This window comes from Lissotriton vulgaris, chromosome 8 (assembly GCF_964263255.1).
Source record: "Lissotriton vulgaris chromosome 8, aLisVul1.2, whole genome shotgun sequence".
Taxonomy (NCBI): Eukaryota; Metazoa; Chordata; class Amphibia; order Caudata; family Salamandridae; genus Lissotriton; species Lissotriton vulgaris.
The window spans coordinates 530,882,741-530,954,669 of NC_141696.1; the positions used below are offsets into that span (position 1 = coordinate 530,882,741).

Genomic DNA, 71,929 nt, shown 5'->3' on the forward strand with positions numbered 1-71,929 from the left:
TCCCTCAGGCCTACGGAGGTGACGGAGACTGCGATCAGCACCCAGACGAGGCGGTGAGGAGTGCGGAGGATCCCGACCAGAGCCTAGCCGAAAGAAGCAAGGTCCGAGGTGTCAAGAGGCCCACCAGTTCCGAAGTATTCACGTATCGAGTCGAGTCGAGTCCAGTCCGGTCCAGTCCAGTCGAGTTTTCCGAGGCCTTCTGTTCCGTGCTTCCCGGTGAGTACCGTTGCTGGGGACGCATCTAGACGGGTGCATTATTATGTATCCGGTAAAGACGGGTTTGGGTACACAAACACGGTCTGCACTGTTTTAGACAGTGTATCTGTGCTGTTTAGCAGTACATCAGGCATTCAATGTCTTGCACTGTTCTTGGCAGTATATCTGTACTGTTTAGCAGTACATCTAGTATCAAGAGTAGTCCATATGTGTTCAAGATGTTTCATGTGATTAATGTCGTGGTATGAGTGACTGTTTGATGTACATTACTGTGTTTTTGTGTAACTAGCTGTGTTCAGAGTAAGTAACAAGTATCGAGTGATCAGTACCACGTAACAAGATGGCGTTTTTCAACAAATTAAGACAGATAGGAACTAGGAAAGGGATACTAGAGGAAGAAATTCCTGTCCCCCCTAGGGACACTCCTGGAAATTTTATGTACCATAAGCATGGCTTAGATGCCATATTGTATCTAGATTTATGGGCCGATTATACCAAGCACCTGGAAGAGAGACACAGGTGGCCTGCTACAGGAACATGGGATGCCGAGTGCATCATGAGAGTAGAGGAAGCGCTATGGAAAAAGAAAGCCAGACAATCCCAGAAAGGTGCCATAGAATTGTGGCGTAAAGAATCGCATAAACGTACAGAAAAAGCACTCCGAAAAGCAGAAAAACATAGAGAAGAGTCAGATGAGGTCCGAGAAAACGAATTAGTTATTGAAGGTATCCGAGTAAAAGCAGAACAAGTAGACCGCATGCGAAACACTCTTGCCAATGGCATGTATTTAGTGGCCGAGGGTTTGCCTAAGGCCACTCCAGAAATACCGAAAGATCTGGCGCCACCATTGGTTCCGACTAAAGTAAGTCACAGGACCACCAAAGACATATTCCTTGCCTCCTATCTAGACGATGTAGCTCCCGCTTACACCAATTCACGTACCAACGTACCGCCTACTGACGGTGACGGTGGTGGTAACCCACTCCAAGACAATGCCCAGCCAGTACCGCAACAGAGTTCACCTGTTCGAAATCCTGTTCCACCTGTTCCTCCACCACTTCCTACACCTAAGCTTAATACACTGAATCCGTTTGGGCCTGATCCTGGTAAAAGACAAGTTCAGTTACAGATACAGACTCCACAGACAAGTCATGCTCAAGCCTCCGCCTCAGGAGGTGCGACAGGAGGTCTCCAGACCCCGCCACAAACACATAGGTTAAACCTTAGGGACGTATTAAAGCAACGTACACCCCGAACACCAAGTTACGACATGCTTAAAGAACCCCTTCCAATTTGCAGATACGATCCAGTACCCGGTAAAGACGATAGGATGTTGTTAGCATCTCTACGCTTACGAAAAGTTACAGATTACTTAGTGTTATTCCCAGGAATGACTGAATACCTAGATAGAATATACCATTTTATCCAGACTGGGGAAGATCCTGAAAGTATTAAAGAGGCCCTGGCTCACCAGAAAGTTGACACTCAAGGTTGTATATTACGCTTCTTCATAAATTGTTTAATAAGAGAACGAGACAGGCCCGGAGTAGACAAGGACGAGATGGATGCACTAAACAAGTGGGGTCAGAATATAGCCGATGGAAAACACGATAAACAGAGTTGTATAGCAAGCATGTATAAAAGAATCAGGAAAGAAGTAATAGAAATACACGAAAGAAAGGAACAAGAAAAGGATGGAGATAGCGACAGGAATAACTCCTCCGAGGAGGACGAACCAGAGGAACAAGACTCGGCTAAAGAAATAATAGCATATGTAGGTAAGGGAAATTACCTTAAGAAAGGCATTCGTCCAGAAAGCAAGAGAGTTTTTCTCTCTGGCATCTCGAAAACGAGTTCTCCTGAATATCTGTTTCAGGCTACCGATAAAATTCTTCAAGAACGAATGGGGTACCATGTACTCAATTCTATGGATGAACAAGAACTAGCCCGGTCAGCAGTACTATGGGCTGACAATCCTAGTACATATAATGATGATACAGTAGCACAGACATTTTTGAACCTTTCCCCAGACGAGCAGAAATTAGCTGGTATGTACATGATTCAGCATCTCATCACGTTATACCGACATCAACATTCTGATCCAGGTCCTTTACCTGATACATTAGAAGCACTACTTATGAATAGATGGAGAGGCCTAAGTACCAGGTTAATTCAAATAATTCTAGAACAACGGCACAGATATAACGCTTTCTTAGGCCCACAATACGTTCCAGCTCCGCCCCCAGAAAGGAAAATGTTTCATTTTGACAGGCAGAATCCTTTACGAGAAGTACACCCAGTTATGAATAATGATAATACCCTACGACGTGTGTTTGTGTACACACCTTTAACAAAGTTGGAATTGTTAGAAATGAAGAAACTAGTGCCCTGTCACGATAAAGACCCTGCAGGCTTTCACCGAGAACTTAAGGACATGTTACTCATGGGAGATTACACGTATACGGATATTATGAAATTGTTAAAAGTACTGCTGCCCACGGGCATTTACGAGAAACTAAAGGAAAAAGAATGGGAGGTGGGAGACAAAAAGATTATTTGGACTGAAATAGAAGACGAGGAAAAAGGTCGTACTCCAGGGCTAGGCCTTGGGGACAAAGCTAAAGCATTACCAGGTTTAATAGTACAGGTTTTGCCAAGATTACTGACAACTAAAAAGGAAGACTGGGACGCAATCTCAGCTTGTAAACAGAAACACGATGAAGATACTAGTGACTTCTATTCAAGATTCGAGAAATGTTTCATTATTAATAGTGGCCTGAAACCAGGTAGCGAGTCATACCCGCACCTTTTTGTAACAAAATTAGTCGAGAATTCCCTGACACAAGTTAAGAACCGTGTATATAAAGTCGAAAGTACATGGCAAGCAAATACGCCATCCCAGATGTTACAAATGTTACAATATCACCAGAACAGAATTAGAGAAGAACAAGATCACGAACAGAGACGTATGAAAGACACGAAAATGAAAATGTTAGTGGCCCAGTCGGTTCCAGCCGACGGTCAGAAAAAGGGTGTGACCCAGACAAGTAATTCAGCAGCTCCTGTTAAAGGGACATGCAACTATTGCAAACAACCAGGTCACTACGTAAACGAATGTCCAGTCCTGAAACACAATATATCAACAGGTAAAACTAAAGAAAGACCGCGTCAGCCTAGACAAGACCAGGTCCAGCAACAGACTTCACAGAATATACAGCCTATGCATGCTCCCCCACATACAGTACAGACCGTAGCGGTATCACAGCCACAGCCCATTGCCGCGACGCAGCAAGTTTCGCAGCAGATGTACCAGTATGCCCAATCTGATTATCCCGATTATCAGCGATACACATGAAACAGCCTAGAGAGGGAGGTTGGCTTGCCTCTTATTGAGATTCCTGTAGATCAAGAGGGTCCTTATGTACATAGTCAAGTATTAGGAAAAGACAGAAAGTTTCTAATTGACACAGGGGCAAGTCGCACCACGATCAGTCACGACGAAGTTCCAGGGGCACCCCTCTCAGGCTCACAGAATGTTTCCCTTGGTTTTTCAGGACAGCCTATTGTAAATGAAGTATCAGAACCTGTCCCCCTAGCAGTAGGTCCATTATCACGTGTTACAGACCTGTTACTCACAAAATCATGTCCAGAAAACTTGTTAGGTATCAAGACACTGAAGGCTCTAGGGGCAGTGATATGTTGTTCTCCGGAGGGAGTTAGACTTTTCCTACGTGACTTTAAGGGTCACTATGTATTACGAGAGTTTGATGTCAGATTGAAAAATGTACCGAAACACCTGTGGGCACAAGGCCCAACCGATGTAGTTTGTATGCACATTACACCATACCGTGTTACACTCAAACCAGGAGTTGTTTTACCCCGAATCAGACAATACAAGTTGCCGCCCGATGCTGTAGTGGCTTTACTGGAAATCATTGAAGAGCTCATTGCCCAAGGAGTGGTCGTAGAAACCGACTCCAATATCTGTAATTCCCCTATCATTCCGATTCTTAAATGTACTGATCCCAATGCACCACCAGTATATCGGCTGGTGATTGATTTACGAGAACTGAATAAATGCATTGTACCACAGTATCCTGTGGTTCCCGACATCTCATCCTTATTGACTGCTATTGATTCAGAAGCGACGTTCTTTACTGTAATTGACCTCAAGAACGCCTTCTTCAGTGTACCCATTGATCCAGAGAGCCAATATCTCTTCGGTTTCAGTTTAAATGGCCGAAGCTTCAAATTTTCACGCGCACCTCAAGGATTCACAGAAAGCCCCAGCATCTATAGCCAAGCTCTAAAAAGACAACTTGACTGTATCCAAATGCCAGTTAACACTGCCTTACTCCAGTACGTCGATGATCTGCTGATCACCGCACGAAGCGAACCCGAATGTGAACAAGCATCACTGACAGTTTTACATTTTCTGGCCGACAAGGGACACAAGGTGTCTCCTTCGAAGCTACAATTCTGTGTTCAGCAAGTGGTGTACCTTGGGCACTTGCTGTCCAAGTGGGGAAGACAGCTCACACCTGATCGAGTTCAGTTAATTGCACAGTTACAACAACCCAAGACACAAAAGGAAGTGCAGGCCTTTATAGGCCTCACCTCGTACTGCAGACAATGGATTCCTCAGTATGCATTTCTAGCTAAACCACTGATACAGTTGACAACACAGGAAGCAGCAACTTCGACTGTCCTCCCTTGGACTCAGGAACATACACAGGCTTTTGAGGAATTAAAGAAAGCTTTATGTCAAGCACCAGTTTTAGCGACACCATGTTACAGCAAACCTTTTACACTTTTTGTTACAGAACGTGATGGTACAGCGTTGTCTGTCCTCACCCAAGATCAAGCAGGTTCACAGAAGCCTTGCGCCTATTTTTCAAGTACATTAGATCCAGTGGCCCAGGCTCTGCCTGCGTGCTTAAAATCAGTTGCAGCGACAGCCTTAGCAATCAGACAAAGCGATTCAATAGTATTAGGACACCAATTAACAGTACAAGTTCCACATTCTGTAGAAGTCCTTCTAAACCGAACACAGACTCAACACCTGACTATAGCACGACTGACAGGTTATGAATTGACTCTATTCCAGCCACACATAGAAATCAGACGCTGTAACATTCTAAATCCTGCCACATTGTTACCCTCGGTTATGACAGATTCAGCCCCGCATGATTGTATAGAAATCATTAATGCAGTAACAAAGCCCCGACGAGACTTAACAGATGTTGCACTGACAAATCCAGACCTGACACTTTACGTGGACGGTTCATGTATGAGAACAAGTACAGGAGAACTAGTGGCCGCATATGCAGTGACCACCGAAACTGAAGTCAAAGAAACACACCGTATTGATACACTGTCCGCTCAAGCAGCAGAGCTTATCGCTCTGACTCGAGCCTGCATACTAGCCAAGAACAGAAATGTTAACATATACACAGATTCACGTTATGCTTTCGGAGTTGTACACGACTTCGGAAGGTTATGGCAAGAACGAGGTTTCTTGACCTCTCACGGTGCCAAGATCCAACACGGTCCCCTCATTCAAGCACTGTTAGAAGCAATACATCTGCCTTCAGGCATATCCATCATGAAGTGTAAAGCACATACTAAAGTTACAGACTCTATTTCCCAGGGTAACGACCTGGCAGACCAAACAGCAAAACACACCGCATTGACTCACACCCAGACAACTGATGTGACAAAGACAATAGTACCGACACATTGTATGACAGTTAGGGATCCCACACTAGATGTAATCGATATTCAGACACATGCTACTCCAGACGAAATCAAGAAATGGACTGAACTAGGAGGGGTCCAGACAGATCAGGGATGGATGACGAAGGGAAAATCTACATGGTTTCTCCCCGACTCTATGGTTCAAGTCATAATAAATACAGCACATAGTCCAGCACACCTGGGAGAAAAAGCTATGTTAGACAGTTTACAGAATCTCTGGTTCAACAAACATTTACGAGCAGCAGCAAAACAGAAAGTGCGTACTTGCATGATCTGTTGTCAGTTCAATCCAGGAAAAAGCGTCCCTGTAGAGCAAGGTGGATTTCATCCTCCCGATCACCCTTTTGAAGTCCTCCAGATGGATTATATCCAGATGGAACGTTGTCGAGGATTCAAGTACGTCCTCGTAGTTGTTTGTGCACTTTCCCGTTGGACCTAAGCATATTCAGTCCCAGATTACACTGCCCCGACCACTGCCAAGCAGCTGGTTCGAGAATTCTTCCCACGGTACGGCTTGCCTCGTATCGTGTACTCAGATAACGGACAGACATTCTCATCCGAGCTCATGAAGCAGGTTTCACTCCTGCTAGGATATCAGTGGAAATTCCATTGCGTCCGACATCCCGAGGCAGCTGGCCTTGTAGAGAGGCACAACCAGACACTGAAAACCCGTCTTGCTAAAATATGTAAAGCGAAAGGGGTCGACTGGATAGTCGCCCTGCCAGTTGCACTATTCTATATGAGAATGGTCCCACATTCGAGATCAGGGCTATCCCCGTATGAGGTGGTCTTTGGCCGGCCACCAAATATGTGGGGGACGCCCATGCCTAAGAAAATAACCGATGTTGACTGTAATATGCTGACAGATTACCTTGCCTCCTTGATGTCTGCACTCCAATCATGTCGTTCACAGGTTGCCGCAGCTTTTCCCGACAACACTGACGTGAAGCCACACGATGTCCGTCCCGGAGATACTGTCCTGATACGAAATTTCGACAGGAGGAGTCCGCTGGAGCCCCGTTGGCAGGAGCCGAAGCTCGTCCTTCTGACCACGAGGACTGCAATCAAGGTCGAGGGCCGCAAGGGGTGGATCCATACGAGTCATATTAAAAAATGTAATGAACTGTTGCCAGAGACTGACTCTTCCACCCCCTCAAAGGACTGCCCAGATTCTAGTGATTCTAAACTCCCCATGGTAGAGAAAACTCCACAAGAAGAGTATAAATTAAAATTGCGGTCTAGCAAGTCAGACAGTTTAATTGTTTAAGTCCTCCCCTAGGTGAATCGGTTAAATAGTTTCTGACATGTATCCCCTAGACCCCAATAGAGAGAGAGATAGAGAGAAACAGATCAAGAAGCAACGATATTGCAAATCTCTCAAAAGTTACTGTATTGTTACCTTATGGATTATGTTTTCTTTAAGTCTCGCTATTATTGTCACAAGTGTAATTTTGCATATCTATTTTCCTATTGCTACACGTGCACATTCTTTTTCTAATAATACTGCCGAGCATTCTTTTAGTGAGTTACCCCCTCACGAGTTGTCTTACCGACTGGCGCTGCGCAACAATACATTCATTAGTATGTTACATCACTCTCATCAGACCAGCAACGCTACTAATTGTTGGATATGTGGCCGACTCCCTCCCTACCAGAAATACAGGGGAGTTCTGCCCCTCTTCCCGTACCCGTTCACACACAATGGTTCATGTGGAGCCTGGTTTAGTTTGATTAATTCCTTAGATTCAAATTCCGTAGTTTATCAGGGTAACTGGGTATGGGGAAACCTGAACACAGTTTTGCATAGAATATGTTATCCTGACAAAGAGGGACTTCCTAAAAGGACAGGGACTGATCTAGAAAATGAAGTATATGGATTAGGAAAGTTTACGCTTAATCTCATGATTCTGAATGTTGAATCCGAAACCGAGCCAGACTTGCCCACTATGTCAGTACTACCAGTCAAAGGTGAATTATGTGTCAGAAAGAATGGTTCCGTACACCTGGGTCATAGTAAGTGTACTACTGTGGTCGAATTTAGTGATAAGGGCAAGTCCACATTCAAAGCTACACGTCATTCCTATTTTATTTGTGGTCAGACAGCATATGTACGTTTGCCTCTAGATTGGGATGGGACCCGTTACATTGGATTCTTACTGCCACCTGTTTTCCTAGCTCCACCTGATTATCATAGAAATTCCCGTCTAGTTCACAGACCAAAAAGAGATCTCCCAATTGTCGACTATACTGAGACAGCATGGGAACAGTACACAGATTTCAATAAAGGTTTCTTTCCCTATTTAGGAGCTATTTTTAATAGTAAGTCTATCCGTCACTTGACCAGAACCCTTGAAGCAGTAGTAAAAGAGACTACTTCCGCCCTAGGTAACTTGACTGAGGAACAGTCTGCTATGAGACTTGTCGTTCTTCAAAATCGTCTTGTTATTGACGTCATACTGGCCGATCGCGGAGGAGCCTGTAAGGTCCTCGGGTCAGCTTGCTGTGTTTTCATCCCAGATAATGCTCCGTCCGTATATAAGGCTATTACACGTCTCCATAAGATAGCTAGTCAGATACATCAGAATCCAGGCACTTGGACTTGGTCCGGTTGGCTCTGGACTACTATTTCAGCCTGGGGATGGAAAATACTGTCACTCCTTGGAACAATACTACTTATAGTGTTCAGTTGCTGTCTATGTTTACAATGTGGGCCAGCGATTTGCGGCTTGTGCGCCACATCCTGCACTCCCCATTCAAGTCAACGTTCTAAATCCCATGTGAAAAAGGATGAGCAGATGATGCTAACTACTCAAATAAATGGATTAATGAAGATTGATATATCATGAAGGGTCCGTAGGGAACAAGGAGGGAATGAGGAAATATAAATTTTATGGTCAAGAAATGTTCCCTAACGTGTACCCCACCGTCTCCATGTACGAGCTTAAAGTGCATGTAATTTCCCTCCTGTGTCAGCTATGAAGACGGAAATACATTTGCGTCCAACGTTAACATGTCCTCTTTCAGATCCACCCTGAATGGGTCGGATATTCCGTTCCTAAATATGCCTTGCCACCGTCTTTGTATGGTGCACTTTCACGTATTCCTGGCTCTGTGCGAGTTAGGCCCTGTTTTCTGTCATCGAACCTCTTTTCAAAGTCATCTCTGCCTCCTGAAACTGCAACGCGGGATACCCCCCCCGTGAACTCTGTCCTACTCCCTGCGAGGCGAGCGGAGCCTGGCTCGGCCTGTCTGCCTGCCAAAGACAGTATTTTACCTTCACGCTATCAGTATAGTCAAGCTCAGCTTCCCGAAAACACATTCCAGTCTAGCAGAATAGATAAACAACCCTCAGCTGCAGAGCAAAGGGCCCGGCCTTTCTGTCTCCATGCAAGTAATTCATAGCTCCCGTTACCATGGTAGGCCCATGGCCTCCTCGCTTTACACGCAGACACGTAGGCACATATGCACGCATTCATAGTCAGTATAGGATAGCCTCTGCCCAAGAGACCTTTCCTTCTAGATAATATGGTTCCCAAACATCAGATATCAGATATGATACAGGAACGAGTTGATCTGACATGCCAGACTTCTGTCTCTTTCCTCTAGTGTAAATGTCAAGTCCCCTGCACCCTCCAGCTTCACGTCAATCACACGTCATGCAGCTGCGCGCGCATCCAGACCTCAGATTTCTGCTGACATTGCAAGATTCTGCCATGTACCCACCCACTTGTGACACTTTCATATGACGTTTCTAGCACACACCTCTGTGCACGCCCTAGTTCACGCCTTCTGATTACGTATTGCTAACACGTGTGTGCTCTTATCTTGTTTCTCTCAGCTGTTACGCCTTCTGCATTGGTTTTCATTATGTGCATTAAGTATAAAAGTTATGTATTGTCAATAAAGTATGCTCTATCCCTTCCTGAACCCCAGTGGTGTCAGGAATCCGATATCCGGTTCAAGAACCATTCCCTTTTTAAGGAATAAAACCCCTAAGAACTCTAACACCACGGACTCTGCGTCTTTCTTTCCGATTGAGTTATTTTATTTTAAGTACTTACCTGCATAGAAATTAGGACGGTAATTAAATATTTACCACATAGCGTGAACACCTCGCGCATGCCCAGAAGTGTGCGCATCCCAGCCCCGAGTGAAGAAGAGCGTCGGGATCCCTTCGGCGGTTGGATGCGTGTGTGGAGACACCTCTTCCCTGCTCGAGCGCCTCCTGAGAGAGCTGGCGTAAGCGGGAAGGGCGGATGAGCTGAGGAGCTGAGGAGTCTTGCCAGCGCTGGGCTCCCAGGAACTGCCGAGTGACTTCCCCTGTGTCTGGTGCTGATAAGCTTCACCGGACGAGTCATCTATAAGTAAGGAGATAAACTGAAGGGGGAAGGTGGCGCTTGAGCCTGCCAGTTGTGGATTAATACTTTGGTGATTTCTCCGTCCACTGAGGTGAATGAGGAGGGGGAGTAGACTGAAAAATCAACCTATCAAGAGTGTGCTGGGAATACTAAAGTTACAAGGAAAGTTACAAGTTCCTCTTAGAGCTTACTGGTGACAGCGTAGAGCTTGGGCATTTTCTATGCTCTTCACTGTGTATGCCCTCACTTTGTGGAAGAGGTACAGATAAGGGAGGTAAAGGGTTAGGCATTGAGGTAAAAAACAAAGCCAGTGATGTTGGAAACGTATGTAATGAAAGATACTATTGATGTTGATTTTTAATGCCAGTTGAAACTGCTAAAAAGATCTCTATTAATTCCATGACATCTGCATTTGCTTATACTGAGTTGTAGTTTTCTCTCCCAAGACTTAAGCAGATTGTTATTTCACCTGGTTGATTGTAAAGTACTGAACTGTGAATTCTAAAGTATAAGAGAACAGAGTATATTATTTTTATAAACAAGTACTTATTTTCCTAACAAATTGGTGTAGTGTCCTTTTTAAGTGTTATTGCGTGGATTTACTGCTGGGTGGTCTGCAACCTTCACACTGTGCCTCTAGAATTGCATGTCTTACCCCTAGGCCAGGCTACCCTAGGTGACCTGACATCCCAGGTTCCAACAGATTGATGCCTAGCGGTGGGATTCTGACTTGGTTGCAGCTACTCAGTAGTAATTAAACGTAATACACGCGGCCTACACCAGGAGTTTTCTCCTTGCGGCCCTCCTAATTTGTCTTTTTTATTTTTCCAAATTTGTTCCTGGTGGTGGGTGGAGGTAGCTTTAGGTTGCCCTTGCAACTCTAAAATTTCTGGTGTGTGTAATCTAGGTTTGCCTATCTCAAAATGGAGTTTGCCTTGGAAAACCTAGAGATCTATTCTGTGGCTCAGCTGAAAGTGTTCTGCCAGCAAATGGGGGTATTTTTCAAGCATGGTGCCAGGAAGGGGGAGCTCCAGACCAGTCTCAGGGCTTGGGTGGAGGCACACCAAGAAAGGAAGGAGGAGGATGAAGGGGTAGACCAGGACACGGTGGTGGAGATAGATGGGTTATTCCACTCTGAGGGGGTAAACTTACTCCCAGGACCAGTGTCCTACTCCGGAAGGGGCAGTAGCGCCTCTGGGGGAAGCTTAACTGAAGCCGAACTCACTGATAGGAGGGAGAAAAGACAGTTGAGATGGGAGTTGGCTAAGTTGGAGCAGGAGAAGGAGGAGAGGAGGATGGCCCATGAGTTCAGGCTGAAGGAATTAGAACTCAGAAGCCTGCAACGGGGGTCCTCTCCTGAAATGAATGGTGGCAGCGAGACAAAAGAAACAGCCAGGGAGTCCAGACCCTATTTGCCGAAAGACCTTACAGCTAGCTTCAGTCAGGGGGATGACATAGCTAAGTGGCTGGCTGCTTATGAGGTCTCCCTAAGAGCCCATGGGGTGCAGGAAAAGCACTGGGGGGGTGGTTTGTATAAATACATGCCTCCTGCTGGTCGGGACACCTTGCTGGCCCTGGAACCAGAGGAACAAACCAACTACCCCACCATTAAGCAGGCGTTGTCAAGGAAGTTTGGGCTTACCCCAGAAAGGTACCGTCAGAAGTTCAGGGGGAGCCACAAATTAAGCACCCAGAACTGGGTGGACTTCCTTGACTACGCCAGAAAGGCCTTAGAGGGTTGGGTCAAGGGCAGTGAGGTGAAGGATTATGAGGGGTTGTATAATCTATTTTTGAAAGAGCACCTCCTCGAGAAATGTTTTCCCGAGCTGCGCCAACACCTGGTGGACAGCAAGCTGACCAATCCCGGAAGCTTGCAGAGGAGGCAGACATCTGGGCAAGTACCCGGGTGTACTCAAAGGGGACTGGAGGGGATTCTCAAAAAGCCGGACAGAGCGCCCCCCAGAAGAAGGAGGGGAGAGATAAAAAGGAGGAGTTCTGCAAAGGTCCCCAAAATAAGTTCCAAGGAAAGGGAGCAGGTTTCACCCCTAAGGCAAACCCGCCCAGAAACCCTAATCCTGGCCAAAGCCAGCAGCCAAGGGTTCTCCACTGTTTTGAATGTGGTGGTGTTGGACATTATAAGGGAGATGTCAGATGCCCAAAGAGACCACCCCCTCCCACCGGAGGAAAGTCACCGGGAGTAGCTAGTGTAGCGCTCGGGGAGGAGTTGCCCTTAGATAAGGGGGGTGAGTGGGCGGGTGTCACCTTAGTGTCCCTGGGAGAGCGGGAGATGGTTCCAAAGATCCAGGTGCCCCCAAATACTACAAAGTATGGGCAATGGGTCACCATCAATGGCCAGAGAGGGGAGGCTCTGAGAGATACAGGAGCCAGTATGACTATGGTGAGAAGTCAACTGGTGTCTCCAGAGCAGGTTGTTCCTAATGTACTCCACCCCGCCGCGATGGCTGACGGCAGAATGGGCCACTATCCAGTGGCTGAGGTTCCCTTTGAGTGGGAGGGGGTTGCAGGTTCACTTCGAGTTGCCGTAAGCCCTGCTGTGCCAGTCGATTGTCTGTTGGGGAATGACATGGAGCACAACACTTGGAGAGAGGTGGAATACCGGACGCATTCTGCGATGCTGGGTACACCTGACTGGGCCTGTGTAAGCACACGGTCTGCGACTGCCCGGAGAGGGAGTTCGCCTGGGTTGGAGCCTGGAACAATGGCCCAACCCGCTGCTAAAAAGGGACAGACCCGGAGACAGGAAGAGCCTGCTCCGGCTTCCACACCCCATGTGACAGATCGGCCACCTGCGGTGGTGGACCAGGAGTCCGTGGAGGGGGAAGTAGACTCTCTGGAGGATTTACCCATCCCTGCTGAGTGGCATGTGGAGGGAGGTCCTACCAGGGAGGAATTCTGTAAGGGGCAGAGGGAGTGCCCTACCCTTGAGGGACTGAGGCGACAGGCTGAAGCCCAAGCAGCAGGTGATGTTACGGGACACTACCATATTTACTGGGAGGATGGACTCCTCTACAGTGAACCCAAGGTACCCTTGCCTGGTTCATCAAGGGCCTTGGTAGTCCCGCAACAATACCGAGCCTTTCTGTTGGAATTGGCTCATGCTATACCACTGGCAGGACACTTAGGCCAGGACAAGACCTTTGCACAGCTTGTCCTCCACTTTTACTGGCCTCAGATGAAAGTGGCGTCCAAAACATACTGTCGGACATGTGTATCCTGCCAGGCCACTGGGAAAACAGGGGTGAAGCTGAAGGCTCCCCTGGAACCACTTCCAGTCGTTAGCACACCCTTTGAGAGGGTGGGCATCGACATTGTAGGGCCTTTAGAACCACCAACCACAGCTGGTCACAGGTTCATCCTGGTCCTGGTGGATCATGCCACACGGTACCCAGAGGCAATTCCTCTGAGGACAGTCACTGCACCTGTGGTGGCTAGAGCCCTAATGGGGATCTTTACCCGAGTGGGATTCCCCAAGGAAGTTGTGTCCGACAGGGGGACCAACTTCATGTCAGCTTACATGCGGGCAATGTGGAAGGAGTGTGGAGTGACCTACCGGTTCACCACTCCTTATCACCCCCAGTCAAATGGACTAGTTGAGAGGTTTAATAAGACCTTGAAGGGCATGATCAGAAGTCTGCCCGAAAGCCTGCGGAGGAAATGGGACGTCCTCCTACCCTGTTTGCTATTTTCTTACAGGGAAGTGCCACAGAAGGGAGTGGGCTTCAGCCCCTTTGAACTTCTGTATGGGCACCCTGTATGCGGTCCTCTCAGCCTGGTGAAGGATGTTTGGGAGAAGTCTCCCAGGAAACCCCCCCAGGATGTGGTGAGCTACATGCTGGCCTTCAGGAGCCAAATGGCGAAGTTGTGGAAGCAGGCTTCTGACAACTTGGAGGCCAGCCAGGCAGTTATGAAAGAGTGGTATGACCACAATGCTCACCAGGTGGAATTGGAGCCTGGCCAGAAAGTGTGGGTGATGGAGCCTGGAGAGCTTAGCGCCCTCCAGGATCGCTGGACAGGCCCCTTTGAAGTGTTGGAGAAGAAGGGTAAGGCCACATATCTGGTGGACCTTAAGACCCCTCGACAGCCCCTACGGGTGCTGCATGCCAACCGTCTTAAACCCTACCATGAGAGGCCCGAAGTTATGTTGACGATGGTGACTGACGGGGAAGAGGAAGCAGAAAGCGAACCTCTCCCAGATCTAATTTCGTCTCAACAGAAGGATGGGTCAGTGGAGGGAGTGATTCTCTCTCCCACTCTAACTCCTGAGCAACGGGAGGACTGCCGCCAGATCCTGGAGCAGTACTCTACGTTGTTCTCCCTTGACCCGGGAAGGACTCACCTGTGTACCCATGATGTGGACACAGGGGACAGCCCACCAGTGAAGTTGAAGACCTACCGGCTGTCCGACAAGGTGAAGGCTAGCATCCATGGAGAGGTTGCCAAGATGCTAGAGCTGGGAGTTATTGAACCTTCCAACAGCCCTTGGTCCAGTCCGGTGGTGCTCGTGCCAAAAGCCGCACCACCAGGCACCACACCCGAACTGAGGTTCTGTGTGGATTACCGAGGACTGAACTCAGTGACAAAGACTGATGCTCATCCGATCCCTAGGGCAGATGAATTAATTGACCGGCTAGGAGCTGCCCAATATCTGAGTACCTTTGACCTCACTTCAGGGTACTGGCAGATCTCCTTGACAGATGGAGCAAGGGAAAGGTCAGACTTCTCCATGCCTGAGGGACACTTCCAGTTCTGTGTAATGCCCTTTGGGCTCAAGAACGCCCCTGCCACATTTCAGCGGCTGGTGAACCAGGTCCTCTCCGGAATGGAGAGTTTCTCTGCTGCTTACTTGGATGACATTGCTGTCTTCAGTAGCAGTTGGGAGGACCATTTGCAGCATTTGCAAGCAGTTCTCCAGGCCCTGAAACAAGCTGGATTGACAATCAAGGCCAGCAAATGTCAGATTGGGCAGGGGTCGGTTGTGTACCTTGGACACTTGGTGGGTAGGGGGACTGTGCAGCCCCTGCAGGCGAAGATTGAGGCAATCATGGCCTGGGAACCACACAAGACACAGACTGAGGTCAGAGCTTTCCTGGGCCTCACATGCTACTTCCGTCGCTTTGTGAAGGGGTATGGCACTATTGTAGTGCCCCTCACAGAGCTCACCTCAAAGAAACAACCTCGATGGGTAGTTTGGACGAGAGCTTGTCAGCAAGCTTTTGAGAAATTGAAGCAGGCAATGTGTGCGGCCCCGGTCCTGAGGGCCCCAGACTTCTCCAAGGAGTTCATTGTCCAAACAGATGCATCAGAACATGGCATTGGGGCAGTGTTATCGCAACTAAATGAAGAGGGCCTGGATCAGCCTGTAGTCTTCTTATCCAGGAGACTGCTTCCCCGGGAACAGAAGTGGAGTGCAATTGAGAGGGAAGCTTTTGCGGTGGTGTGGGCTCTGAAGAAGCTGCGGCCATACCTCTTTGGCTCGCACTTCCTGGTTCAGACTGACCACCGACCCCTTCGTTGGCTGATGCAAATGAAGGGGGAAACCCCAAGCTGCTGAGGTGGTCCATTTCCCTACAGGGAATGGACTTCCGGGTGGAACATCGGCCTGGAGTGGACCACGCCAATGCAGACGGTCTCTCCAGGTATTTCCGCCTTAGTGATGAGGACTCCCAAGGGGTTGGGTAGTTCTCCCCATTTTCAGCTGGGGGGGGACGCGTGTTAGACCTGTCTGGCTTTTCGCGTAGTCCCTCCAATTTATTATTTATTTTGTCCCCTTTTTGCCCCTCATACCCTTGATAATTTTTGTCCACTAACTTTTTATAGGTGTTGGTCAAGGGGATAGGTGTTCTTTTTCCCCCTCATAATTTTTCACCTCAGGCCCAGAGGCCTGTTCTGACAGGAAAAGTTGGAACCACAAAATGGTGGCTACCAACTGCCCTAACTGTCAAACTCAGAACTTGCCCATAGCCTAGTATAGGGCGTTCCAGAACCTTCTGGTCCTTTCTGGACCACTGAGGGTCAGCCTATATAAGGCGGAATGCGGGGCAGCCATTTTGTCTACCTGAGAGAGTCAGCTGGAGGACAGGCTGTAGCTAAGGGTGGGAAGAGGCTAGTCATAGGGTTGACCTCCTGGACTGGGAAGCTGCCTTACTGATCCACCACACTATCCCCCTTTGGGTTACTTGTCCTGACCCCGCTGTTGAGGGTTACTGGAGACCCTGGGCGCCTAGCTTGCCCCTTGTCTAAATCATACAGGGGAAGTCTTCAGGAGAAGGAGACTGCAGCGCTGCGGAGCGCAGTCCTCTGCCCAGAAAAGGAACTTAAGGGAAGTGATCCCCAGGATATTATTACAGGGGTTGTAAGGATTGTGAGCTGGTGAGGAGTCTATCGCCACGTATTACAGGTTATCCTCCCTTTTCCCTGTACCTGGGCTGCCCTTGCTCAAGTGAACTCCCTGTGACTGATGTAGGGCTGGGAGTGTGCTCACCTCGAGGCGCTTTGTGGGGCACTGGCTGCGTAATCAGGCCGCCTGTGTGCCTGGGACCTGTGGTAGCAGTGGGCGCTGGAGTGAAGGATCGTTTCCTGCGCTGTGTCCTGTCAGCGCTAACCCGGCATCGGAGCAAGTGAGCCGGTGTTTGAGGGCGGGGCCGGAGGAAGCAGAACCGAGCAGACTCCAGTTGCAGCCGCTGCTCGCTCGCGCATGCCCCAGGCGATCCCACTTGCTTAGAGCAGGAGGGGCCTAGGACCGAGCAGGCCCGGAAGGAGCAGCGTCTTGCCAGCGGAGCCAGCGCGGCGGAAGGCGGGAGCGGAGGCGGGTCTGGAAGCGAGGCGGTGTAGCGAGAACACCTCGCGCATGCCCAGAAGTGTGCGCATCCCAGCCCCGAGTGAAGAAGAGCGTCGGGATCCCTTCGGCGGTTGGACGCGTGTGTGGAGACACCTCTTCCCTGCTCGAGCGCCTCCTGAGAGAGCTGGCGTAAGCAGGAAGGGCGGATGAGCTGAGGAGCTGAGGAGTCTTGCCAGCGCTGGGCTCCCAGGAACTGCAGAGTGACTTCCCCTGTGTCTGGTGCTGATAAGCTTCACCGGACGAGTCATCTATAAGTAAGGAGATAAACTGAAGGGGGAAGGTGGCGCTTGAGCCTGCCAGTTGTGGATTTATACTTTGGTGATTTCTCCGTCCACTGAGGTGAATGAGGAGGGGGAGTAGACTGAAAAATCAACCTATCAAGAGTGTGCTGGGAATACTAAAGTTACAAGGAAAGTTACAAGTTCCTCTTAGAGCTTACTGGTGACAGCGTAGAGCTTGGGCATTTTCTATGCTCTTCACTGTGTATGCCCTCACTTTGTGGAAGAGGTACAGATAAGGGAGGTAAAGGTTTAGGCATTGAGGTAAAAAACAAAGCCAGTGATGTTGGAAACGTATGTAATAAAAGATACTATTGATGTTGATTTTTAATGCCAGTTGAAACTGCTAAAAAGATCTCTATTAATTCCATGACATCTGCATTTGCTTATACTGAGTTCACATCAACAAAAAGACAGGGTGAATTTGCTACTATGATCTGCACATCAGTGTTGTATTTGTCCCATGGTATTGATTTGTCCAGTCATACACAAATACTCAATTTGGGAGTGCCCAACTGATAGGATGCTTATTCACCCTTAAGCAATTTCCGTCACGATACTCTACCCACAGCGAGTGTAGTAGAATTTCATGAACCATAAATAGAGACAATTTAACCAGTGCACATCCCTACTAGTAACTTTTATCCAATTGTATTTCAATCCAATCAGTTCAGTGCTTCAATTCTCTTCCAGTCCACACAAGTATTCAGATAGTACAGAGTCCATTGGTTCTCAAAGTTCTTATTTATTGATTATTTTCTTGCCACATCGTCACAGCCGACACGCGTTTCGCCCTCCACGGGCTTTTTCAAGGCTGCAAATTAGTATACAAATACATACAATTAGTAAAACTCATATCTTCCAAGCCACCTTTACACATCCATACTTAACCAAAACTCCAACCCTTGTTCCCCTCCATTTCAATTTGGAGCTGCTGTCATGTGTCAATATTGTTTTTCAAGTCTGGAATTCAGATTATAAATAGCTGCACAGTTGCTTAATAAGTTTAGCAAGCTTGATGTAATTTAGCAAGTTGAATACATACAATTTTTGTGGCCACCTTCCTTCACATGGTTACGCTATGTTAGCATTAATCATGCATTTCTGTGCATGATTAATGCTAACATAGCGTAACCATGTGAAGGAAGGTGGCCACAAAAATTGTATGTATTCAACTTGCTAAATTACATCAAGCTTGCTAAACTTATTAAGCAACTGTGCAGCTATTTATAATCTGAATTCCAGACTTGAAAAACAATATTGACACTTGACAGCAGCTCCAAATTGAAATGGAGGGGAACAAGGGTTGGAGTTTTGGTTAAGTATGGATGTGTAAAGGTGGCTTGGAAGATATGAGTTTTACTAATTGTATGTATTTGTATACTAATTTGCAGCCTTGAAAAAGCCCGTGGACGGCGAAACGCACGTCGGCTGTGACGATGTGGCAAGAAAATAATCAATAAATAAGAACTTTGAGAACCAATGGACTCTGTACTATCTGAATACTTGTGTGGACTGGAAGAGAATTGAAGCACTGAACTGATTGGATTGAAATACAATTGGATAAAAGTTACTAGTAGGGATGTGCACTGGTTAAATTGTCTCTGCTTATACCGAGTTGTAGTTTTCTCTCCCAAGACTTAAGCAGATTGTTATTTCACCTGATTGATTGTAAAGTACTGAACTGTGAATTCTAAAGTATAAGAGAACAGAGTATATTATTTTTATAAACAAGTACTTATTTTCCTAACAAATTGGTGTAGTGTCCTTTTTAAGTGTTATTGCGTGGATTTACTGCTGGGTGGTCTGCAACCTTCACACTGTGCCTCTAGAATTGCATGTCTTACCCCTAGGCCAGGCTACCCTAGGTGACCTGACATCCCAGGTTCCAACACACACCTTATGTCTTTCATATATTTATCTATTAATATATAGATTGCCGGTGCTAAGAAGTTGTCTATCTCGCTGGACGAGAGACTTTTTTTAAAGCGTAGGAGGTACTTACCCCGAGACGCTATGCCTAGATCTTAATCGCTGAGGTATGTGAGCATCTATTTTCCGATACCATACATCAATTATCATGATGGTTTTTGTTGCTCCCCTTAGCGGACTCTCTACCGGGATGAACTCATTGTTACCCCATGATTATTGCTGGGTCATTTTTTGGGAGACAGTTTTGCCCCTACATTTGCCCGTTATCCCTAGATCCACAGGATTACACCTTTTGGTGTATGTTGTCAACTATAACGGGGCACATATAAATAAGCTGTGTTGTATAAAAATGTAACGAAAAATTGTTTGTTTTGTTCAGAAATGTTTGTTGCAAAGAAATATCTTTTGTAGATATATATTAGATTTTGTCTCACGGCTTATACGTGGATATTGTATCTTGGTCTGCTAAATGTCATGAATTGTGCCTTTTTAAATAATTCATATGTGTTAATTGTGATCAACTGTGTATTCTGTGTCTTCTTAATACTGTTGAACAAAACCTGAGGCGATGTAACAATGCTATTATGAGATGTGTTGTACAATGTTTTTAATACTGTATATAATGATGGAAATAAGAAAGATATGAATGTTTAAAAAATAATTTTTCTTAATTTCAGAAATTTTGGGAAGACATTTCATGTAGTCCTGATGAAGGTGGTCTGACTATATGATCCACCGAAACGCGTTGCATAACAGAAAGGAGGATTGTGTTTTAAACTGATTGGAAAATATTTCTGACGTTTTGCTGAATTTAATTTTCTGTTCATACCTCCTTTTTACCAATAGGAATTCATTGTTTCCTTACTTTTAATGTCTTTTCCTGTCTTTTTAAATGATTGTTGAATCATTATTTTTTAACATTGCATTGTGTAACATATAAATTGTCCAGTATATTTCATAATTTCGTTTGTGTTTGCATTTTTCCTCATTAGCACAGTATTTTGTCAGTCTATATTTTTCTGTCTAATTGTCTTTCAAACATTTGTCATTTCAACAAGGTGTCCCAAAGGGATTTTTTGCTTGACTAAATAGTAACTCTATATAAGTCTACTTATTTTTTATAAAAACCTGTATGGTGTCTATTTGTAGTGTTGTCAGTGAGTTACTGTATGTGGTCACAAATGCTTAACACACAACGCCTCTGAGATAAAGCCTGACTGCTCGTGCCAAACTACCAAGGGGATGACAGGGGTTATTTTAGGAGTGTAATTCCCCTTATCCCGACTAGAGGCGAGGGTCCCCATTTGTCACAAGTACCTACCTGTGCCAACTAGAGACCTCCAAATCTAACAGTGGGGGATTAGGATGGGAATAGTTTACATATACATATATATTTATTACACAATGGAAGTCATCACTGTGTAGTTATAGTCTGTTAGAGGAAGAGTATTTCTCTTTTCACTAATAATCTGGGCACAGTTTGATGAAACTTCAAGAAATTCACCTCAGCATCTTCCTATAAGGTTTCACACTGATCCATTAAACTGAGACCAAGAAAACAGGGGGCTCCAAATTATTGATTTCACATGTTAATTTGCATGGGAAGTTTGGGGGTGCCCTATAGAAAAAGCAACTGAACTGAATAACCCAAGTTTTGCATAAAGTAAGACCTTTACTCACAAAGCATGCTTTTTGTTATTTGGTGTAAATCTGTTAAGCTGTTTTAGAGAAATGTGTTTAAAGGGGTGTTTGAAATGGTCATAAAGAGAGTACATGTTAGGTGTATCTGGACTGTTGGTGTCTAGCTGTACTCTGATAGGCCACTCTAAAGGGCACTAGTCAATTAGGGGGCACGGTGACCATGGCCTGACCCCCTGGGGGAAAATGGGGGCATCCCAAAGTGACCTCCCTTGATTGGGTGGCCACAAGATAGAAAAGATGTTATGGCAGCCAATACGGGACTCAGGGACTTGGTCCCCATTGAAATGCATTCTAGAAAAGGTCTGGTTTTGATACTAAAAAAAAAAACATAGCAGGTGATTATAGACTTTAGTCACAATATAAATCATTTGCTGGTGGCACAATACTCATTTTAGGAATTGTGGTGTCTTCCAAAGTTATTTAACTGTGTCAAAAATGCTGATTCTCTTCATGATTTTCTCCTAGCGGTTCATCTGTAAGCAAGACCTGGTCTGGCAAAGCCACTGCCTTCCTTCAAGTAGGTCCTGCTCTTTCCTGGTTCCTCTACAAGAATCCAAACATTCTGTTTGATCTGAATAGGCCAATCTAGATGACCAAAATAAACAAATCAACTTTGCCCTGCATGCTCACTGCCTATGAAGCAGAAGGATTGCAAAGCAAAGAACCATCTAGCACTCCATGATTCCAGTATTTATTGCTGGCTAACCAAGTTAAAGGAGTACCGGTAAACAAATAGAAATGTTGACCTTCCATGTAGTACCCTTTTGTCTTTATGGCACATATAAGTGCCATTCTTTCTCTGGCGCAGCATAATTTAATTCAGAAGATGTTTTCCTCCAAATAAAACATTGGTGATCTCAATCATCTATTTTTTTAAGATAATTTGTATCCAAAAACCACACCTAATGAATCGGTCTGTAGTACAAACGTTTGTTTTTATAAATCAAGACATTTTAAATACTGCATCGACTTTAGTTGAGAAAATCTTCTCTTCATCTATTGCTCATTATATTCAACAAAGCCTAGGAAAGGACTGACTTTGGATCTGGATTCTTGCAGTTTCCTTCAACACGGAAACTCAAGGGCCTGTGGGTGCATCAGCCCTTCCATAACCTAGGCATTTTACTTGTTGGTCTGCCAAAGTACATTATGTAGGTTTCACAATTAACCCCGCTTCTTTATACCCTTCAATACATTGCTGTATGACTGGTCCAGGAGGGGCTATAGAGGATATTGAAGTATACAGCTGCATACCCTTGATGACAGCCACTAGATTTTCGACATAGGTCTATGGAAAGTTGCCAGAATCCAATGAAGCCCAAATAGCAATGCCAAGCCATGTAGGGTTGGAAAGGCTGCTTTACTTCTGTTAGAGGGCCTTGAGGAACCAGTGCATAATCTTTGATTTGATCTGTAGTTCTAAAAAACTGCACCTTTCTCAATTGTCTTATTAGCTCATAAACCCTTGACTACGGGGTAAGTATCAATCAGAGATATGTTCTTCCTTGTCTAAAATAAATGCCCCAACAAATAGACCTATCCAACGCCAGAACCAAAAAAAAAAAGAGACAAACACTGTTATGGTTTAATGATGTAAGAGGGGGGCGTGGCTGGCCGGCCAAGATGGCGGTCGCAGCCTGATAGAGCTCCGGTCCATCCTGGTGGAGAGTTATCCTGAAGGCGCGGTTCCAGCCGCGCCTATACCTGCAGGGGAGTTGGACGGTATCGCTGTTGCACCTGTGGCTCCCCCCCCCCCCGCCCGAGTGATACCGTGATCCCCGGAGCTCTCCTGGTGGAGACGAGGGGGAGCAGGGCCTGCGATCTGAGGAGCGTGAGCCGGGTCCCGAAGTGGAGGCGGAGGCTGGGCTACGTGGAGCTGCCTCATGGAGAGCTTGTGGGTGTGCCTCGATGCGTGGCCGCAATTTGCTGAGCAGGGCCGCAATCCCGGTCAACGCCAATCGCCCCTGGTGACTGCCAGACTGAAGAAGACTCTGGCCGCTGTGTCTTCGGCCGCACCGAAGCGGAGCCTGAACGAGCCCCCCCCCCCCCCCTCCAGCAGAGTGTGGAGCAGTGTGGGCCTGATACTACAGGTAGGCCCTGGCGCTGGAGAACCGGCTGGGGGAGCTGCCTGAGGCCCTGGGCGAGGAGAGACTGAGGTAAGGAGCCTTGCCGGGAGTGACGAGAGCTGTCGCACTTCGGCGAGACCCAGAAGCACCCTAGGGGGGGTGGTGAGATCAACTACGCAACCGGCTGGCTGCTGCGGGGGGGCGGAGGACTGAGCACGCTTCGTGACTGCCGTACCCTGGTAGGAGGCCTTACTGTACGACGCTGTGGTGGGCCCGGGGTCAGGGAGGAACCCGAGGGACCGGAGGCCCATCTGACTCATCGACCTCGGCCTAGACGCGGGCCGCGTGGCTGGGGGCACCCGCTGCTATGCCCCGTCTGCGGCTGCTGTGAGACTGGTTGGGATTGGCATGACGAGGGAAACACCCAACTGCAATGGCGGAGGCCTGTTTTGTGCGACTGCGGGCAGGGGAATGAGCTGTAGTCACCGCGGCGGACTTGTGGAGCACTGCGGCCTGCTTGCTTGGACTGAAGTGCGGCCTGCAGGGGTCTGCCGCCTGCTCCTGCGGCGTTTTGATCCGTACCCCCTTGTTGCCACTGGCTGGAATAGAGACCTGTGACTCCTGAGACGGGGATACGCATTCCGGGGACCCGGCGATGCCACAGTGAGTACAGTAGAGGTGTGGCCCTTCTCCCCCCTCCCTGTTGCTTGGCTCGATCTACCCCTTGCCTGGTTTTGGATCGCGACGCGACGTCCTCGCTGGGCCCTGGCTTGTGTCACTAATCAATGCTGGTCCTGCTGAGGGCTGCTTCGGATACCTGGGCCTCTTGCTTCTGTGGCGCCCGCCTGGACTTGTCTGCATTGCCTGCACTGGGAGATGGTCTGAACTGTTGCATGCTGGCCTCTCCTAGTTTGGCAGGCCTGGTTGGGGTGGATTTTCTGCCTTTCTCTGGCCTGTTACCCACCTGTCTCCATGGGCAGAAATCAGACGAGGGGTCAGGATGGACGAAGTAACTCTGTTGCCCCCTGCGTCATGTCGGGCGACGCCAGTGGGAGTTCCTAGCCGGGGCCCCCTCGACTGGCCACGATGATGGGCAACCTCCGGATAAATTGGACCTGATCCTTAAAGAGATCCGTGACTCGAGGGCGGCGATGGAGCTACAACTCGGCACTCTTACTAGTGGCTTGACCCTCCTGAAGACAGACCATGGCAAACTAGCGGATAAAGTTAAAGAACATGGCTGAACCCTAACGGATCTTACCCCGACGGTGACGGAGCATTCCACCTCCTTAAAGCATCTCCAACAGCAGGTCACTACACTCTGCCGAGGGGCGCAACAGGCGCAACAATATACGTGTTATTGGCCTGCCGGAGGGCTGTGAAGGGGCTAAAGCGGCGGAATTTATGGAACAGTGGTTTAGGGACCATGTGGCGCTGGAAGGACTTTCCCCGTATTTTTGTGTGGAACTGGCACACCGGATCCCGTCTGGCCAACCTAAACCCGGAGTGCCGTCTCGCCCCTTGATCTAGAGGGTCCTCAATTATAGGGACTGGGATATTTTGCTGCGGAAAGCTCGAGAGAAGGTACTCATTCAATTTGAAAACCACCGGGTGTCCCAATATCCTGATTACACACTGCTGTTCCAAAGACAGCGATCCTCTTATCTCGCAGTGAAGAAGCTCCAGACTGGGCAGCTCAAGTATGCATTTTTATATCCCGCTCGCTTGAAGGTCATTCATGGGAAGAAAACACTTCTTCGAAAGCCCTGCTGATGTTTAAGAATGGATGGAAGTAATGTGTATAGGCTCTAGCCAAGTCAGCCCCTCAAAGGGATTCACACACGGCTCGGGGAAGGCCTCTGAACGGTCCCCCTACCATTTCCGGAAGCTCAATGGTGGTGGCAGAGGCGCTGGCCCTTCGAAAGAACAACAGCGGAGAGACCAAGAGGGGGCGGTGGCAGCGGTCGGAACATTTCGGGAGGACCCGCACAAGATAGCCACGGACTCAGAGGACAGTACCCTGCATTCAGATTCTGAACACAGTGCCATATTGTTTCCCAAAATTACGCCTAGAACGGCTGATGACTTACTGGATAATTGATTGCTGATACTGTATCCTTATACCGGCTTGAGCTATACCTATGTACACCGTTATTGTCATTGCTGTGTTGCTTTGAACTGAACGAATGGTTTGTGCCTCTGCGAAGGGGTCTACGAGACTACAGTCGAAGTCACGTTTGGAACATGTATTGTGTGTTGAAGTGTTTGACAGTACACCTTATGTGTGCGTTTCATAGACTTAGTGATACCGTTGTCAAGCGGGGTTGGGGAGCTCCCAATTGTGGTAGGCCCTTGCGGAGGAATGGAAACACTTCGCCACTCCCCCTCATACTTATACTCATGGCTTTTATCTCATCCCCGGAATGGCGTACCGTAGAGCCGTCGGGCATCTGTGGCTGACTGGCAGATGGCCGTGTGGGCGGCTAGCCACCTCCCTAGTACCGTACACAACCTCATTTGATCTAGGTTTTGCTTGTTGCAACACTGTTGGGCTCAGCTTGGTTCTAGCGCTATAACGGGTTTAGTTCACGTTCTTGGGGATAGGGATTCCTGGTCATGCTTACCTGAACGCTTACCGCGAGAAAAGCTCCTACTTTACCATGAGCGACATGGCTCGATTAGTTAAACCTCCGGGGTCCTATAATCTGGTTACCTGGAATGTAAGAGGGTTAGGTTCCATCCAAAAGCGACACGGCATTCATGCATTCCTACTTCGCAACCAAACACACATTGCGTTCCTCCAGGAGTTTCACCTTATGGAGGCTGAACCCCAGAAAAATCGGAAAAAATGGAGGGGATGTATTTATTCTACAAACTACTCAGCCTTTGCTAGAGGGGCTGCTATTTGGATACGTCATGGGGTTCCATTTGTTGAAATTGAGAGGCGGGTATATGACCAAGGGAGATATATTTTAGTGAAGGGAACACTAGATGGCTCTCTGTTTATTCTGGGGAGTATTTACGCCCCTAATTTCGAGCAAGACAAATTCCTGCAGAGGCTCTGGAATGGCTCTGGTGTGACTGGGATGGAGTCCCCTGGGTTCTGGGAGGGGACTGGAATGCGATACTAGATATAGGATTGGATAGATCGCACCCCCCACTTCAGGCCTCCTCCTCGTATAGACTGACTGAACAGTTTACCTCCTGGACAGATGGCTGGTCTTTATCTGACACCTGGCAGACACTCCATCGCACACATAAGGAATACTCCTTTTACTTACCTATGCACAATCTCCACACTAGGATTGACCGCTTCCTATGTTCTAAGGCCATTATCATGAATATGGGTGAGTCGGAATACCTCGCTAAGACCTTCTCCGATCATAGGCCCCTCACACTGACGCTGCTCTGGGGCAGGGTATCGACCCCGGTACCTACCTGGAAACTGAACCCAGGGTTGTTAGAGGACACTCCCTTTCATTCTTCCTTGTCCACCACTATATCTGACTACCTGAGGGAGAACTGGAACACGGCCTCCTTGAACCGGATAGTATAGGATGCCTTAAAGGTAGTGATAAGGGGGGGTGGCTATAGGTCAACTGGTAGGTGCTAGGCAGGAGATACACCAAAAACTGAAGGACGTGGAGAGTAGACTGCAAATACTAGAAAGGGAGGTGGCCCTCGATCCCGGGAAAAAAGCAGAGTTACAAACAGCCCACATTGACTACGCTGAAACATTAGAAACTCAGAGGGATAGACTACAAGGAATACATAAACCGGAAACACTGAGGCGGATAGACCTAGTATGTTGCTTGCCCGACTGGTCAGAGACCAGCCTGATCCACCCCACATCACCAGCATACGCAACCGTACGGGGGTCATGGTTCAAGCGGAAATAAATACCGCATTTTGTGCTCATCTCCAAACGCTCTATTCACTCCCCGGGCCAATAGACATTGAAAGGATTAACGAATACCTGCAGGACCTGCCATTTCCGACACTATCGGAAGCTACTAGGAAAGATATTGATGGCCCCATCACCCAATCGGAGATCCGCGCAGCGATTAAGGGTTAAAACCGAAATAAGATGCCTGTCATAGATGGTCTCCCCGTGGAGTTTATCTCACATACTCGGACCTCCTCGTCCCGGTACTAGAAGCGGTCTTTAAGACGGCGTTCGATGCGGGTTGCTTGCCTGAATCCACCATGCAGGCGCTGGTTGCATCGATACCAAAGCCCGGGAGAGGGGAATTGTACAGGACCTATTATAGACCCCTTTCTCTGCTCTCGACCAAATACAAGATATTAAGTAAGGCCCTCACAAACCGGATACAATTGCACCTCCCCACCCTTATCCATCAGGACCAGTGCGGATTCCTTCCGAATCGTAGTACCTCCCTGAACATTCGCCGCTTGTACTTGATAATGCCGGCTGCTACTGGTACCTTCCCTCAGGCGGGATGTATAGCACTGTACCTCAAACAAGCATTCCACTCCCTGTCTTGGGAGTTCATGGTCGAGTCCCTGAACGTTGTGGGTTCCCGGACAATTTTCTGAGATGGATTTGCCTACTTTACACACGTCCCACGGCCAGGGCTCGCACTGGTAGATACATCTTGGACAGCTATGAGGTACACAGAGGCATGAGACAGGGTTGCCCCCTGTCCCCGTTGTTATTTGTTCTTGCCTTCAAACCCCTGGCACTGTCCCTTTGTGGTATGGCCGACTGCTTGGGCATACCGGTTCATGGCACACACCATCTTATATCCATATACGCTGATGATATTTTATTATATTTTTGAGACCTCACAGCTAATCATGATCCGATACCGGATGTATCAACACATTCGAGCAGATATCGGGCCTGGAGATAAACCCTGTAAAATCGCTAGGCTTTTTCTTCCGAGAGACGCCTCACCACACTCACATACAGTTCAGCGCTCATCGTATGCCGGTGGCCCCCGACACTTTTAAATACCTGGGAATTCAGGTGTACAGATCGCCTGCAGATCAGATCGATGGGAACATCCAACGGGCAATAACTAGACTTCGGGGCAACATGGGGTTCTGGACCTGCCCCTGTCAGTGATGGGACGCATAGCCATCTCAAAAATGGTGGTGCTCCCTCGCCTTCTATACTATTTTGTGACTCTACCGGTGAATCTGCCTCAGTCCACTTTTAGTACATTAGATACCATTTTGATCAACCTTATATGGGGATGGGCCGGAAACGTATGAGCCTCCGGAAACTTCAGTTAGGAACGAAAGCAGGCAGACTGGGGGCCCCGGATTTTCGGGGGTATTATGTTAGCCAGCTCCAATGGCTCTCCTATTGGACTGCGGGTCGGAACCTACATGAGATTGGATTTATGCCAGAAAGACTCACACGAACTAGAGTTCAGGACTGGAGAGATAGTGGGGTTGAAGATGTTGGTTCTTTCTTTGGAGAGGTGCTCCTCCTAGACTACGATTCATTCATGCAGATCACGGGCGCTCCACCTCGGTTATATCTGCTACATGTCACGGTAGCGCATTACATTAGGACCACCTGGGCACCACAACGAATTAAACCCACACAACACTAACTAGTACACCTATTATATTACATGGGACCGGGAGGGCATTTGGTCCGCTGGCTTTATACCGGAATAAGGACACATGCAGCGATCCCGCTCGCGGCCCTGAGAACTCGATGGGTTGAGGACACAACCACAGAAATTGCAGATAGAGCGTGGCAGACTATACTGGAACATTCCAAAAGGGTATCACACAATGTCAGGCTTACATTTATTCAAACAATGGTACTCCTCAGAGCATATTTTACCCCCAAGGGAATACATCTTATGTTCCCGGATTCCTCCCACTGCTGCCCTCGCTGCGGGGAGGACAAGCAGACTATCCATATGATATGGTTCTGCTCACGTGATTACTGAGTGAGATCTGCCGAGTCCTCAACACCCTGACACAATATCCGGCCCCTACTGAGGCCTTATCCTGTTTATTGGGGTTAAGACACCGTTCCGGGAGACAAAGTAAGATTTAAATTTACAGACTTATCATATGTCTTGGACATTAGGGCCATAACCATGAAGTGGAAGTCCCCCAGACCCCCCTCAGTACCAACATGGCAAGCTGACTTACAATGGAGTAGAGCGGAAGGGGCGGCACTTCATAGGGAGGAAGAGAGGGGGCTACGTAAACATCCTATAGCACTGGAGTGGGAAGCTATGCTGATCGCCCTAGAGGCAATGGACCTCTTCCCAGCTTTAGTGGCTAGGACCCAGTAGGACACATTTGCCCTCATACACCTCATGGTTTACTACCTCCTTTGTATAAAATGAATGAGTATTCTTATCCTTCTGCACCCTGTAGTCTACGTGCTACCCGGAGTACCTGCGGGCAGTGTGAGTTCGGGATTGAATGACCAGGAGTGAGTGGGGGGGTGGGAGGGGTTAGGCTGGGACGGGTTAAGTTAATAGATTTGTTTATTGAAAAACAATGCACGTCAATGTATTGACAAACGGATTGTACATTGAATGGTCCTGCACTGATCAGATGGGGGGGGCAATTGCGATATGCTGTTTATAAGGACAGAGGATACATCGTACTGTACATGTACAATGATTGTAATTCGTTGCTTTTGATCGATCTGAGAATGGGGAGAAAAGTGAAAATGACTGGCTATGCTCCTAATTGCTCTGTATTTTTTTCTCATGCCAAGTGGCAGTCGATAATAAAGAGTGTTAAAAAAATGGTTCAATGATGTAAAGTTGTAGTATAAGAACCGCCTTTCTGTAGTGCCCTGCTTCGGGCCTCTGGTATCCAATATGTGGGCTATCATACTGTTACAGTCTCAAAGGTCTTTTATATGTTCGGGCAGAGTAGTTTGTCCTGGTAGGCTTGAAAAGATTCCCGGGAGGAATTGGCATAACAGAAAACAGTCCCTGCTTTAATTGAACCGTAATATGACCCATCTAATGTCTCCCAGATATCAGGGGCAAGAAACAATTTGATTCCACTCTACTCTTTCAACCTCCTCTTGCATATAATATTTCCCCTTATTGGTTCAACCAATGGCATAATTTTATCATATGACTATGGCGAGTAGGATATTTATCCAGTTAAGCAATCCAATATGAGATTTGTCCCACTGGCTCAAGGACCTGCTAAGGCCTGTAACACCAAGTCAACATTTTGTGCCATGAAGTGGGGGCAAAGAAGCAAGACCTTATACTAAGTTTTAAAGTATGAAGTCAAGTACCATGATTCTTAACTTAAATACTCCTATGTTTTCCCTAAATGTATCCAGACCAACTCTCATATATCCCGAAGTACACTTTGTAAAGGCAGGGCATGTTGCACTTGAACATTTCTCTTACTCCTATTGTTCTAATGAAACGTCGAGCAAATTCCTAAGTTGGCACTGAAATGAGCTGAAACTTGTATGTAACTTGCATGTACTTCAGGCCACATTGGACAAAGATAATAGTTTAGACCAACTTGTCCCAGCCTTCTTTACAATGTTCTTGATAGTCGTTATATCTCTCCGAGAGTCCCCATTTGCAGGTGAAAAACGGAGGTCTAAAGTGCAAGACCCAACACTGGGTTTAACAGACACATTAAATGTGTGCTGCGATCAGTGATAACATGAGGGTGGGTAATCCTACCCTGGCAAAAAAAAAAAATTGAATAAAGTCACAAATATTGGCCACTGCTGCAACTCATTGGGAACACCTCCGTGTAGCATACTTTACAAGGTCGAATTAATGGCAATGACCCCCTCCCTGATGTTTCTAGTGGCCCATCATTTCCATACCTATTCTCTGAAACAGGATTTCACGGACTAGGAGTCACTGATGGGAGCTTTAGAAACCTATCCTGAGACTCTGGGCAGGTTTTACAAAGTTTTGCAGCTTCTGCATAAATCTGTGACCAAAGTAAACCCTGCAATATTAACTGTTGGGTTTTCACAGCCGTTTGGCTCCCTCTACTTCGATTTTAGCTTTAGAATAGCAGTACATTTAACCCAGATACGAGTTCCTGACGGGAGCAGCAGAACTGAAGGGAATATTGGAAATAACAATCTTTTTCATGGTATTCCCCCTTGTTGGTCTTAGAACTCTGTGCACTTCTAAAGAGTGGGAAAGTGCCTAAGCTTTCAATCTAAACATGGGAAGATTGGTATACCCCATTCTGGTTTATTTAATTTTCTATAGGTCAATAGTATATGCTACCGAGTACACCAGGGCCTACATATTAAGATTCACCAATGGATTGGCGTATTCTTTGTGCCATCCACTGCAGTGGCACTATAAAGCAGGACTCCAGCCCTACCATGTAGCGTGACTGTGCAGTTTTAAAGGGGAAGAATTCGATCTATCAAAATACTCTTTTAGGCAGGCCTATATCCTTCTCAAAAAAATTACAACGTCACCACTAAGTAGGCCGTAGTACCCATAATACAAGCAGCATGATATATATTTTTTGAGAGGAGTTTTATATAGCTCTAACCAGACCCGAGGGTATTGAGCGCTTTACAACAGTGTTTCATGATAGTTAACATAGTAGAGCAGTCTTAAAACAAAGTTTGGTAGTCCAGGAGTGCGGAGGCCTCTTGAGGTAGTGGTTGAGTCCTGAGGTAGCCTCATTGAATGCTTTATTGAGGCAGGTCGAAATTCTTGAGGCACCTTAATTTTATTGCACATTTTTCTGGAAGCGGGCTGAGTTATATCCGAGCGGTGTAGAATCAGAGCACCGGGCTCAGAGATAGCGTGAGGGCGGTGGCTATCCATTCGGGAGGGCACGATTTAGGAGGGCTTTTAGGCGTTTTTTTAATTTAGTGAAGGACGGGATAGTTCTGATGTCTGCTGGGATGGAGTTCCAGATTTTTGGTGAGATTCCAGCAAATGACCTTGCAGCTGTTTTGTGTTTGCGTGTTCTCAAGGGGATGAGAACGACAGCGTTCGAGCTCCTGCGGATTCTTGTCTGTCCGGCCCTCGCGAGTTTGGCAGCCAGATAGTCCGGTTTTCCAGTGTGGAGGGCTTAGTGCAGGAGGCACGCCCTTCTAAAATTAGTTCGCTGTTCAACTGGGAGCCATTTAATTCTCTTAGTGCTGGTGAGATGTGGTCATATTTCCTGATTCCAGTGGCCATTCTGGCTGCTGCGTTGAGGGGAGCCAGGTGGGATTTTGAGGCTCCGGTTAAGGTCGAGTTGCCACAGTCGAGTCTGGATAGCACCAGCGATTGGGTGGCTTGTTTGATGTCTTTAGTAGGGATGAATGGTTTGATTTTGTAGAGAAGCTTTAGGTTAAGGAAGGCAATCTTTGCAGAGTTTGTGATGTGGTTAGTCATGTCCAGTTTGGGGTCTAAGGTGATTCCTAAGGATTTTACAGAGTTAGCCAGGGTGCGATTACCGTAGAGCATCCAAAGCTTTAAGCTATTCTGCGATTTGTGGGTTCCCTGTTGGAGAAGAGGATCAGTTTTTTCCCGATTGAGTTTAAGGTGATTTTGGGATAGCCAGCGTTAATTCTTTTAGAGTGTTGTTAAGTCTGAGGATATCATTAGGGGGGGGAGGTTTCTAGATAGGATCTGGGTGTCATCAGCGTATAGGTATTTAAAAGTAGAACATGTAAAGGTTTAATGTTAAACATGCCCTTACAGTGACAAGTCCCCCAAAGCTATTTTCACTGTAGCAGGGTTGGCCTTTCCATAGAAGGACACTGGGATAAGAGATAAGGTTTAATAAAAAGGTTATTGCCCTATTTGGCACTACTACATATTTCATTTTTTAAACACATTCAATAGATAAAACTGCTTCTGATAGTCTTAGTTGGGATTTCCTTTATAAGGTGCTCATTAAAATGGAGTTACGCAACTGGTTTGTCCAATAGGTGAAGTTCCTGTATGAGGCACCTACAGCCCATTTCTAAATAGTTAGGCAGATCTCTGAAAGGTATGAGGTTGGGAAGGGTACTGCAAGGCTGCCCCCTTTCCCCATTATAGTAGAACAACTTGATAGCTATGTGAGGTCTACAGGGGACTAGAGGTATAGGGCGTCCAGCACTATTCAGTGTTACATAATGGGGCACACGCATCAAGGGTTTTTGCATTCGCAAACAGTGCGAATTGCAAAAGTCGGCCATTTGCGAATGCAAATGCCTTTTTGGGGATGCATTAAGGTTTTTGCTTTTTTCGCAATTTATAAAATCACAATTTATTTGCGATTTCTTTAATTGCAATTGCACATAAGAAATCGCATTTTTAGAAATCGCAATTTTGCAATTTCATAAATGCAATGCACGATTTTTTTTAAATTGCGAAATCGCAAATTGGAAGTGATAAATTACCATGAAGTTAACCTTCATGGTAATTTGCAAAAACTTTCAAAAATGCAGAAAAGTGCATTTTTGAAAGTTCAATTTACACACACACGCGCCCTTGGGGCGTGTGTGTGTGAAAAAAGTAGTCAATTTTATTGTATAAAATTAAAAAATGCATTTAGATCATAGGACATAAAACATGTGTTAAAATATTGGCAAATAGAACGGTTTGTCAAATGACCAGGTAAATGTCATATTTCAGTTTGGTGGTGCGATTAAGTATGAGCGGAAAATCCGTTCCGCTCTCGGATTTTGCGAATTTGATAAACTCGCGATCCGCGAACTCCCGCGAATTTACAGAGAATTCGCAAATCCGCGAGCGGCGGATTATTCCGGGGGCAAAAGTTGAACCTGTTGTAACTATTTTAGGATGGCGCCGGCAAGCTGCCAGCGCCATCCTAAAATAGTTACTAAGTTAGCTTCAACAGGAAGCTCTAATAGATAAAATCGAGCAGGTGCTCGATTTTATCTATTAGAGCTTCCTGTTGAAGCTAATTTAGTAAGTATTTTAGGATGGCGCTGGCAGCTTGCCGGCGCCATCCTAAAAAAGTTACAACATGCCCTTCCTGTAGCGTCGTCGAGGCAGGTGTGCCTTCTTCACAAATCAACCGTGGAAAATCAGCTGTGATGCTGGATAGAGGCTTTTGCATCCTTGACTTGCACGAGCACAATACCCGTGCTGTTCTTGTGACCAGGGGTTTCTTTCTCTTCATCTGCTGAACTGATCTTTCTCTGACCTTTTATACACACAAGAAGCATGTTGAACGCGCATGGTAGCCCTGCCCGTTTGGCCCCGCCCACACACTCGCGGTTTGCACCGTCTGCCCGTCATTCACCCACTATGATGGACAGCTCACTCAAGGGACCCCTGCGCCCGTCGGGGCGATTGCATAGTAACACACACATGGTCGCTCGAACTAGTTGATGCTCAAATTCAGTGACTCATTCATTAGCCCAAAAACTATCGTGAGCGTCGTCGAGGCTGGACAGGTGTGCCTTCTTCCCAACTCTACCGTGGAAAATCAGCTGTGATGCTGGATAGAGGCCTTTGCATCCTTGACTTTCACGAGCACAATACCCGTGCTGTTCTTGTGACCAGGGGTTTCTTTCTCTTCATCTGCTGAACAGATCTTTCTCTGACCTTTTATACACACAAGAAGCATGTTGACCGCGCATGGTAGCCCTGCCCGTTTGGCCCCGCCCATACACTCGCGGTTTGCACCGTCTGCCCGCCATTCACCCACTATGATGGACAGCTCACTCAAGGGACCCCTGCGCCCGTCGGGGCGATTGCATAGTAACACACACATGGTCGCTCGAACTAGTTGATGCTCAAATTCGGTGACTCATTCATTAGCCCAAAAACAATTGTGAGCGTCGTCGAGGCTGGACAGGTGTGCCTTCTTCCCAACTCTACCGTGGAAAATAAGCTGTGATGCTGGATAGAGGCCTCACAAGAGGCATGTGCACTCGCATGGAAGCCCCGCCCAAAATCTGCGGATCCACAATCCGCGGATCGTGGATCCGCAAAATCCGCCCATGCTTAGGTGCGATTCCAAGGTCAGCTTGCTGTAAGAGATTGGGCTTTCATCATATATTTGACCCCCCTGCAGGCCAACATAGGACATGATCCATCGGATTACGGCTTGCCTACAAGTCCGAATGTTCAATTTGTTAAAAATGTTCTTTAAAAGCCGTCTCCTCAAGTCCTTAAGCGCCGGGCACACACATAGTAAGTGCGTTAATGTTTAATTTCGGTATCCACATAAACGACAATGGGGGTCGGTGTGAATTTTTCCAGGCTGGTAACAAGTCCTTAGAGAACTGTAGTCCTAGTCGATGTTTTATGTATCTTTGTTTTAGAGAACTGTTAAAGTGGCTTTCTAGGTAGGTCTGTGGTTTTATCCCGGAATATGAATTTATCACGGTCCACCCGTGTCGTCTTTTTGCGGTATTTATTTTGTCTTCAAGGTAGGATTCCCATTTGACCGCGTTGTTTGCAATTTTGTCAAAAGTGTGTCTATCTGGCCTTGTGTCCCAAGTTTCTTCAATTCCTATACAGGTCAGGGATTGAGACAGATAGCCTCCACAACTGTTTGGAACGTGCTGTTTCTGCTGGGTGTGAAAAAAGTACTTAAGGTACATTCCAGGGGTGCAGGGGGGGGGTCCTTTGGACCCCCCCTACACCCGTGAAATTGCATACTCATTTTGCGATTCCTTAATTGCGAATCGCAAAATGAGAATGCCTTCACATTCATTCCTATGGGCCTCTAGGCCCATAGGAATCAATGGAAAGGGATTCCTTAATTGCGATTTGCAATTTGTGAATCGCAATTAATGAAAATTAAGAAATCGCAAAACAAAATTGCGATTTCTTAATGCATAGCTGTTTGCAAATGCTTAATTGAGATTCCTTAATTGTTGCAATTAAGAATTCGCAAACGGGAGCATTGATGCATGTGGCCGATATTGTTATTCCGGAGATACAAATGCAGATTTACCCCATGTAATTAGCCTCAGATAGTTTTAGACAAGCTTTAGGGAGACAAATTATCAGTTTCCATTACTGAAGGATATGCTGCAACCAGACAATTTACGGGGGCTTACTGGGAAAGTAACTTGCCTGAAATATTTTGGGGTTTGACTATACAGTACACCATCTGAATTGTTGGAGTGTAATATTGGCAGGATTATCGTAGGTCTATGTGCATGTGTAGAGTTCGGGAGGACAAGGCCGCTTTCAGTGGCATGATGAATAGCATTGCTGATAGCTTCACTTTTTCACTGCACTACCTATGAGGAATACCTTGTAGGGTCTTTCAGGAACTTTATTTGCTGTTTGCCTCATATGGCAAACAGGCAGTGTAGAGTGGCCATTGCTAAATTGGAATGACCAACATCAAAGGGAGGATTAGCCGTTCCCAATTTGAAAGCGTATTACTTAGCAGCACAGTTGCAGTGGTTTGTACAGTAGGTTCACCCAGAGATATCCAGATGAGGCAAATTGAGATTATACCAGATTTAGATGCGTTCTATAGAATACTGTTAGCCCCAGGAGACCTATGCAGGGAATACCTGTATAGTTGCGAGATGTATGCTCCAACAAGCCCATGCTCAAGTGCCCTATTTTCTCTGGATTCTGTTGAAAGTTTGAAGCAAATTAACCCAAGCAGAAGATTGCGATATTTAGCAGGCTGGGCTAACCATTGGGTGCCTGGGATAGGAGATCTTCACAATGGTGTTGAAGGTGTGAGGAGGGCGGGGGGGGGCAGGCTGCGATTTGAGGAAGTTTAACTCTTGATACCGAGTGGGCAAATTGCCACATTGGGTGGCAATAGCCAGGGTGCTCCTCATTGGGGTAGGATTATAAGGGAACCACACCTCAGTGCTTCAAGGGCAGTGTACTACCTTGCACTGCATTAAAGTGGTAACATTTTAATCAGGCATTGTGGAATGATCGAGAAACATCCCTTGTAGCTCTTAAATGGGAAAAGAACTTGGCTTACCCCATACCAGAGGTAGGTGAAAATTCTTGCGAATTCAAAACATGATCTAGGAATGTATGACTTAATAAAGTAGCGATGTTGGCAACTGAGACGCAAGGTTCAAGATTTGTAAAATCAAGCGCTGGCACACATAAGGTGTCGCGCTATACAGCCAAAGGCTCTGTGCGGCCGGCTAAACTTCACTTCCTCGTCCCTTTCAATTCAAAGGTTTGTTTTAGTTGCAAATATCAATTCATTGAGATTTGAACTACACTGTGCAACTAAGTTTAGTCTTATTTTCTGGTCAATTCCTTGCAGGACATTACTGGATCAGAATACTGAAGAAGCCCACATGGGCGAAACACATTGGCTGTGTTGCACATTTAGTTTGTATAAATCTAACGAATAAAAGGACTGACGACTACATTAAGACCAATTTGCCTCCAACATCATGATTTTTGCTGGCCTATGGACTAACCCAAGGGTTGTGTTTAGATGCCCCCCGATTAGGTGCCTCTATTATTGTGTGTTCATATATTGTATGAAGGACCACCGACGGTGTCTGGTTCTTAAAGCTGGGCATGTGTATGGGACCATTGAGGAAACAGTAACTGAGTTTCCAATATATTCTGTTGAACACAGATAGTGATGCGGCATCTTATACCCTGCCACTGTGTTCCAGTGTGTCTGAACTATTGAGTTTTAATCTGTGGCTCGTCTTTTTTGGGGGGGGGGGGGGTCATGGACTCGGTCCCCCTGGTACATGCCAGTCGGGAGACAACCGTGCATTGTAAGGCCGCAGCTAGGTCTTCCAGTGAAGTCAAATGGAAGCAGGACGACAGGCTACAAGAGTGCAGTGCTGTATAGGGGGGGGGGGGGGTGGTGGGGGGGGAAGAAAAGATCAATTGACCAGGTACAAGCATGAAATCACTTATTAGATGGTCTGAAATGTTCCGATGACTCAGGGGAAGTGAGTGTGTAAAAACAGTACAAGTAACTTTTGGAAGGGATGGATAAGCAATGATTACGTGATGGGACTGGGGTTTCGGGGGGGGGGGGGAGGGCATAGTGGGTTAATTGTGAATTAAATTTTTAAGTGGCAGTAATATATATTGCAGAGTTAGTGTGTGTACAGCCCCAAGATGTTTGTGGCTCCTCCTCTGAAGGAGGCCAAGGTGGCTGAAATGCATAAGGACATGGGAGCCTCCTTTTAACTGCCGAAATAAAACTTTTAATTTTACCGCGATGTGTGCGGCTCACTCTTCGCCTCAGGAGAAGTTTTGGAAATAAATCTATACACAATTTTTTTAAAGCTGAAAACCATACAGAGATACCCTTCCTTCCCATTTCAGCTGAGACATCTGGTCAGAATTAACACTTTCCTGATGCGGTCTTTCACAAGAAGGGTAACTTAAGTATGGGCATGTTGTGCTCCAGATCCTGCCCTCTTCAGCCTTCACCCCCCCCGCCCCCTACCCCAACAACCAACACAAGTCACTCCTGGTCTTACGAAGCTGATGCCTTACTCCATGTAATCCTTGCTGTTTAAACCATCAAAAGGGTGTCTTACAGTGTAAGATAACTTTTACTACTTTTCGTTGTACCCGGCCAAGTAACCCATACATTTGAAAAGCTTTATGTTAAGTGCCTCAGCACGACAATTCCTTGATCAGCCTGCAAGGTGTTTTCAGGTTCAATATGTAGACTGCTGCTTTCATAGAACAGTTTTGAATTCTCATCGTTCAGACCAACACAGCCTTAAGCACCTCCTGATCTTAACTTAGGAGAGAAAGATTTCCTAAGTTTCAGGGACTCAGTGTTCAGAAGCCACCTTGAAGGACTCACCCTTGAGCCATCTAGTGCACTCCTATTTGGGCAATAATTGGAGTTAGTGCAGCCTTTGCAACATATCAATCGCAAGCCACATACTAAATGCTCAATCTTAGCTACCAAGCAGCATCATGCCAGAAAAGAATGCAACTATGATAAGTTGAGCAACTAAAACATTTTATTAAATTAAGTACTAAAAACATTTACTATACATTGAAGTGCATCATGTAACAATAGACAAGTTTCTAAAATTCTAGAGACTGAACAGCTTCGGGTTCGGAAGATCCTTTGGCAGTCTTCTTGGGTAGAAGCGCGGCCTGTATGTTCGGTAGCACACCGCCTTCAGCGATGGTCACACCATCAAACAGTTTACTCAATTCTTCATCATTCCTTCATCATTCCTGACCGCCAGCTGCAGATGTCGAGGAACAATTCTGGATTTTTTGTTGTCCCGGGCAGCATTTCCTGCCAGTTCCAGTACTTCTGCAGTGAGGTATTCCAGGACAGCAGCCAGGTACACTGGAGCCCCAGAGCCAACCCGCTCTGCGTAGTTGCCTTTCTTCAGAAGCCTGTGGATGCGGCCAACTGGAAACTGCAGACCAGCCCTGGAGGACCTAGTCTTGGGGCCAGCCTTTTGCTTCACAATTGTCTTGCCACGTCCAGACATCTCGGGCCTACAAATATCAAACAAGTACTCCAGTTAGAAGATCTGGTTGGAAAGTCAAAAAAGGTGAGCTGGCAATCTTACTTTAGTGTCAGCTCTCAAATTCAGAACATCTATATAATATATACGTGCAATTAAGCTAAATGAACCTCATTTACATAGTCATTTATTCTGAAAAACTGACCATGATCCGATCCACCTGGACTGATATTTAACACCCCAGAAGTAAGACACCACTTAATTTAACCTAAATGGATGTGGGGCATACACTGGAGCAGATGGTCCAGATCACTCCATACTGCAACATTTAGGACCAGGAAAGTTCTGGCTTTGACCATTTGCCAGTAAGCTCAGACAATAGTTTCCTACACCGGGTTTCCAAATAGATGCACTCAACAACAAGCATATGCACACATGAAGAGCCAATGATAAAGAGCCTAAAGTGGGAATTAGTAACAACTCCAGGTGAGAAGACCAAGGAGTCACCAGAGAAGTTTATAACAAGAGGCTGAAGAATTAGAGGGATAAAACATAAAAAATATATATATATATATATATATATATATATATAACCAACATTTAGTCAAACGCATGACTTTAGCACTTACATTTAAAAAAAATCCGTTAACAGCCAAGCTCAGCCAACTACTCCAGGCTTTCACTTAAGCTAGTTTCAGCCTGTATCAATTTAGATAGCACAACTGGTCAGAACAGTGAGACAGTCCCATAGTTGTGGTGATTAGTTGAATGCTGATCACCCACCAACAGTAGATTATACTTTGCATGTGTGACTGGATAAGGCTTTAAGGGGTGACTGGCAGAATCGAGCTGCGAATGCGCGCTCAAACATAAACATTGTAATGTCATTGGATTACCCAACACGCACCAACTTGATAGGTAATAGGGCCTCTCCATCTAGGAGCCCAGGATGTGGAAAATACATCAGAATAGCTACAATTAAAAAGCTAATTGAAGACCTCATCATGACATATTCCATCCACTCCCTCTCAGAGCCGAGATACCCCCTACAGTTACCTGAAGAACCTTTACTTGTGTCCCTGTGTAATGCTCTGCTGCCTTTAAGCAGGTTTCACACTATACTACTAGTGCACAGGATGTTTGGGACATGGTCGGCGAGATCAAGAAGCAAAGTACACTAGTGCAGACAGCCCATTACTTGACAGACATGAAACCTAGACACCCCACATCAAATGTAAAGTTAACATCCATTGCACATTTATGCATTCAGGAGATAAGGGGGTCTAAGGACACACTATCCAAGGCAATGCAGAGACACTAGACAGGTGCACCCATGAACTAAAAGTGAGGATGGCTGCAGCATGAGCAGTCTGCCAATCCCCTTTCACGTGCAAGTTTGGGACTAGCAACTGAGGGTAAAAAAAAACCCCAAAAAAACTTGCACTAGTTTGCGCTGCCACAGTCAATGACAACCCCCAACTATCACCATCACCAAGCGTTCTGCTATCAGAAGCCACTTGCTAGTGACACTGGACCACAGAGACCACCTTCCATTCCACCACAGATTGTGTAGAGTGATTGTAAGTAGTCAAACAGTACTTCACAGGCTTCAGATCACAGAAATCACGCACCTTTGGATTGTGGAGGATCAGATCAAGTACCTTAAAAAATCTTCAAACTTCTTTCCTCAAAATGATTTACAACTTCAAGTACAAAGGAAAAGTTTGGGATAACTAGGTTGACTGTACCCAAAGTATGAAACCTACCGCCCTACAGACCCCCATACACAGATCCTAAAGCAGAGATTAATTTACATTGAAACGCTCCAATCCTGCCTCAGTGATTGGTCCCATTGCCACCTTGAAGCCTGCCTCAGTGATTGGTCCCCATTGCCACCTTGAAGCCTGCCTCAGTGATCCGCCCTCCTTCTCAGCTCCCAAATTTAGAGGATCAGTTTTTGGGGTAATGTCAGTGGACGGAGGGGCACGGCGTGCCCCTACTTCTAAAAATTAACTCAGTCCGTTCCCCTACTTCTTACATTCAAAAAAGCATCCCGGGACAGCAAGAAGAGTCCCAATTAAAACTATTACTTTTTTTCATCTTGCAGGGGCTGCTGGCACTTCTCTGTTTAACTACAGAGGCTGCAGCAGCCCCTCCCTGAGCTTGCACAGAAGCAGCCCCTCCCATGGGCGTAGGAAGTGTTTGGGACGCGGGGGACATACACACCCCCCCCCCAGATTTTGCAGTGGGGGGGGCACATGGGGGACAAGGGTGGGGGGGGACGAGGGGACAAAAGAATTTCCCCTCTCCCTTTTGTGACTGTCAGTGCCATTAGCGCACGAAAGCGCTACCGTTAATGGACCTGAACTTTACATGTGATCTGCCTCCAGTCTCAGAGGCCTCAGGCCACCCGCCCTCTGCCCTTTGATATGCTGTAGTAAGGTTCACCTTCTGCCTTTTATTATGCATGCTGCAGTGAGGCCATTCTGAGACAGGCAGAGAAGGAGAAAAAAAACTGTCTCTTTTCCTTCCTGCACAGAGAAGTGTCCATTTCTCCTGCTCTGGCAGCTGCCCTCCTCCGAATTCTCTTTATTCCTCCCTCTCTTTCTGTCTCGCTACTCCTCGCGTGCTTTTTTAAGAGACAGCCCTTACCATCTCTTGCCCGTTCTTTCCTTTATTTGTTCCTCTTGCCCGTCCTTTCCTTTATTTGTTCCCCTGTCAAATGGTTCAAAAAAAAAACGAAACACTTAGGATAGAAATGTCATTATTGTCTGACCTCTTTCTACTCTGAAGGACAATCTCAAAACGAAGAGAAAAAGTATAAAACTACGAAAAATAATCAAACGTATTAAAGCAATAAAGACTCGCCACAGGCCACATTGGTGTTAATTACACCCACGCACATTAGTGCCACTTTACAGAGTTTGCCAGTGATGGACTACTTTCCATTTCTCGTCTTTCTTTGAACAACATTGTTTTCCCAGGGTGGGGAAGGGCACTATTCCTAGAGGGCTGCAATGCCTGGTTGATGGGTGGAGGGGGAATCGTTTAATGTGATCTTTTTGAATTATTTTAGATTATAAAATGTGTACCACTGCTGTGTGTTCAGGGATGTGGTCTTTTTAAAGCAAACTGCTTACGTTTTGTAAGACTAAAAGCAATGGACAATGAAATAGGTCCTTTCCGGGTCTTGTAGTCATGTCCTGAACTTCTCAGGCACAAACACTCACTAATGACTGAATAATGAGTTTAAAAAAGGTAACCATGTTTCTGCTTACATTTCACATGCTTTACTTATCCTTGCATTCCCTATGAGTGTTTGCTTTTTCCAGTATGTTATAACTTTTTTTCCAGGCAGCATATTACTCTTGTCTAGTGCATAATTTGAATTGAGTCGCAGCACAATTAGGTTGTAGCTGAAGGTAGTGCTAGTTTCTCTCAGGGGGGAGTATGGTGTTCGGGAGAGGATGTGGCACTCTGGCCAGAGCTGCAGAATTTTGAACTGGAGAACCAGGTTCAGCCTTCATGACCAGTCCACCAGCCCACACTCTTGAAAGAGCACATTCCCATGATACACCTTAGAAGGCCCCGATTAACCTTAGAAACCCTCGGTGTCTTAGCACCAGCAGGTGGACCCTTGCGGTGGCAAGTATGCTTAACCTTGAAGGCCTGTCCACCACGATCCATACTGAAGTTCACCTCCAGTCTTGCAGGCAGGTATACGAAGAAGCACACCCTAGTGCGACAATGACTGTCATTGAGGTCACAAGACCCTTGAGGCCAGTCCACCTCACCCTTTGGTACCTCCATTGGCCTTTTCAGCAGTAGTGCAACTTACCAAGGATTGTCAATGTAGGATTTGCATGCAAGAGCAGTGACGGGGGAGGAGAAGTGATGTGGAAGGAGAGGCGACGGGGCAGGAGAGATGACCGGGCACAAGAAGTGACGGGCAGGTGACATGACAGGCAGGAGAGGCGATGGGGCAGGAGAGGCGATTAGGCATGAGCAGGAGTGGTAACCGGACAGGGTCAGTGAACGGGGCAGGAGCAGTGAACGGGGCAGGGGAATTGATGAAGCAGGAGAGTTGATCGAGCATGAGCAGGAGTACTGACTGGACAGGAGCAGTGAAAGGGCAGGAGCAGGCGTTTCCCAGGGCGACTGGAAGGGTAGGGGGCCAGTTTCGTTTTGGGGGACTGGTTTTGTACAAGTGCAGGAGTTTTAAAAACACTGCAAAGTTCTTTGTATATTCAGCAGGTTTCGGTCAACAATAAAGTGCCAAGATAACTTTGGTGATCAGAGTACCTGCTGGAGAGAGATGGGAGCAGGTTTTGTCTAGTGGCTTTTATACTCATCTAAGGTAGCGCAGAGGGGTAATATGCCTGCTGTAAAGAACATGTACCAGGCATATCAAAGAGCAATATGTTATGTGCATAGTTGTGTTAACTTCCCGAATGAAAGAACACTCAAATACATATAGCCTGGCAGTTCGGGCTGGACTGTTCCCATTGGGTGCAGGATCAAGACTGATTTGCATATGGCTGGCTGCAAACTGGAAGGGCATGGTGAGCAAAGAAACAATGGATTTAGGCCCTGATCTCTGTACTGGGGTGAATGTATGATATTGTTCTGCATTCTTTCCACCTGTTCTTTTTGCTATATTATGATTGAGCAGCTAGCTGGCTGACATGAATATGAAATGCCTTTGTAGGTTTCCATGAGTCTAGAATCTCCTGAAGAGTCCCTTTCTCTTCTGAGCCCTGCTTAACACACGTGTACAGGAGGAGCCCTGTATTCATGACCTCAATGTTTGAGACAAAAATTAATCATGGATTTCTGAACCATGAGAGTAAAAGCATTACGGTAGCATGTTCCTGCTTCTATTTCACACGCTTTACATAAACCTGAATTCCCTACGAGTGTTTGCTTTTTCCTGAATTAAACCTCAAATAAACATGTTTATCCATTGCTTTAATTAAATAACGTTATAAGCTGTAACTGTCAGTGAAATGTTAAACGTACTAAAAATTGGTATGGTTTGTTATTTCTAGCCACACCCCTGACTCCACCCACTGATTCAATCTTCGGTTATTCCCGCCCCCTGATTCTCCACCCACAGTTAGCCTACTTTTTTTCCCCACTGCGACCACTGGGTAATGCTAAAGTCATCCCCCTAGCCATCGCAACGTTTACATCCTATGGAATATCTGGACCTTTTTACCAAGAGATGTGGATTAGATTTAGACAGATCACAGCGATCTCTATCCCACCTTATACAAGACTATCAAACTCAAGTTAACAGTATCAGCGTTTCAAACACTGGAAGCAACCAGCCCTTAGTAGCAGCTACAGCATAAGCTAGTGGTTATGTCCTGCATCTTGGAACCTGGGAGGGCAGGTGGATTCAAGAAAAGCAGCTAGATCGAGAGCTCCGATGCTGGCTACTCCTTGTGTGGAAAGAAGCCCACTTACGTCTGAATGTTATAGGCCAGCCTACGCTGGAGTGTCTTAGTAAGAACAAGTTTACATCTCACACCCTTGCCTCGGGATAGACTCATGTATGCGACACGGCTGGTCTAAGCAGTATCACAATGCTATGCAGAAGCACGTGGCAGCGTATGGATTGTGTTTGAATAGCAATATAGTTTTAGGAAGTAGATCGAGATGTAGCCCACTCATTCGGCAGTCCATGGACCGCTGCCTTCTCCTTCGCAGATTGTCCCAGCATAAGCTCGGAACAAGTGCAAACTAAGCCAGCCGAGTCAAAGGTTTCAGACATGTTGCACTGCCGTGCTGCTGCAGTAATGACAGATCACAAGTCAGGAATCCCAGGCTGGAGGAATTAAAGTGGGTTAGCAGCATCACAGGAGTAAATGGTCAGAAGCAAATCTGTTAGATACCGGAATTTGAAGTCTGAAGAGTTCTGTAGGTGGTGTAGCATTCGGTTTGCAAGGCACAGCAGAAGATCCAGTTGTAAACAGAAAGTGGATCTATTGAGCACCAGCCTGTCAGAGCTGAACGCAAAGACTACAGAACGGTTTCGGAGCAACGAATCCAGGGTTTGAATTACAAATTAAAGAAAAAGAACATTATGACAGAGGCACAAGTGGAACCCCCTCAGGTGCTTAGCCATTGACAGCAGCAGAACCCTCAAATACTCCCCAGGTAATAACAGGAACGTGCGTAGAAGTTACCCTGAGTAAGTACACAGAGACAGGAGTGGATTTACAATGTGGGTGCCCATTACATGTAGGGCTCACAGCCCCAGTTAGCACCATTAAGTGTGTGCCCCGGTGCAGACTGGGACAGGGCATGCTATTACAGTTAACGTGCTGCCAAAGCACAGCCACAGATGTGGACCTGTTAAGCTTAAGGATGAGCTGACCAGGCTGTTTAGAGTCACAAATCCACCTTTCACTGAAGGCGACAACCCACCTTGCATTTAAAAAGGAGGCGAGAACCCCCTGCAACCGGAAGTAGTTAACGCCACCCACCTGCAGAGAGATGTTGGGATCCATTAGACCCCCCCTTCCAAGAGAGATGCAGAGTGGGCACCAGCTCACCTGTCTGCAATACAGCTCAGAAAGGGGGGACGGGGGGGGTGGGGGGGGGGGACATACCCATACAATTCATTTGCACCAGAGGGAGCAGCAGCTCTTTGATATTTATTGCTGTGACACTATTTGCGATATCGTGACTGCTCGAATGAGAAACTATACTGACCCGTAACTTACTTTATGGTACATTCATGGGAACGCCAACTTTCAAGGTTCCCTTTCTACCTCCATCTACCAGAACGCTCCCTTTCCCCGAATACTCTTCATACAGGGTCCTAGCTCCCTCCTGCCATCATACCATTACGTCATGTAGATGACAGAATGGGGCCCGTCTGAAGGCATTTCAGTAATGCCAGAGTTCGGCCAACTGGGACACCTATTGTAATACGTACAGCCCGGGGAAGAATGAGACAGACGCCCACCCCACCCACACATGCATGTGTTCCCCATCCTTGCTAGTCTGTGTGGCCCCCTCTCCCCAATGGCTGGATCAGCAACTGCATTGCAAGAATTTCCCCTCAAAGAGGCTGCTTGGAGGCCTCATTTGGCGGACTGACAACTATTGCACTCCTGACATGTACCAATCGGACCTGTAGAACTGTAGTGTTGTGCGTCAAGTGAAAGATTAGACAGCAGCGCCGCTAAAATACTTCTACATAGGGGTGGGGGGAGAAAGACACACTAGTAGCCCAAAATTTTGTAAAGCTCAATTTTAAGCACTTTCCCTCACGGTAATCACGTAGTTTCCACCCAAGGATGCGAACAAAAGTTGGACAGCAAGCAACATCCAGCCCACGTCGTACAGCTTTCTAGGGTTCAATTCGTGATGGGGCTACCGGTAAGCACTTAGTCCACGTCTGGACTCCGCGGAAGACATTTTAAAATAAACAGAAAAAGGACTGCAAAGGAACGACGAATGGCTGAAGAAGAATTTACAAGAGCGAGAAAGACACTACAAGCAATGGGGATGGAATGAAGTTTACAGCCTCAGAATGCATCATTCAACCCTGGCGTTGGCTAGTCTCTTAAAAATAACCTGGTGCATGCTTTTTTCCCCAAAACACAACTTAAGCATTACTGATTAATATTCCCTTCCAAAGAAACCCTTTACTTATTAACAAAAAATAGGACAGCGAAATCCACAATTCACTCAACAACACTCGCCACATGTCTTGGGAAATAAAAACTAATAAACGAGTTAAATAAAAAAAAAATATTAAACTAAAGCATAACAGTACCTTATAATTAAACGCTGCGGCAGCTTCTTTAAAACTCCAAAGGCTAGTAACTGCTAGCTCCCGAGCAGCTCCTTTTAAACCCTCACGAGCCTCGCGCCCACCCGCCTGCGGACCCAGACTGCCAGTTAGTATCACCTGCGTGGTGATTACGTCCACGTGCTTCCCTCTGCCTCTCGTTGGTTCCCCGAAGCTTAATTATTTTGTATTAATTCAGTGTTAATATCAGGGCCTTGCTTACAGGTCTTTTTATAATACGCCTTTCGTCGTCCCGAACCGAGCATCCACTGATAAAATGTAGAGTTTAAAACACAAATGTTTAGGTACGTAGTTTTTGCTTTTTATTATAACTAGGGTGACCAGGTGGATCCGTGCGTGACACCAATTTACCATTCCTGTATTTTGTTTTTACATTTTATTAGGTGTGTTGATCCACTTGGCTCAATTAAAATGAACCAAGACTACATCTCCCAGAATCCATTGATGTACCAAATCAAAACCCATAACTGGAACAGCTGTGTCCTGGAGACATGACGTCATCTGGTCCCCCTAATTATGTCTGCCAGGTACAGAGCTCTCAAGTTTCACAGATCCATGCGTGAGTACCTTATCCAGCCCAGTAAGTTTATTTGAGTACTGGGATTGATAGTTGTGGTTTTATACCGGATAAAACAAAGCTTAAAATCCTAATATGCAACGAAAGACAGCTGGACTGGACGAGCCATGCACAAATGAAACTAGGAATGTTTAGAGCTCTCTAGTAATGCAAAAAGTGACAACATTGAAGATCGCTTGATCACTCGTTTACTATTTGAAAATGTATCTCCACTTGCTCCAGGTTATGTATGAATTTCATCCTGTTTATTTTTCAGCCACCAGCACTAAGCGCACTTGGTCTTGTATTCTGATACTTGTGAGGCTAGCAAAACTACAAGTCCCAGCATGCTTAATACTGGTGTCTGAAAAACTGTTTTTTTACCGAAGATCACAATCATGACAGGGGGCCAATTTACAGTTACGTTAAATGGTTACTTCAGTTTTACAATGCATTCTGGGATTTGACAACCAAATAAAATATGACTTTAGTTTAGTTCAGCACGATAGGAATAAATACGCTATTTTTTTCATGCGAAAGATGATTCTTATTGCTCTGGAGCATTGAGGAAGACAGAGGAGCAGTAGAGTGACCTGGATAAGACTGGCTTGAATGAGGAGGATCATTTTTGGTGAGCATGCGAAGGAGCAGATTTTGGAGATGTAAAGAAGATGTACCTATCTGGTGTTTGCTTGGGGTTGTGGTGTATAGGGTGTTGGGTGGGGTTCAAGAAATGCGTAAGTACCTGCCATTAAAACCAGTGTAAGGACTCACTATCTTTGCCAATGTAGAGTTATCCCAGCCACATTTGAGGTATGTGAGTCAATGCATCAAACTACTGAGGGAGGTTATATGGGTCGACCAAAAATTGTAAACACTAGACTGTTCTGAGCATCCACTGGTTTTAAAGAGCGATCCACATGCATCTTGAACCATCTCATCCTTGTTTGAAAATGAATTGACTGGTTTACTGGGTAAGACTATATAATCAGCTTGGAATCACACTCTATTTGAGGGCAAGCATGTCACTGGAGAGATGTAAAAGGAAGCCAGGCCTGGTGACCCCAAGGACGGCCAGTCACAAAAACTTCAGGAGGATGCTGTGTAGGAAGGGAAAGGTCCTGGTGGTAAAGTAAATGTAAATGTATGTATACTTGTAAAGCGCACTGCTGCCCCATCTCGGGCCTCCTGGCGCTGTATACCGCTGTGGAACCCTTCCTGGCTTTCCCTGTGAGATGCCCCCTCCTGGGCACCCCCAAGGTGAAGCCAGGCATCCCAGCGTTGTTGGGGCCGTTGTGGAGATTAAGCAAGCTATTGCCCAGAGGTGCAGAGTGGGACCCATGATTAGAGTAGGCACCAAGGCGAGAATTATCAAGTCCGTGTTCATTGAGCCCAAGACCCTGCTGCGTCGGGAATTGAACCCTGGTTCCAGGCCTGACCTCTGCTTCAGGGTCTGCCGCTTCTAACCAGTGAACCACACTTCTCCACAAAGTCATCTGCAAGAGAGCAGTTCTCATGGAGGACTAGGATGGGGGCCTTCTGGCAGGTGTTTTCTTTGAATAAGAACGTGTAAGTGGGCATAAGTTCCAAAGCTGCAAAGGAAGCATGCTTTTTAGCTCTTGGCAGAAGAGCGGGTGAGCACCGGGAGTCTCAGCTTGCTGTCCCCAAAGGCTGTGGCTGGTACAGCCAGGTAGGAGTTGACCCGTGTAATAGAGTAGAGAAGGAATAGGGATGAACATAAATCCCCACAGAGGAGTATGTTCGAGGTTTCACATAGTTTTTTTATTATTATAATTGTATCAATTCAATTCAAAAACTTTATTCGATCATTGATTAATAATCATAAAAGTACATACATACATAAGTAATAAAACATGAGGGTACAGCAGGTTTTAAGTTAATCACATATCAAAAAAGGGTGCTTTTCCTCAAGCTTATCGATTTTAAAATATATACAGCAGTAAAAAAACAGATGTCCTGTGAATTAAGTCCAAATAAAAGCCCCGTGGCCGATACAATAGTGGATACATTATATTTTTTGAAAAGCGGTTTCAGATATACTTTTCGAAGGTGGAGATAAAGAGGGCATAACAATAAAAAATGCTCCGTACTTTGCTTTGTGGTCCCATCACACGGACAGGGGGCAGTAGTATAGGTCTTCATTACAGGATACGCAACAAGCAAATGAACAATCCCCATCCGTAATCTTGTCAATACATATTGGTGGGATCGGATAGTAACCAATTTAAGGTATCCTGAAAGCCCCATTTCTTCCTTAGTGTATCTGTCGTAAAAAACATGTGAGGAGAACTGAGCAGTAGCTGCGTTACGCTTCACCATGCTAACCCTCAGAAATTCATGTTTAATCTCACTCTTCGGGATATCTAAAACACAAGAAGGGTTATCACGCACCGTGAGATTAAAAACATCATTAAATGTTCGGATAATATAGTTAAGCCAGGGGATGCGGGAACATTTGTCCATGTGAAGACAATCTAAAATAATCTTTCTTGTAAAACCAGTCTGTTCCTTTGCCCATATAGATCTCCATACTAACAGGGGTCTTAATCTGATCAAGTCAGATAGATGTTCTAGACCAACCTCCTGATGGATCAAAAGATATAATTTATAAAAAAAATATATATGAATTCATTTGAATAAAGAGGTTAACATGCTTGATTCAAACACAGAAAGACCCGAAAACAAAAGCGATACAAAAAATATACAAAGACAATATAGCACCACACATCACACAACTGTCAGTCATACCACACAAATCCCAACTGTGCAAGACATAGGTTGCACATAACACACTAACTAACACAGAACAATTGCCATAAACATTATACATAAATAATTGTCATATGCAGAGTACAAAAATACTTTCGAAACTGAGAACAGTGCCTACGCGTGTTTCGGAGTGGAACCTTTTTCCAAACAGTTCCTTCGTCAGGACTTAGCTGATATGCTTTAAAGTCAGAATTTCCATCAGTAGATCAAAAACGATGTATATAAAGTGGCGGTATGAAATTAGCAGGCGCTCATTTTCTTTGCTGCATGGATGCAGTCATCTAACAGCAGGTGATGGAAGGTCTAGTTTGACCTTTGCACAACTCAGGGTTCTGTACCTGCAGCATGAGGCGGGGCACCAGGCATAGATGAGTAGCTCAGTCACATACTATTCCCTCTGCGTCAATGAACAGAAATTGGGATAGAATGTCTGACTGCAGGGTTCTCTGTATCGTCTTGTCTGAGGGACTGCCTTCCCCTTCCTGTAAAGTTGACAGCCACTGCAGGGAGCGCCCTTTCCTGGCTGAAGTGTTATGTTCATAATGTAAGGTTACCACCTGGCATAATGTAACAATCAGTATTGATCGCTATTGTTTCCTGGGTGAGGAATAAAATTGACCTAGGCGACCACGTCTTCCAAATCAGGCTCTCAAGAAATGAGTCATCCTGCCTGCCTCGGGGGCTATTGCGGTAACCACTGAGTCTATGCTTCACTGATGGCAACCAGAACTGTCCTGAAGCAATGGGCAAACTCCCATGTGTGGACTGATTTCCAGGCTGCCTGTACTACAGAGAAGTGTGAGATCTAGTGGGAGGCCTCTGTCCCTGTCCTCATTACACTGGCCTTCCCAGTGTTAGGAGCCAAAATAAATAGTGGATATGGGAGTTCCCAAGTTCTAGTGGGAGCCATGAGAATTGTGAGCAATGTGAAGGAAGATGGATCTGGCAGTGACAGACCCTAAGAACCTTGGATATCAGAGATGTAAATGTATTTGAGCTTATATAGTGCACAGCTACCCACAAAGGGTTTCCCGGCGCTTGCTTAGGGAACCCGTCCTGGAAATTCCCATGTGAGATAACCCCGGCAGGGTATCCACAAGGTGAAAGCCAGGCATCCCGCCGCGAGGGGCCGTTGTGGAGATTAAGCAAGCTATTGCCCAGAGTCGCAGAGTGTGAACCCGTGAGTCGAGAAGGCACCGGAGCGAGAATTATCGAGTCCGTGGAATTTTTAGCCCAAGACCCGCCGAGGCGGGGAATTGAAACCTGGTCCAGGGCCGATCTCAGCTTCCGGGTCTGCCGCCTCTAACCCCTGAGCCACACTTCTCCACAGAGATCATTACACTTCCCTGTCACAATTCTTCATAATCTCTGAAGAATGACCGTATGACAATACTGTACAAGACTGGACACGTAGCTGAACAAAGAGAATGGCCTAGAAACAGCAACCTGACACTTCTAGGTGGATGACCATCTACTCTGCGACAAAAGCATCTCCCCCGCGGTGCGTAAGGCCAGGTGGTGCCTTATTTCACCTTAAGTACAGTCCACTTTTATGCACCACGCTGATGTGGGACTTAAGCAATCTTTCTCAATTCCTCAAAGCTGTTCACTCCTACTTTTAGACTACAATGTTTGGGCATCTCAGTAACAAAACATGATTTGGGGATATACCTGCCTGACTGTGTCTCATCTGTCAACAGATAATGCAATATCAGTTTACCGAGCGTACTTCACAAAGATATTGAAACATGGCTCTTTCAGCCTTGACCGTTCATGTGCTTGATCTTGCCCATCTATGCTTTTCTGTGCATATGCTTCCACTTATCCCTGGGAGGCTTGCGGGTCGCCATATGCTCTACAAATCCCATAGCATAGTGTACAGATTGCCTCCATAGAGCAAGAGCTGAAATTGCTGGTGTTGCTTCTAAGTCACCATGGAACACTTACCAAACGTCTGTTGCTGAGCCTGATTCAGTTGCCTGTTGTTTAAAGATGGAGTCTAACTCAGATTATGTGGTCTTCTGTGGGCTGGAGCACATGGAACTCAAAAACTATCATCTGGTCTCTTGCTGGGGTTTTGGTTTGAAGAACTGAGTCAATTGTCCAATGCCAAGAGGAGATATAGCTGCAGAAGTTTGATATCCTGTGTCCAATCTCCTGAAGAAAAAACAACAACAAAAACTCTCATTTCCTGTGTCCAATCTCCCTACAGTATATGTAAACCAGGAAGTCTCATAAATATTGAACTAGAGCGTGCGGAGGGTGGGGGGAATCTGAATCCAAGTTACTTCTTTTTTGTCAACAAACTGAAGCAACATTTAAAATGTGTAATACTTAGTTTTATATTTTTTTCATGCAGAGAAGAATGCTTTGTTCTTGGAGATTGTGTGTGGATTTTTTTTAATTGAATAAAGCCTTTCAGCTGTGCCTTTCCTTTAGAGCAGATATTTGTCTTGTGACCAAAGGAGTTCAACTGACTCATGAGCAAAAGCCTTCCCCGCTGGCTAAATGAAGTTTATTTGATTTATATAGACTGCCTTTCAGGGACATTTATTCATTTATTAAATTTATATAGCGCGTACGAGTTTCCCGGTGCTGAAAGACAAATACAGCAAAAAACAGTCCAGAAAAGTAATTGATCAAAAAGCCAGGTTTTAACGGCTCTGCGGAAGCAGATGTGGCAGTTCTCCATCCGCATATTTATTTATTTATTTATTTATTTATAAATTTCTAAAGCGCGAACAAATACCACGAATGGTGTCTCGGCGCTGGGCAGACATAGTGGCACTACCTGTGCATTATTGAGTGAATAGCCATGTCTTCACTTGCTTTCTGAAGAGCAACAGTGAGGGGCTGGTTTTTATGTGATGGGGCAGGGAGTTCCAGAGCCTCGAGGCGGCCACCAAGAAGCGTCTATCTCCCCAGGTGACTGTTCTCACTCGTTGAATGCATAGTGATGCGGAGGAGGCAGATCTTAGCGCTCTTTTGGGAGCATACAGCTGCAGTGATTCCCTAAAAAAGTCGGGTCCTTGGCTATTCAGTGCCTTGTATATGATACACAAAGCCTTGAATTTTGTTCTCTTTTTTACTGGGAGCCAGTGCAGTTGGTAAATGACTGATGATATCGGTGCGAACTTGGGAGTTTTGGTCAGAATTCGCGCCGCGGCGTTCTGCACCATTTGTAGCTTTTTAAAGACCTGCTCCTGGGCATTCAGCAGAAGCCCATTGCAGTAGTCCACCTTGGATAATACCAAGGAGGACATCAGGGTTTTCCCTGCCGATAGTGGAAGGTAGGGTAGTATCTTTTTCACCTTCCGCAGCGTAAAGAAGGCAGAGGAGACTACTGCATTTGCGTGGTTGGTGAAACTTAGTTTGCTGTCGAACAACACTCCTAGGTTTCTAACCTTTGGGACTGGGATGGGTGGGTTGCCCATTTCCGGTGGCCACCAGATCGGAGACCAAGATGGTTTTAGGTCTCCAAACACCATCACCTCGGTCTTATCCGTGTTCAGTTTTAGACAATTACTGTCCATCCAGCGACTAATGGCTCTCATCCCAGTCTGAAAGTTGGCTGCCACTTCGATCCCGTTCTTATGTACTGCGAGCACCAACTGAGTATCGTCGGCGTACGAAGTCACTCCCATTCCAAAGGTTTTAATGACCCTCGCCAAGTCCGACACATAGATGTTAAAAAGCGTCGGACTCAGCGAGGATCCCTGGGGGACTCCGCAGGGCAGTACAAACGATGGTGAATAGAAGTCCAAGAATGGAATATCCAAGGGAAGTGAGTTCCAGAGTCTGGGCCCCAAGATTGCAAAGGAGCCACCACCCATTCTCAAGAGTCTAAACTTAGATATACAAAATAAGTGTTGAGACGAAGAACGAAGTGAGCGGGCAGGGGTATAGGGTGTGGTCAGGGCCTGAAGATACAAGGGAGCAACTCCAGTCTTAATCTTGTGCATGAAGCACAATGCCTTGAATTTTACACGACTATCAAAACGGAGCCAATGGAGCTCCCTCAGGTGTTCAGTAATATGGTCTCGTTTCCGACAACCACAAAGAAGCCGGGCAGCAGTGTTTTGGACCAATTAGAGACGGCGTATGACCGCCTTGGTAGACCCCAGGTAGAGCACATTGCTGTAGTTCAACCTAGCAGTTACCAAGGCACTCACTACGGATCTCTTGGTGTTTGAAGGTAGTATCCAAAAGATTTTTCTCAGCCACTGTAAGATGGTAAAACAGGTGGCTGCTACTTTATTGGCCTCATCTTTCTTAGATAAACCCCCATCAATAATCACCCCAAGATTACGCACTCGTTGTACCGGGGTAGGTAGGGAGCCCATGACAGATGGCCAGTGCCTCGGGCTCCAGAGGTCAGGTTTATTACCGAGAACCAGAACCTCGGTCTTTCCGCTATTTAATTTGAGAAAATTATGATTCATCCAACAGAATTCTGACCAAAACTCCCAAGTTCGCACCGATATCATCAGTCATTTACCAACTGCACTGGCTCCCAGTAAAAAAGAGAACAAAATTCAAGGCTTTGTGTATCATATACAAGGCACTGAATAGCCAAGGACCCGACTTTTTTAGGGAATCACTGCAGCTGTATGCTCCCAAAAGAGCGCTAAGATCTGCCTCCTCCGCATCACTATGCATTCAACGAGTGAGAACAGTCACCTGGGGAGATAGACGCTTCTTGGTGGCCGCCTCGAGGCTCTGGAACTCCCTGCCCCATCACATAAAAACCAGCCCCTCACTGTTGCTCTTCAGAAAGCAAGTGAAGACATGGCTATTCACTCAATAATGCACAGGTAGTGCCACTATGTCTGCCCAGCGCCGAGACACCATTCGTGGTATTTGTTCGCGCTTTAGAAATTTATAAATAAATAAATAAATAAATAAATAAATATGCGGATGGAGAACTGCCACATCTGCTTCCGCAGAGCCGTTAAAACCTGGCTTTTTGATCAATTACTTTTCTGGACTGTTTTTTGCTGTATTTGTCTTTCAGCACCGGGAAACTCTTACGCGCTATATAAATTTAATAAATGAATAAATGTCCCTGAAAGGCAGTCTATATAAATCAAATAAACTTCATTTAGCCAGCGGGGAAGGCTTTTGCTCATGAGTCAGTTGAACTCCTTTGGTCACAAGACAAATATCTGCTCTAAAGGAAAGGCACAGCTGAAAGGCTTTATTCAATTAAAAAAAATCCACACACAATCTCCAAGAACAAAGCATTCTTCTCTGCATGAAAAAAATATAAAACTAAGTATTACACATTTTAAATGTTGCTTCAGTTTGTTGACAAAAAAGAAGTAACTTGGATTCAGATTCCCCCCACCCTCCGCACGCTCTAGTTCAATATTTATGAGACTTCCTGGTTTACATATACTGTAGGGAGATTGGACACAGGAAATGAGAGTTTTTGTTGTTGTTTTTTCTTCAGGAGATTGGACACAGGATATCAAACTTCTGCAGCTATATCTCCTCTTGGCATTGGACAATTGAGACCAGATTGCAATAGGGAAGAGGAGGTAGGGTCAGCTTGGGATAAAGAAAAAACAATTTGGGAATCATCTGCATAAGTGAATAAATTAAAACCAGAACGTTGTGCAATGTGGGCCAAAGGAATAACATAAAGATTGAAAAGAAGAGGGCTAAGGATTGAACCCTGGGGCACACCATGAGGGGACAAATAAGTATTAGAAGTAGAAGTATGAGAAAAAATTTGGAAGGTACGGTCCACGAGGAAGGATGTAAGCCAATCCAGCGCTTTGCCCCCAATGCCAAAGGAAGCTAGGTTATTAAGAAGGATACTGTGCGAGACAGTATCAAAGGCTGCACTGAGATCAAGTAGTATCAGTGCAGCCGTTTCGCCTCGATCCAGTAGCAGGCGGAGATTTTCTGTAACTCCTAGAAGGGTGGTTTCTGTAGAGAAACCCGGACGAAAACCGGACTGAGAAGGATGTAAAAGATTGTTTGTTGCCACAAATTGTGACAAATGCAAACGGATATACCCTTCTAGGATTTTGGAAAATGCAGGTAATAACGAGATGGGGCGGAAATTAGAGACGCCATTTGGGTCCGCAGTAGGTTTTTTTAGTAGCGGGGTGACCATTGCGTGTTTCCAAGAACTAGGGACAATGGCTGAACTAAGTGAATGATTAAGAAGAGTGCAGATCATGGAAAGTTGGGGAAAATCCAAGACATGTAATATCGAAATGGGTAGAGGATCAACTGGAGAGCCCGACCTGATCTTACTCAAGATCTCCAGGAGAGTTGCAGGACAAAGATCAGGCCAGGACAGAAGTGAAGCCGAAGGTAAACATGAAGCCGAAGGCAGCAACGAGAAGTCAGCACCCTTCCCCGTAATAAGGGGTGAACTCGTCAAGGCAATGCTGTCGTCTTTGGCAGAGATGTCCTGGTAGATGTTCTCAATTTTAGAGATAAAATACTGGGCAAGTTCGTCACATTTACTGCTAGATAGAGGAGGAAGTGCAGCAGTAGTCTGTGAGCCAGAAAGGTCTATAACCACACTAAACAGAACTTTGGATTTATTGATTGCTTTGGTGATTGTTTTGTTTACATGAATAGCCCTAGTGTAACAAGTCAGAGCCAAATTGTTTCCTTCAATATGACTAATGGAATTAGTCACTGATTCAGCATTACTGTCTAAACCTGCAGATGGCGAACCAGGAGTGGTATAGACTGCACTTTTATCTTTGACCATTGGCATATCTAAGAGAAGAGCGCAACCATTTATAAACCCACTGTCTCTTTTTTTTGAAGCTATAAGATCAATTTTTTCACTATTTAATGAGCTGGTGGATTTTGGCCGTCAATCGACCATCTCCAGGCAGCTAAACCTATTTGTGGTGGGAAAGCCACCTCAGTTGTCCCTAAAATCTAGCTCTGTGGTGGGCTGCACAGTCCCCAGTCTCCACCCCAATCTCGATGCCCTGTTCTGTACCAATTTCTATCAATATCCCAATCACGTGTTGATCCGCTTCTAGATGGATAAAAGAAGGAGAGTCTTCTAGTTGCAATTCCCTCATATCTATCCTGAGTGTTCCATGAGCAGATATGATCAACCGTGTGAGTATCCGCAAAGTTAATCAAGATGCAGTCACCCTGTAGGGATTTCCTCTCATGTCCCACCCACATCACCCTACGCATCGTCAAGATCTTACTTGACTGCTAAGGTGGTAAAGGCCGATTTGAGTTTAGCCAATGTTGGACCTTGTTTTTTAATGACCAGTTTGTTTCCTCAGCGGCGTCACCCAATTCTGGAACCCCAGTCATAACTACCATGTAGGGACTTGCCTCAGTAGGTAGGTTCACCGCTCTGCTCTTAATTGGACCTACATCGTTCCTATTCTCATTTGGTTGCGAGGTGTGTGCCCTAGATGGTGTCTTCCCCTCTCGAGGGGGGGGGGTGGCACAAACTTTAGTGTTAGTTGCAGCTTTCTTCTCAGGGACTAAAGCCGGCTTGGAATTTGTGTTTGTCACTAAAGCTGGTGGGTTTTTAGTAGCATGGTCAGGAGGTTTGTTACCATTTGGTTTATTTCCCCCTACTTTTTGAGCCCCCGGAATATTTTGCTTTTTGGACAAAACCCATAGGTCGGCTAGCTGTCTTTCAATACGGGATAGTCTTGTCTCAATAGGCGAGAGGTAAAATTTGAAGAGGTCTCCTATCTTAGATAGGAGTGAGATATCAACCCCGTCACCTCTGACACTTTTCCTGGTCAAGTTAGTCGAAGCCTCTGCGTTCTCTATACTCAAGGCCTCTTCAGTTGCAACATTACAGGGATAGTCATGTTCTGTATGCAGAGTTTGGACAGAATCCCCATTGGTCTTTTGCAGTTGATTGCCCCTTCCCCTTACTTTTTTTTAACTTGGGTTTTTTGGGGATGGCACCCTCCTTCTTTACCCCTCAGCTGGCTAGCACTCATATCATCGGGTGTAATAATAGTGACTAAATCCGAGGTTTTTTCTAAGTCCAAACTCAGTTGGGATTGAGATAGAAGATGAGTCACTGATAGATCTACCGTGTTGGGCAAACTATATCTGTCAGTATGAATATCTGCATGGATTTCAATAGGGCCCACGCCCTTTGATATTTCGGGGGTTTTAGCTGTAGCAAGGTGGCCCATAGATGATCTTTTTGCCAAGGCAAGATCTTGGGACACTCTGCGCTCCATTAGTGAAATCCCTTGGTCTATAAAAGTGTTTGCCCTTATAATGAAGTTATCCAGAGTGCCCGTTAATAGGGCCCCCCGCAGCCGTTTTACTCCTGCTCCCACATGTGCTCATAGTTTAAGAGGTAATAAAAAATATCAGGTGCAAGAAACCCCGATGACAACAAATTTATAATATATTGAAAGTGAACATATGTTCAGTCCAAACTCGAGCTCAAAAGTTAGAGGGGGGGCCCAGCCTGGTCTTAAACAGTCTCTAACGGGCTAAAACGGGCCCGGGCTTCGACCGGCGTCGCCCGCGACGCGGATCACAGTTCGATCCCTGGCACCGGCGGCAGGGGTCTGCCCAGCACCATGCGACTCTGGGCAATAGCTCGCTTAATCTTCCCGACTGCCCCCAGCGCCGGGAAACCTACTGCCTGAACTCTCAAACCCCCTACATGGACACACTTTCCCAGCCAGGCAAGACGCTGCTGCTCGCTCCGTTAGTTCCCCACCGCCACCGCTGCCTCAGAAGCCCACAGCGCGGTCTCGGTGCGGCGGAACCACAAGCCCCAAGCTGCCTTGCGGCAGAAAGCCGTGACCGGGATTTTCGCGCCAGGAGGCGCTTGAAAGTAGCAACACCCCCGCGTCGCGGGCGAAGCGATGGACGATGACCTTCGAGGAAGTTGGGAGGCCCTCCCCAGGTCATAGTGTGCGCCGAACTAGACTCTCCTAACGGCCAGTGTCCTGACGGTGGCCTACCCGGACCTTGATGGGCAGTTAAGGGCCCAACAGCAGCTAGGAGTAGGTGAGTACTGTGCCGAGTCTGACATTGCACATTGACATTTTCCCTCTGCAAGAAGCAACAGTTGCTCCATCGACGTACTAGGTGACTAATGTCCTAAGGATTATCAGTGTGGTTCCATGTGTAGCTGGTGACGTTGGTACATGATATTTGGTCAAGACTTACGTCTTGTGGTCCTGACCCAAAGCTGATTGTAGTCACATGTTAATCTTCAGGGTTTTACAGACACATGGATGAGTGATGTGATTTTTCAGCTAGACTTGTATGATATTGTGTGTAGCACCTGTGCCACACAGACCACGTCTTCTTTGTGTCAGGAGTGATGTTCCTGCAATACTGTATATCTTGTCCTGGGGATCTGTCCTATGTGACATGGCTACAGTGCACATAGGACGCAGACAATTAGCCATACTTGGCCTTGGTAAGTGGGGTATGTACTGCATTATGAGATGATAAACAGTGGTTGTAGGAAGGTGGACATCTGACTATGGTTACCCCCAAACTTTTTGCCTGGTGTTTAGCTGGTTTTTGACTTAGTTGGCCTGGGATCCTGCTATTCAGGGCCCCAGGCTGATTGCTCTCTCCTTAAAATGGACTCCATGTACCTTAGGTGCATAACACAATTGGAATTGGTTCACCTTATAGGCCCCTGTAACAGTGTACCATAGGTACCCAGGGCATAGGTGCATCCAAGGCCTACCAGGGGCTGCAGCATGTATTGTGCCACCCCTGGCCTGGCCTCCATATTTGACACAACTGGCTGATCTCTCAGCTGGGGTAAGTTGGTGTAATCACCTCTTGCTTAGGTACAGTATGCCTGTGCCTAACCCTAAACTGGACACATATGTTCCTATCAGCCACTCCTATGGAAGGCCTCATCAATCCTGGAGGCAGAGTGCTTGGAAATATGTGAGATGGTGCTCTAGCATGAGCTGAGCCTGTCTGCACCTGTCGGGAACCACACCCTAAGCTGTTCCGGGATATTGCCATACCATATACTCTTAAGTGCATTATAATCCTCGCGGTTATTTGCTAACTTTGGTTTGGCTTTATCAAAACATGTCGAGTAAGGTGTCATACGAATTGGAATACTATCCCCTCGCCAATTCTGGCGACGGGGATAGCATTCCACCCTTCTAGAGGGACACGACATGTGTGTAGCCTTAACCCCGGTTAAAGTTAAACAGAGCCTCAGCATCACAAAATGGATGCTGCCACCACAGACACGAGTCTGGCCTCCTGCTGCTGACCGAAACTCGGCAGATGGTGGCCTGGACAAAGGGTTTCCTGCCTTGGGAGGTGCGAGCACCACCCCAGACAGGGTTTTGTGTATTGGGTAGGACAGGGCTGAATAGAATCAGACATGCCCGGGGCACACAAGGTGTCCCCGTGCATAGGCCAGTCCAAACCGGTCCTGGGACTTTCCAGACCCAGGCTTGGCGTGGAACTGGACAAAGGAAAGGGGGTGTAACCGCCCCCCCTTCCTGGTTCCTCCCAGAGGAGGGACCTAGTAGGTGATCCACCCCTCAGATTGGGAATAAGAGTGGGAGCAGTGCCATTGACCAGCAGATCATCCTGAATCAACTTTACACGAAGAAGAAGACTGGACCTCGACATTCTGCTGCACAGAAGACTGAAGAGAATCTCCCTTGTGGCCTAGGAGTGGCCACCCTGTGAACACAGGTACCAACCAGCAACTCGACGTCTGCTTTGCCGCCGCCTCCCGCCGGAGCCCGAGCCCAGAGCCCGAGCCCAGAGCCCGACAAGAACCAGACTCCCAGACCTCTCAGAGCCCGATCCACAGTCCCTGCAAAGAAGGGACCCATGGAGGCACCGAGTGACGTGGGACCGGACCTCTTGGAAGACACTCGAAAAGCTGACTGCGCAGCTTCTGAGGCATCCTCGACGTTGTGCTTTGGGGACTGATAACCCCCACCACCGAGCAGCCCTTGCACCGAAGATCAGCCCTCCAGCTTCTCCACGATCTGCGTGGGGCCCTTTTGCATTGTGCCACTCGACGCGCCATCCCGGCCACTAGCCACGTGGTCAGCGGCCATCTTGGCGACGAAACCGACTATTTACACAGCAGGTCTGGTTGCTCCAGACCTACCCAAGCTCCTGTAAAAAGGAGCACCCGCTCTGACCTTGCTGGTCCGAGTGTTAAGCATCTTTCAACTTCTGCCTGGCTTGCCTTTGCCAAGGCCTGTTTGCTCCGATCAAGTTGCCGACAATGCCAACAGCGAGAAGCCTGCGTGGGACAGCTCGTGACCGACTCCTGGACGTTCTCGACCCCGTGTATCCACGTGGCTGCAGAAAGAAGCTACCCGACAACGCCTGTTTGCACCCGACATCGCCTGGTTCCAATCTGGTTCCACGGTAGTCACTGGCTAGTGACTTTGAACACTGTCCCCTCTGCTTTCAGGTCTTCACATCTTCAGATCCACCCTTGGATCCACCGGAACTCTTCACATCGAGCCGCCTGCAGCATCTTCAGCTCCAAGCACCATCGACCAGCGTGACGAAACCCGACACTACTTCGACCCTGTGCACCCGCTTCCTGTGGGTGAGGTAACTCAGCTCCGTCGGTGCTCCTGCACTGGTACACATCTCAAGGGCCTGTGTCTTAAGTTTCAGCTCCGTAGGTCACTCGGAAGGTTCCGAACTTTCTAACTTTGTACTTTTTACGCACCATAGACTTTACATTGGAATGTGCGTGCACTTTGAACACTGCACCCGAGTCCCATGGGCCTCTCCCGACTTAGTCACTGCTAGTCTCGAATAGCTCCAGCGATTCCCAAGGCCCTAGGCCTGTTCACTTTCCCATTGGTATCTCTTATACCACTTTCTTAGTATATGGTTTAGGTGGCCCCTAGGGCTCATCCATATTGTGCAACTTTTGTGTATTTTAAACTGTCTTGTGATTTAACGCTTGTGCTTCTGTGCTCATAAAGAGTCCAGGGGATTTTATAGTTAATAAATCAATATATATTTTCAATATATATCTGTGTGGTGTCCCTTTCATTTGGTATTCAAGGGGGTTGTGTATGGTATAACAGCTGGCTTCACATGCCTTTCAGAGTTTAGCCTAAGACTGCTTTGTCCACGTTACCACTAGGATAACTGGTCTACAAGGTTGAATTACAACCATCATCATAAGGGTTGCTTGGCATGGTACAAAGTGATCACTAAGAATTAGTGAGCATTATATACCAGGCCAACTTCTCACAGTGGTCCCAACTGCATTTGTGCCTATGTGATGTTATAGACATGAAACCTAAGGACGTTGTTGCCTACAGGCCCAAAGTGGAGTGGGTTTGCCCCTAGCCATAGGTGTGGCCTTGTACAATGGATATCGGTGCTGCTGCCGACAGTAAAGTTAGGCAACCTTCTCTCAATGGCTGTTATAGGTAACCTGGTCAGTAGAGTGATCAGTGCCCATTTGATGATAATATTGTTGAGATATGTTTGTACATTGATTTACTGCAGATGTTTTACACCTGTCTCCACTGTCTTTTCAGCATCAACTCAGTCAGCCAGAGGAGACGGTGCTGACACCGTTGGGGTTGCAGGTGGCCACAGTGGCTCCAGTCAGGAGACTGACACCGGGGGAGTCAGTGACCTGGAGGGTGAGGAGCATGGCCTGCAGGAGGACGCAACATCTTCAGAGTAAGTCTCCAGTAGCAGCTCTTTGGTGGTGGCTGACCCCCCAGTACCTGTATCCACATCAAACGTGTCCGCCACCTCACATTCCATCTCTGCCCTCCCTGCTGTCCCCCACCAATATGTCAGGCTCCTCTGCCATAGGGAGCGGGCCATCTCCTTGTTCCAGGCACCTCATCCCCTGCCCCAGTGGACCCTGCTACCCTGAGTGAGGAGGTTATTAAACTCCTGAGAAAGATCTCTGTTGGACATGACGCACTGTTGAATGCCATCCAGGGGCAGTCCAGCCTGATGGAGCGCACACACTGGAGTTCCTGGAAGGTATTCATAGTAGTTCGTCTGCACTGCAAAGGTTGTTTCAGGCTCTGGCCTCTGTCCCACCCAACCCAGTCTTCCACCCCACCTCCTGCCTCTTCCCCATCCTAAATCGTTTCACCCATACCTGTCCCAAGCAAATGCAAACATATGTATGCACTTACCCACATAAAAATCCACATGAAGCACACCACCACCTAAATACAGCAAAAAAATAAACATGTAGCCACCAAAAAGACCCTCACCAGCCCCACCACTCACATGCCCAGAGAGCCCGCTCCAACAGACACAGCCCAGACACAACAAACATCTGACCCACAGACACCAGCACCAACAACAAACACCCATGACAGAGACATACACTCCCTGTACCTCCCAAAGCACACCCCTGGTCATCCCACCAACCCAGGATCCCATGGTAAACCCGCTGTTTTCTCTTTCCTCTGCCACAGCCAGTGCCCCCCCCCCCCACTACCATAGTCGATCCAACCCCAGCCAATACTGACCCTAATTCTCCCATCTCACATAATGCAGGTGCCTGGGATGCCCAATAGTCAGTGTCATATCATGCAAGTGTTTTGGCACAGCATTTTGCTGTGGCACATTTCTTTACATGTGGACTGGCCTATGTTTAATTTGATGAATTATTTCATCAATTTCATCAGTCCAATAAAACTTTTCCTGTTTGGAAGACATTTGTCCTGCCATCATTTTTCTATTTTATGTTGTTGTATAGGTAGTGATCTGTAAGAACAGTTGTATTTTAATGTTGCCTGATTGAGTTGGTGTGTTTAATATGGTGTGCCCTTGGAGCCAGTGCCGGAGTCAGACAGGACAAGGGTAACTGTTTGATTTTGTCTATGTGGGTTGACATTCAGATGGGGCAGACATTGCATTGGGTGAAGATGTATGTGGTAAGTATTAAATCTTGGCCTGGCCACTGCCAACTTAATTGAGCTTGCCCTTCTTCTTATGATGTAGTTTGGGGGTGTGTTTGATGTTTTGGTTAGATATTTGTGTATACACACATGGAGTGTCAACTAGTCATACCTTTGTGTAGTTCTGCATGGACATGTGTCCATATTGCAATGTGTACTTTGGAGATACAGCATGTGGCACACATCTTGATGAAGTAAGTGCTGTGTTTGCTTTCATAAGTTGCACCTCCCCTTTGGCCAACACAGGTCTGACACTGGTTATGCTATTGGTTATCCATGATTAATTCAATTTCCTGGTCCAGTGCACATAGTGTTAGTCCAAAATGTAGTGTGCCCCAGCCTTTGAGTGCTACACCTGATAGAGGCCTAGGTATCCAGCAGAGATTGTTTTCATTGTGTGCTTAGAATGTTTCTCCCACTGCTTCTATGTAATACCATTAAACTACATAGAATTGAAATTGCCTTTTGAAGTGGAATGTGTGTGAAAGTCGACCACAGAGTTGTAGCGGAGAAGGTGTGTTTAGCTTTGACAACACATCCATTGACCTCACGCCGCAAGCAGGGATGTGTGCATTGCGATTGTGTAATACTCACTGAGGCATCTTGATGGGAGATGGAATTACACAGCCTCTTGGTAGTTGTAGTCCGTTCAATTGGACTTTCACTAAATTTGATAAATGGTGAGCTGCACTAGTGGTGAAAATTATTGCCATTGCAGATAAGTGAGAATGGTCAAGTGTTATGTATGACAGAGCTTGATAGGTGTGATATTGTGGTGGTGTGGTACACATATATATATAAACAGACATCACTCACTTTGAATGAAATGCTGAAACATGGCCATTTGTATATGTGTTCTTGTGTAGGACATCCTATAGCTTTGTTTAGGCCGATTGACTAGGCATCGTTTTGCAGAGGTGTCAATGGTAACAGGTATTTGTGTCACTTACCACCAATTTAATTTGCGACAGTGTCTGTTTTGGATGTAATCAAGAAGGTAGAGCAGCAGCATGACGGGTAGAATGGGCTCCATGTCAGCACAGGAGCAGAGTTTTGTCCTTAAATCCTTCCCTGTCCGCCATCAGATATGCTGTGTTTGGACTAACACACTTCTGCCAGCAGTGCAGCAACTCACAATTGGGCCGGCGGTCTCCCTTGCGTTCTAAGTCTCACAAAGTCTAATTAGACTACCCAGGACCGCTGTGCTCTGAGACCATCAGCGGTATCAGTAGAGGGGCAGCAGTGCTCCTCACACAACCAAATCACCCAGCTCATAATGGGTCGGTCCGTCGAGCTCACCGCAGCCACACCACTGCCAGCACGGCAACCCAAGGACCGCCAAACTCATAATAAGCCCCGAAGTGTGGTCTAAACAATATGGCTGCCTTTTTATTTTGCGAAGGCTTTGAGTAACTAATAATATTGTGTTTCATCATCGCCATGTACTGTGGTATGTCACAAAAGTACTGCAGTATAATGCGGCCAAAATATCTCTACCTTTTTAACACTTATTTACTACTTAAAAACAACTGAACACATTCAGATCAAATGATAAAGGATCACACCATAATCCGATTTGCTGCCAAATGTCATGCAAATCTGTTTATATGTCTGTTAAAAAAAAAAAAAAAAAAAAAAAAAAAATAGAATATGTCAAATGCATTGGTGGAAAAAGGGGTTTTAGGGACCCCCCTCCCCTTTTTTCTTTACACCCCCTTAATTACGCACAATGAAACTTTGCATCATCCGCTAATGTAGAAAAAGAGAATAGGTCTGCAAAGTTTCCGAGAGATTCAGCAAATGGTGACAGTTATTTGCAAGCAAAAATCTGAGGATTTTCCATCTCTCAGAATCATAACTATAACTACAGAGTGGCTACTGCCACTCTGTATATATATATATAAACAAAATTGTCTTTATGCACTTGTACATCATGTTTCAACTAATTTCTTTTACTAGTTAATCCATCATTAGTGTGATTTGATACAAAACATAGTAAGCACAACAGTCCGATTATTAATATTATTAACCATCTTCAAATCGAGATTAAGATGTACTGTGTTAAAAATCCAAAATCAACAACACTTTTCCTTAAAACAATGTTTTTCTTCTTATGTTAAATATTAAAATAATCAAAACCAAATTAAAAATAATCTTCATGCTACGATCCTTTCGAAGCAGCGTCATTTGTATGACAGGGGACAAGGCGCTGGGCGATTACTAGCCTGGATGCGTAGGAAAGCAGCAGAGGCGAATTGAGATGGTCAGAGAAAATAGGATCTCCAGTGTTACACTGAAGGACATTACGGACACGTTTGCAAGGTACTATGCTGCCTTTTATAATGCCCGGCCGATGCCGCTCATTTTGATCAGTACCTGGGGAGATATCACTCCCATCTCGGACGAGAGAGGACCGACAGACCTTATAAGAGAAGGTAGTGCAGCCAGCCATTGGCAACTTAAATACCGGGTCCCAATGGCATCCCAGCAGAACGTTTTAACTAGCATGCCGGGCTCCTAGGACCCTATCTGCTAAAGATGTTCACTGAAGCCAAGAAAATGGGTGCACTTCCACAGATCTCAGCTGTTCCATTATTATAGTGATCCGCAAACCAACAACACAATGAAGCAGCTCTTACCGCCCAAACTCCCTCCTGAACTCACACTGGAGGCACTACAAAAGGTATGGGAAAAACCCGATATTAAAGATACTGAGGAAGTAGAACATAGCCTAACTAGGTTTCAGCAATCACTCACTGTAGCCATTGACAAAATTGCCCCTCTGAAAACATTTAAACAATTCCCTGTGGCCAAACAGGAAAAATGGTACACCGAGGCTCCCAGAAAATAGAAGCAAGAATGTAGGAGGATAGAGAAGAGATGGAGAAAATCACACTCAGAGGATAACAAGAAGGCACACGGTGCAGCCCAAACAAACTACTACAAACATATTAAAGCTGCCCGCAAAAACAACATTGCCCAACAGCTCGTGGAAGCTAGTAATTCTCCTAAGGAACTTTATAGGATTCTTGAAACATTTGTCAAGCCTACGGCTTGTGTAAGTCCAGATGACTTCTCACAAAGTTTATGCGAAGAAGTCTCCTTATACTTCGAAAATAAAATAGAATCCATTTATGCCAAAATTCTAGCATCTCAAACAGACAATGACACTCTGACTGTTCTCTCCCCCACTGAAAACACCAACCTCACGCTGACTACATTCCTTCCTATCAACAATGAAGAGCTGTTCACATTAATGACCCATGTAAAATCCGGGTCCCCGGATGACCTCATCCCTGTTAAAACCCTAACCTCCCTCAGCACCTTGTTAGGTCCCCACATCCAAGATGTAATTAGTCAGTCTCTGAAGAAGGGATATGTACCAACTAAATGGAAAAGAGCGGTGGTGAACCCCATCCGTAAGAACGCGGCTCTCCCCTGGACGGAGCTTTCCAACCCCCGGCCCATCTCCCTCCTACCGTATTTCAGCAAGCTGGCCGAGAAACATGTCAACGCACACCTGTCTAATTACATCGAGGCAGCGGGCGGCCTAGACCACTCACAATCTGGTTTTAGGCCCAACCATAGCACCGAATCAGCCCTCTTGTCAGTGACAGATAACATCAGAATGTCACTTGACCGGGGGAGCTCAGTGATTCTGGTGCTATTGGATTTGTCCGCTGCCTTCGACACGGTGTCGCACAAAATCCTTCTCGACCGCTTGAAGGGAGTGGGAGTAAAAGGGACCGCCCTTGCGTGGCTTGAAAGCTTTCTTGCAGACAGACAACAAGGTGTCAAACTAGGCTCCCATAAATCTATCTGTAGGAAGCTCACCAAGGGTGTGCCACAGGGCTCATGCCTGAGCCCCACGTTATTCAACGTATATGTGGCCCCCTTGGCGGAGATTATAAGATCTTACGGGTTCTCCCCAATCTCCTACACTGATGACACCCAGCTGTTGTTTCCCTTCCAAACTATCACACCTGCAGTCATGCAATCCTTCCAAAATGGCATGAGAGCTGTGGCAGGTTGGATGGCCCAGAACTTCCTCCAATGCAATGGGACTAAAACCGAAGTCATGTTGTTTGGAGGGGCCACCCTGCTCTGGTCTCCGGATTGGTGGCCACTTGAGCTAGGACCTGTTCCTGCGCCCAAACAGACCATCAAAAACCTGGGAGTACGCCTGGACCAAACACTGATTCTAAAAGATCATGTCAGTCAAGTCACGGGAACGTGCTTCCGAATAATTGGTCTTCTACGGCGCATTTTCCCCTTCCTGCCAGACATCCACAGGAAAACGCTGGTACAGGCATTAGTTCTTGGGCGGGTAGACTACTGCAATGGTCTACTCATCTCTGCCAATCATGAACAACTATGCAGACTGCAGGTGGTGCAGAACACCGCAGCAAGACTCATCTTGAATGCCCCCCCCCCGTACCCCGTCACGCCCTCTCCTTTCCCACCTTCACTGGCTCCCAGTGCGACAACGGGTCAACTTCAAACTTTGCTGCATAATGCATAAGTGCATTTATGGGTCCAGTCCCAAATACTTAAAAGACATTTTTGTCCCCTACTCTCCTGGACGTGCTTTGCGCTCCAGCAACACCATGTTGATGCATGTACCCAAAGTCACCAGAGCGAGACAGGGTGGCCGAGCACCCTCTCTCAAAGGCCCCTTGCTATGGAACTCCCTCCCACCACAGTTGAGACAAATCTCTAATCTTTTTTCTTTTAGGAAAAAACTAAAAACATACCTATTCACCCAAGACTAATTTTCTTCTGCTTCCTACACTGTCATCCCCTCAATAAGTTCTTTCGACTCATACAGAAGCTATGCGCGGAGATACCCCTTCGGGGCTGATTCAGGCGCGCTATAAGAATATAAATAAATAAAACATTGGGGGGGGGGGGTTGGGGGGAGGATGCTAGCTACCTTATGGCCAGTGGACTCGTTCTGGTCATTAGCGGCGTAATAAATCAGGACAAATCAGGCTTTATGCCTAAAAGACACCAGATTCAACCTTCGCCCCATTTACAACTGGATTGAGGTGGCTCAGAACAGGAAAGACTCCCACGTAATTTCCTCACTAGATGCTGAAAAGGTTCATTAGCTTGCTTACTTAGAACTTATGCAGACCGGCCTGGGTTTTGGATAAGAGAGGGGCAACGGAATGACGAACGAACCAACTGACACGCCACCAGTTATTTTCCAGATCTTTGAAAGGTATGGAACCGATGCAGGATACTGTATCGACTCGGACAAGTCTTGCTTACACCCTGCAAGAGGCCCCTTTGCTGCTCAAGACTGCAGCTACATCTAGACAGGTAAGGATTTAAATACGAGGGGGGTGGGGGCGACGACAAGACCAATAAAGAAGTCAGCTTTGACTAACATAAGGAGGAAAATTACAGACCTTCCATGAAGACATGGAAAGGTGGAGGACTCTTCCTCTAACACTATTAGGGCCAGCGGCCAGGTTTGAAATGGTCACACTCCAGGCTGAAACTTTTATACATACTCCAAAATACCTACCACAGGATAATAAGTGTTTTGTTTGCAGTGCCTTCCTCATTTTCCTGATTCAGATTCTTTCATCTTTTCAGTGGTAAAAAAAAAAAAATTCTAGCTCCTTCTATTATACATTTTCTCCACCTTTACGGTCCTGCGTCCCATTGAGCATTTGCCTAATTTTGCACAGCTCTTTGCCTTATTCTGGAATTTCTCGTTAGAATGTACTGCTTTTCCCCCACACTTAATGCTTCATATTGTGTGGGTCTAGGAGAGACATACCTGCCACGTCCTTGTAGCACAAAAGAATAGACTGCACTACTGGCGAGCCCCACTCGTGTTCCCTGTAATGCTCGGTTTAGACTTTTACAGTTGTATATTATGCATAAAGCCCATCCCAACCCCCACAAATGTAATCAGTATTTTAATAAAGTGGACGCTCCTTTCCCCCTGCTGTGAGCTGGCTAACACCGACTTCTCCACATGTTTGGTCATGCCACTTCCTGCAACACTTCTGGCAAGAAGTGGCAAAGCTTTCCACATGCAGGGGCAGACGAGTCACATACCTGGGAGGTTTGTTTGGCAGGGCTCCGTTACAAGGATAGGAAGCATAGGGCCACCACTTGCTTTCTAGATCTAGGATTATTAGTGGTAAAATGCTTGATCACCTGGTGATGGAAGTCCTGGGAGACTCCACTTCACAGGATGAGACATCACATGGTCTTAAGCCTTAATGGAATCACAAAAACTGCATCATGTGATATTTGGCCCCGATTTAGCTACAGTAAGTGATTCATTCTTTCTTTCTTTCTTTAATGCAGTTAGGTCTGCCACATTGGAAGTATTTTACCAACAATCCTGGTATTATATTGTCAAAACCTGTCAAAATCTGTAAAAATCAGCTGGTACTTTTTCCACTATGAAATCTTAAAACAGAAAATATAAGAGGAATTCACTACAAAGTATTTTAAATTTTTAAAATCAACCCCATGTTAAAGCAGATAGAAACAGAATCACTCTTTAAAGAATGTTACACAACTTATTTAAGTACCAGCTCTTGGCTTATCCAAATAATAAAAAACATGAACAAAGTGCGATAGGTGGTCACTCATGATTGTGTCTAGTTCAATGAAAAAGACTAGATCCCAACACCTGCAATACAAGCAAAGCCGAGCATGGGCCAGAGGAGGCATTAAAGGTTGCTAAACTACACCCAACTTGATGGGATAAACCAAAACAATTTAATGTTTCACCTGTCGACTACCCCGAGCATCTCAAGTTTTACAAAACGAAACATTCGTAAGCGGTGTTATTTTCTAAGTCGGGTCGGAGGTGGTGCTGCTTTTTGCAGCCTGAGGCCAGGGGCTGCAAGGATCTAGCCAGGGGTTACAGCTATGACCCCTAAATGACGTAGATGTCAACCTCTCCATTTAAAGCCCATCATTTTAGGCCATTCTCCCATCATAGGTCAATCACTTAGGTGAATTTGGTCATTTCCAGTACGCTCCACTTAACTTCTCCAGTCCCACGTTCTTCACCACATTCCCCCAACCTTTAGCCACATCTCCCAAATGAGCGAGGCTCCGAAAAATAAGTGTCAAAATGGAGCCATAACCTTCCATTCAGGAAAAGGAAAAAGATAGCTATTATATGGAATCCAAAACCTTCCTCTAGATTTAGAATCCTCTTTAGCCATTAAGGGTCCGCTCCATCACTAAAGGCCCAAGCCATAGGCGAGGGCTTTTAACAAGGAAGTAGGCCTTGAAGGGCCAGTAGAGCCTGCTACAGAGGGCTCAAACGCTATTCAAACATTCCACACCTAGAGTGCAGAATGTTCTA

General features: G+C 46.3%; 1 pseudogene across 1 annotated transcript; it reads right to left on the reverse strand.

Moving 5' to 3' along the window:
• Positions 1-39,016: 39,016 nt before the first annotated feature.
• Positions 39,017-47,324, reverse strand: LOC147697263 (histone H2A-like; annotated as a pseudogene). Its single transcript, XR_015299152.1, has 3 exons — positions 47,296-47,324; positions 42,156-42,218; positions 39,017-39,534 (listed from the first exon to the last, which is right to left on the reverse strand). The product of XR_015299152.1 is annotated as a histone H2A-like (transcript).
• Positions 47,325-71,929: the final 24,605 nt, after the last annotated feature.